Source organism: Phaseolus vulgaris, chromosome 5, assembly GCF_000499845.2.
Source record: "Phaseolus vulgaris cultivar G19833 chromosome 5, P. vulgaris v2.0, whole genome shotgun sequence".
NCBI classification, from domain to species: domain Eukaryota; kingdom Viridiplantae; phylum Streptophyta; class Magnoliopsida; order Fabales; family Fabaceae; genus Phaseolus; species Phaseolus vulgaris.
The window spans coordinates 40317488-40386389 of NC_023755.2; the positions used below are offsets into that span (position 1 = coordinate 40317488).

Genomic DNA, 68902 nt, shown 5'->3' on the forward strand with positions numbered 1-68902 from the left:
TTTGTGTGTGTATATTACATTGTATAATCCGTAACACTCTTTAATTAAGAATCTATTTTAAATTGTACAATCCGAAAGTAACAAAACTTAGAAAAAAAAACTAGCAACGCACAAAATAAGAGTACAAAACTAAAAAAAAAAAAATATTTTCACACAGAAGAACATCGAATATAATGAATCTTCTCGTCAACTCTCTCACACATCCTCACATAATGGAACTGTTTTCTCAAACACTCACTAAAAACAAATGGATGTGTTATAACTAAAATTGAGATATAAAAGTGCGGAGTGTAGCTAAAATTATTTAAAGATAAATAAAATTAGGTTTCATTTAAGATTATTTAAAAAATTTAAAAGATTAAAACTGATTTTTGAAAAGGTGAGGGAAAATTTTCCTATATCATGTGACATTTGACAAATAATGGGGTCCATGACATTTGTGAACCATGGTTAATTAACTTTAATGCTTGCTCTGTTATATAGCCCTTACTTTCTTGATCAGTGTCTCTATATCTTCCTCTCTGCTCTTCAAAGGTTGATCTCTTTCAAACTCTCTTCTGGTTGCTGAATCAATTTATATTTGTTTCCATTCTAACAAGTCTTATTGAACACTAATTGTAGGTTGAACTAGCTGCACCAATATCAAGTGCTAACTTCAGGTGTTTGTAGTGATCTGATTAAATTTAATGGTGCAGGTAACTAAGTGATGGCACAAGTTGTGCTTCATGGAACCCTCCATGCCACAATCTATGAGGTGGATAACCTCAAGGCTGGTAATGGTGGTAATATTTTAACCAAGGTTTGCCTCTTTCTTTCCCTCCCAATTCATTGCCTTTTAATCTTCACCTCAACTCACCACACAACTACCACCAACTGTAAACAAAAATTTATTATTTCTTCCAGATTCTCATATTTGTTATGGTGTCAGAGATGTCTCTGCCATTGCCTTTTTCTTCAGAATCTTTGACCTGCTCAAAGAACTTTATTCTCTCTTAGGCCAGCCAGTTTGTGTGTGGCCACCAAATGTGGTCAAGCAACATTTAATATACTTATTAAATATTTTTAACTGATTAAATTACATTATTTATATATCATTTATATATGTTCTCGAAACGGAATTGGAATTAAGAAAACGAGTCGGTCTATCTTTCTTCCATGCCTAAATGATCTTTGCTCATTCCTTTAGTCTCTTTATTTCTCGTTTTCGTGAACTCTGGATTCGGATGGTAGCAAAAGACACTCCACCCTAACTAAAATTTCAGTGTTCGAGTACTAAGAATACCAAGTGTCAAACATCAAATATATTATACTCCTATAAATATGATGCTTCTCACTTTTCAAGTGTTTCGAAAATTCTTTTGAAGCAAGAAAATTGGATGGTAGTAATGGCCTAGGTGATAGGAAGGATGCAGGGAAGAAAGAGTGTGGCAGTACCAAGATGACACAAACCTTGTTGACAGAATTGAGAAGTTGAAGATGGAGTGGAGATCATTTAGACAATGAAAAAAACTAAAAGGATTACATGCAAATTAGTAGAGATTTTACAAGTTAAAGAAATGACTGTTTTTCTTTGGTTCTTGTATGTTCCAAATACATTCTTAATGGCTCTCTGTCATGCCACAGAAGAAAACTACTTTGCTTTTGTCTGCTAATTCTGCATGCATTTCTGATATATAGCTGCTGCATAACATGGAGGAGACCATTGGGATTGGGAAGGGAATCACCAAACTATATGCAACCATTGATCTCGAGAAGGCACGCGTGGGAAGGACCAGAGTCATAGAAAAAGAGCACACAAATCCTAAATGGTACGAATCTTTTCACATTTACTGTGCTCACGAGGCATCAAACATCATATTCACAGTGAAAGATGACAACCCTATTGGAGCAACCTTAATTGGAAGAGCATATGTGCCTGTTGAAGAGATTTTGCATGGTGAAGAAATAGAAAGATGGGTTGAAATATTGGATGAGCACAAAAAACCAATACACACACGTTCCAAGATCCATGTGAAGCTGCAGTACTATGATGTTTCAAAAGACCTTAACTGGGGCCAAGGCATAAAAAGTCCTAAATTCCCTGGAGTTCCCTACACTTACTTTTCACAAAGACAAGGGTGCAGGGTTTCCTTGTACCAAGATGCTCATGTTCCAGACAACTTTGTTCCCAGAATACCACTTTCTGGAGGACACACTTACCAACCTCGTAGATGTTGGGAAGATGTTTTTGATGCAATCAACCATGCACAGCACTTGATCTACATTACAGGGTGGTCTGTTTACACTGAGATTACATTGGTGAGAGATTCTAGGAGGCCAAAGCCTGGAGGAGATGCAACACTTTGTGAGCTTCTAAAGAGAAAAGCACGTGATGGTGTCAGGGTTTTGATGCTTGTTTGGGATGATAGAACTTCTGTTCGTTTGTTGAAAGAAAACGGGTTCATGGCCACTCATGATGAAGATACTGGGAACTACTTCTACGACAGTGAAGTGCACTGTGTTCTGTGCCCTCGCAACCCTGATAACGGTGGCAGCGTTATTCAGGACATGGAGATTTTCTCCATGTTCACCCATCATCAGAAGATTGTGGTTGTGGACAGTGCTCTCCCTAATGGAAGATCAGATAAGCGAAGAATCGTGAGCTTCGTGGGGGGTATTGACCTCTGCGATGGAAGATACGACACTCAGTTTCACTCTCTTTTCAGAACCTTGAACACTGCTCATCATGGTGATTTTCATCAGCCTAATTTTCCACATGCTACGATAAAAAAAGGTGGTCCAAGAGAACCCTGGCATGACATTCATTCTCAGCTTGAAGGGCCAATTGCATGGGATGTTCTGTTCAACTTTGAGCAGAGATGGAGGAAGCAAGGTGGCAAGGACTTGCTAGTTCCTCTCAGAGACCTTGAAGATGTGATTATTCCTCCTTCCCCTGTAACTTACCCTGATGATCATGAGACATGGAACGTGCAGTTGTTTAGATCCATTGATGCTGGAGCAGCTTCTGGGTTCCCTGAGACTCCCGAAGAAGCTGCTAGATCCGGACTCATCAGCGGAAAATTGGTAACAAAAATCTTGTTAGCTAATTAGATACCAATTTAAAAACTATTTTTTTATAAAAACTTATATGTTAAGTATCATTATACATGAAAAAAAAGTATTATTTAAAAAAAAAATACAAAGATATGAATGAACTAAACCAAAACTCATATGTTAACAAAAAGATACATAGTTAGATTATACATATTCAAAGTTAGATTATAACTATTCAAAAGAATTCTAATAACTGACTAGATGAAAGTCTTATCTATAATACTTTTAGAAACTATATATCGATAATAGAAACCAATTTAGAAACCAATAATTTGTTTAGTCTCTAAAACTGTCTCTACTTTAGTCAATATAACAACTAATTATTTTTTGTCTTTAAGATTGGTTTCTGTGTAATGATTTTTTTGTAGTGTATAAGTGACAGAGGCATTCAAGATGCTTATATCAACGCCATTAGACGTGCAAAGAATTTCATCTACATTGAGAATCAGTATTTCCTTGGAAGCTGCTATGCTTGGAGTGATGATGCGATTAAGCCTGAAGACATTGGTGCATTGCATCTGATACCGAGGGAGCTTTCTCTTAAGATTGTGAGCAAGATTGAAGCAGGGGAAAGGTTCAGTGTGTATGTTGTGGTTCCAATGTGGCCGGAGGGTTTCCCGGAGAAGGGAACAGTTCAGGCAATATTGGACTGGCAGAGAAGAACAATGGACATGATGTATAAGGATGTTGTTGGAGCATTGAAGGCTAAGGGAGTTGAAGAAGATCCTCGGAACTATTTGACATTCTTCTGCCTTGGTAATCGAGAGGTGAAGAAAGAAGGAGAGTACGAGCCTCCAGAAAGACCAGATCCTGATACAGATTATCTGAGAGCTCAAGAATCTCGACGCTTCATGATCTATGTTCATGCAAAGATGATGATAGGTAAGTGAATATTGATATTATGATGAAAATAAAGTTTTTTTTTTATCAACAAAGAATAAATAAAATAAAATGAGTTGAGTTCCCAGCCCTTATACAGATTTAGGGTGTAGGGTGTTTCAGCCCTTATAAAAAAAGTGATCAAGATCAATCTGTTCAACGTCTGAACTAAAAATATTCTTCAGACTTTACAAACCTCCTAACCAATCCTCGAATGAAAGGAATGGAAAGCCGCATCAAAAGAAATCAATTATTACCCTATAGTCTTTAGTAAAAAACAATACACACAAAATAACCCATAATACATCCAAAAGTCTACAAACACATTTACAAATAAAAAACCCTCACCCACCAAACCATGGCGTCGCTTTTTTCAAAACCTAAAGAAACTTTATCTGCTTACTAACTTATTTAGGAGCCGCAAAACGTGTTCATAACCCACCACAAGAAACAAAAGAAACAAAAGCGAAGATTGATTCTTTCCATCAAAACACTAGAAGCTAGCTCACAACATGCAACCAATAACAAATCCATCTTTTAGCCAAAGGTGATTGAACATTGTTTTTTATGCAGTTGATGATAAATGGGTACAAACCTAACCTTATAAACCGGTTTTATAAAAAAATTGAGTTAGACTTAAAGTTCACTTCTTACAATACACACAAAACAATTCCTAATACATCCAAAAGTCTACAAAAACATTTACAAATAAAAAACCCTCACCAAGAAACAAAACCCACAAAACCATGTCATAATAAACCTTATCCAGAAACAAAACCCACAAAATCACCCGCTTTCTTCAAACCCTAAACTTTACGAGCCTTGTTTGAAAACCGCAAAATGTGTTCATAACCCAACACAAGAAACAAAAGCGAAGATCTATTCTTTTCTTCAAAACACTAGAAGCTAACTCACAACCTGTAACCAACAACAAACTCCTTTTTTAACCAAAGGTAATTGAACATTGTTTTTTATACGGTTGATGATAAGTGGTAAAAAGGTTTTATGGTTTAGAGTCTAAAATTTAAAGTTTACCTTATAAACTGATTTTATTAAAGATTGAGTTAGACTTAAAGTGCACCTCTTAACACATTATTTTTCATGCAGTTGATGACGAATACATAATCATTGGATCTGCGAACATAAACCAGAGATCAATGGATGGTGGAAGAGACACTGAGATTGCGATGGGTGCATATCAACCCTATCATCTGGGTGGGAGAAAACCTGCAAGAGGTGAGATTCATGGTTTCCGCATGTCACTGTGGTATGAACACGTTGGAATGCTTGATGAGTCCTTCCTCCACCCTGAAAGTGAAGAATGTGTTAAGAAGATAAACGAGATGGGTGACAAGTATTGGGATCTGTACACCACTGAGCCTCTTGAACAAGATCTTCCCGGCCACCTTCTCCGGTATCCGATTGCAGTTTCCGGCGAAGGAAGTGTGACACAACTGAAAGGATTTGAGTTCTTCCCTGATACCAAGGCTCCTGTTCTTGGGGTCAAATCTGACTACATGCCACCCATTCTTACTACTTAGTTTCATCTTCATCTTCATCTTCTTCTTCTTCTTCTATGTTCTATGTTACTGTAAGATCTTTTCATGTTTCTCAACAATCTCCTTTTCATCATGTTCATCATGTTCTGCTCTTCCATGAACTCACGTATGCATAATTTCTTTAAGCGTAAATATCACTTTTGGAATTTAAACTTAACTTAAATTTGAGTGTTGATAAGTTAATAAAACCACCAGATTACAATGGAAAAAAAGAAATATTTTTTTGAAAAGGATGAATCTGCTTTCTGTTTAATCTGAGGCAAAGGAATAAAAGTTTTACTTGTTTAATCATTATACAAGTAATCATTATTAATGGAAGAAATATTATTTGTAAATAAACCCTGAATCCTAAATAAAAATATTGATTAATCATTAGTAGTTCAAGATTGGTTTTGTTATGAATAGAAATTTTCATGTAGTTGATTGTCATATAATTTAACTAATGCTGAATAGAGGGTTTATTCCTGTAGCTCCATATGTTATTCTCTTCTCTCCATAAATTTTTTATTTTTAAAAATATCTTTTGTAATATTTTAATTATCTAATCCAAAAGTTTTTTCTTTTAAAATTTGTAATTAGTTTTGGAATTATATAATCGAGATATCTTTTTTCAAATATATAATTAGTTTTTGGATTATATAATCTGGAAGTTTTTTTACTTCTGAATTATGTAATCCGAATTTTTTTTTCAAATACGTGTCTTTATTACATAATCCGAAAGCTACTCTACAGATGTCACATAAGAAGGATAAAAAAATATTTTCACATTTTATATAGAGATTGTAAAAATATATGGAGGTGAATAAAGAGATATCGAAGGAGATAAACTTATGAATGGGTCAATTGAAAATATTTTCCAATTTCCAAATTAATAAGAAATTAAAAGATAATATAAAATGATAGTTTTTATAAAGATATTTAATTTTAACCTTTTAATTTTCACAGATAAAAGAAAAAAATACCAATAGAAATTAAAGTTGATTGATTATTGAATGAATAAATAATCTTATCATCTAACAAATTTATAGAACAAAGTTGTCATCAAGTGTGTGTTTTGTTGATGTTATTCTTCACTTTTTCTTTTCAATCATAAAAGTCTATTTTTTCTAATAATTATGTTACTCTTAAAAATAAATTTTTGAAGTGATTGATTTAGTGTTAAAAGATTATTTTCTTTGTTAAATTTATTAATAAATAATAATAAAATAAGGAAAGCTAGTTTTGATTGATTACTTATTTATAAATATTTTTCGAAATACTTGATAAAAAAAATTGGTTTTCATGGTTTGAATAAATTATATAATATCTATTATAAGTTTATTGTTATCTACCGACACACCATTTTTGGTTAGTGGTTGAAATTGATTGTGTTTAATATATTGGACCACCATCAAAGCTTTTCACATTAATGCTGAGATCACAAAAAATAAAAAAGTGGATTCCCATAATTAAAGTAACATATCTATCTGGACTCTCATCATTTTATCTATTAACTATATAATAAAAGATTTAATTCATAACAACTAAACTAATTAAATAGATATTAATTTAAAAAATTACTTTATAAGTTTTTATTATTAATAAAACTTACTTCGACAACAATACATTTTTAATTTATAAAATAATATATAATTTAGCTAACATATTAATTAATTATTTTTTTCTAAAATTAATTGTTATTTAATAATTTTTTAATAATAAATAAAATATTAATATATATTATAATAACTGAAAAAGATTTTAAAAAATGAAAACCAAAAGTTAAGCAAAATGTTTCAAGGGAAAAAAATAGAATTATATATATATATGAAATAAAAACCAATTTTTAAATACAAACAATAACTAGTTGCTATAGTGATTAAATTAGAGACTATTTTAGATACTAAAATTAGTGTCTAATTAACCACCAAGGTTTTTCTACCAAATTTAGAAATAAATAATTCATAGCAAAAACCTTAGTTGCTAATTAAACACCAATTTAGAAATAATTTAATAATAATAGAAACTAATTTAGAAATCAAAATTTGTTTAGTCTCTAAAATGGTCTCTAATTTAGTCACTATATCAACTAATTATTTTTTTATATCTAAAAAATTGGTTTCTATTTCATGATTTTCTTGTAGTGATATATTGAATTTTGAAAATCTATAACTTTTTTTTTCTTTTAGTTTTTAACGTCATAAAATTATGATTTTTAATTATTTAAATAATTTTATTAGTACTGATTTAATCTTGATTAAATGGCTAAAGTTTAATTTTGATTAAATCGCTATAATTTAGTCTAAAATATTGACCCGTCTAATTTTAAAAATAGTATGATTAATTGAGTCTAAATAAGCTATCCATAGTTAAAATAAATTTAAAAATTTAATTATTTTGACAATTGAACATTTTTTTACAATATAATATAATCCCAAATAAAGTAATTCAATGTTTCATAACATCTTCTATTAAATAAACTATAAACCAGACGTTATTTCCTTAACAAGAATGTCCAAAATATAAGAATAATTTGAAATCAATTACTAACACTAAAGTTGTTTGGTTTAAGAAAACATTCTATATTTTTATGTTTTTTGCTTTTATAGTAAACATTATAATAAACTTTAACAAATTTATAATAATTAAAATCTTGTCCTAAGATGAATGGATGTGGAAACAATTAAATCAACATTCAAATACTTTAAAAATACTTTTAAAATATAATAATTGACTAGTGGTTGAGAGATTATTTAGGATAATTGAGGTTTCTTATAAATTAGGTTTTTTCTTTTTATAATTTAGGTATGTTTGATAATTCATGCCAACCTAGTTACTTTATAAGTTTATGGTAAATTTTGTGATTTCCATTTTCTTTTTCTCCTAGGAAAATGTACATTTCCATTTCCATACACTTAAAAAAAGTTCAAAAAATAATATCAACTACTAGAAACAAAATAAAATAGTACTACACATTTAACTAGTTTAGGAAATAGAGTAATCTATTGTTATTTAAACTTTTATATTAGTAGACATTCTAGAAACTTTGAATTTTTTAAAAATAGAAAAACATTCTAGAAACTTTGAATTTGAATTATTCACATATATACATTGTAATAGAAAAAAAAAATACCATTTGTATTTCACTCTCTTTTAAAAGTGCGTTTGATCAGTTATTTTAATATCCTAAATATATATGAGACAAAATTTAATTAATGAAAAAATAAGATATTTATGAAAAACTATATCGTAACTCAATAAAATTTAAAATACTATTTATTTTTTGCATTTCATGTTTATTTAAATATCAAACAAAGTAAACCAGTATTTTTAAAAGAATATAATAAATAAAAAACTACATAATGAATATTTAAAAATATAAAAACATTTAAAACGTTTAAGAGGATTAACAAATAAAGAAATTAATATTAATACAACAAGTGCTTTCGTTTGATTGGGCATGAAAAATGAAAAGTTATAAATATGATATGATTAAGGATTTTTGAAGATGTGGGACTAATTATTTGCACACCTTTTTTGAAAGGAGAGAAAAAATGTAACGTAATGCCACGTGGCAGCTAACAATTGGACAAAAAAAATCATAGCCAACTAGTCAACACCAATTCATCACTATTATCTTATATTGTTTTATATATTTCATTGCTTTCTTCAATCAATGTTCATTCAACCACTTCTTCTTCTTCCTCTGTAATCTGTGATCTGATCTCATTCCACACTCTGTTTTTTGATCTCTGTGATTTTCACCAGCTTTGTGGTGTGAATCGTTAGGTTCCAAGTGATGGCGCAAATTCTGCTCCATGGCACTCTCCATGCCACAATCTATGAAGTGGATAAGCTCAAAATTGGTGGCGGCAATTTTTTATCCAAGGTTTGTTTCTTTCCTAATTACTCTTCAATCCTTGTTGACTAATTAGCGCAGTAGTGTTAGTACAGTATAATTCGTAGGTTTTGGTTTCTTGAATTTTGTTTCTCTGGAGAGCTCTGTTGCTGCCTTTGTGGCATCCGCGTAACCTAATCTCGTACTCACACCTTTCATCAATGGAGAAGTAGAATTACCCCAAACCCCAGAATCGTTTTGGGAGAAAAAAATCTTCACTGTTTTTACCAGGGTATCTCTACTGAGTCTCTGTTCTGTTCTGTTTCATTCTGTGATTTTTCAGTTTGCAAGTGTTTTCGAGTTGTTGAATGGTAGTAACAGGCAAAGTGATTAGAAGTTGGAAGGATAGGGTTAAATCCCTCATATGGATAGATAATTGACTACACTTTTCTTCTCTCTGAAAAAATAAAATTAAGGAAAATGTTATTTTGAAAATTATAAATTAAAATACACTGCTTACTACTTTGATTTGCTTGATAAAATTTTAAAATTGTTCCATCTTACTAAAAATGTTGTTTATCTTTGTAATATGGTGGATAGTTATCAAGAATCACCACTTTAAAATTAAGAGGGATGGTTGTTCTTTGATCTGAGGAAAAACTTACAGGCAATGCTTTTACAGATGATGACATGGGTGTGTTTGGAATGTTAGCTTTCAGATACACTTGTTGGTTTTTCAACAGATTTTTCGTAATCATGCTTAATTACTGTTTTTCGTGTTGGAAAGTTTATTCTTAGCTTTAAACTTGATTATGGGTTGAAGTAATTTGAGTAGCTTTAGGATTGTAAAAGTATTTGTTAATTTTTATCACTAAGATGCTTTTATATAAAATAAATCACTCTGGTTCACAACCAATTTTATTCAAAAATAATTTTATCAACATTCGTCCAAACATATATCAGGTGAGTTTACTAAAAAGTTTTATGTTGTTAGTTTTAATTAAAAGTTGCAATACATAGATTTTTTTAATTTTTTTTATTAAAATTAACAATTTATAATGCATGATAGATTATATTTAGATGGAAATATAAAAACAAATTAGTCACTCGTAGTTTATATTCCAGAAACTGTGGGGACGAGAATTGTAAGAAAAATTATCTAAATTGGGCAATAGATTAATCTGGTGTGGATCTGAATATTCTGAGCAATATAGTACCCATCTCCTTTATGTGGTCCACAAGGGGAAAAAAGAAAAAAGGAGACAGAAACTAGAGTGGAATAAAGATTGAAATTATTATGAACATGAATATAATTTAAGAGGGACGAATAATTTTTTTAAATGTAGCATGAGAACAAGTATTAATACTTTACAATTTTCTGAAGTAAAATATATCTGTCTTTTAATATTTAATCTTAACATTTATATTTTAAAATTATTGAATTTAATCTTTACATTTCGTCTCTATTATCATGTGGCTCGCGCATGATTGTTACGGTTAATTGTTAATCATGATATGTGATAATATTAACAGGATTTAGATCAGTTATAAACTATTATTCATTGAACTTGTCTTTTACCTCAGTATTTTTTAGTTTTACAATGCTTGCACTTATGCTATGTTTTCAACTCGGTAGCTTCCAGGATCATAAGCATCCTTATCAAAGCCACTGCTGGAATCTTTCTTAAAAATAGACTGAGATGCTTTGCCTTCATCTCCCTCTTTTTTCCCGATCCATGCAGTCATAGTGTAACTGTAGATTATCCATTCACGCGTGATGAAATGAATAAAAATTGTTTTAGTTAGCACCTTTACATCCATGTACATTGTTCTTAACTCTTAGAATTTCTAATTCCATATATATTTTTCTGATTTAGATCGTACATAACATCGAGGAGACCGTTGGTTTTGGAAAAGGTGTCACTAAATTATATGCAACCATTGATCTAGAGAAAGCACGAGTGGGAAGGACCAGAATTATAGAAAAGGAGCATAGTAATCCAAGATGGTACGAGTCCTTTCACATTTACTGTGCCCATATGGCATCAAATATCATATTTACAGTGAAAGATGATAATCCTATTGGGGCAACATTGATTGGAAGAGCATATGTGCCTGTTGAGGAGATTTTGCATGGTGAAGAAATAGATAGATGGATTGAAATATTGGATGTGGATAAAAATCCAATACATGGAAATTCCAAGATCCATGTGAAGCTGCAATATTTTGATATTTCGAAAGATCGCAACTGGGCTCTTGGCATTAGAAGTCCTAAATTTCCTGGAGTTCCTTATACTTTCTTTTCACAAAGAAGAGGATGTAAGGTTTCTCTGTACCAAGATGCTCATGTACCAGACAACTTTGTCCCTAAAATACCACTTAGTGGGGGCCAGACTTACCAACCTCATAGATGTTGGGAGGATGTTTTTGATGCAATCACTAAAGCACAGCACTTAATATACATTACCGGTTGGTCTGTATATACTGAGATATCGTTGGTAAGGGATTCTAGGAGGCCAAAGCCTGGAGGAGACGAAACACTTGGTGAGCTGCTGAAGAAAAAGGCAAGTGAAGGTGTTAGGGTATTAATGCTAGTCTGGGATGATAGAACTTCTGTTCCTTTGTTAAAAAAAGATGGGTTGATGGCTACTCATGATCAAGAAACAGAGCAGTACTTCAGGGGCACTGAAGTGCATTGTGTTTTATGCCCTCGCAATCCTGATGACGGTGGAAGCTTTGTTCAGGATTTGGAAATTTCTACCATGTTTACTCATCACCAGAAAATCGTAGTCGTGGACAGTGATTTGCCGAGTGGAGAATCTGAGAAGCGAAGGATTGTTAGTTTTGTGGGGGGAATTGATCTCTGTGATGGAAGATATGACACTCCATTCCACTCTCTTTTCAGAACCCTGGACACAGCGCATCATGATGATTTTCATCAGCCTAACTTTGGTGGTGCATCAATACAAAAAGGTGGTCCCAGGGAACCATGGCATGACATCCACTCTCGACTTGAAGGGCCTATTGCTTGGGATGTTTTGTTCAACTTTGAGCAAAGATGGAGGAAGCAGGGAGGAAAGGACTTGCTTGTTCCACTGAGAGACCTTGAAGATGTCATTATTCCTCCATCCCCAGTAACGTACCCTGATGACCAAGAGACATGGAACGTTCAGTTATTCAGATCAATTGATGGTGGAGCTGCTTTTGGGTTCCCGGAGACTCCTGAAGAAGCTGCTAGAGTTGGGCTTGTCAGTGGGAAGGATAATATAATAGATCGTAGTATACAAGATGCTTATATTAATGCCATTAGGCGTGCAAAAAATTTCATCTATATTGAGAATCAGTATTTCCTTGGAAGCTGTTATGGTTGGAGTCCTGATGGCATCAAGCCTGAAGACATTGGTGCTTTACATCTAATCCCGAAGGAACTTTCACTTAAGATTGTTAGTAAGATTGAAGCTGGGGAAAGGTTCAGTGTGTATGTTGTTGTCCCAATGTGGCCAGAGGGTGTCCCAGAAAGTGCATCAGTTCAGGCAATATTGGATTGGCAGAGGAGAACAATGGACATGATGTACAAGGATGTTGTTCAGGCCCTCCGGGCCAAGGGAATTGAGGAAAATCCTCGGAACTATTTGACATTCTTCTGCCTTGGTAATCGGGAGGTGAAGAAAGAAGGAGAGTACGAGCCTTCAGAAAGACCAGACTCTGATACAGATTATATAAGAGCCCAAGAGGCCCGGCGCTTCATGATATATGTTCATGCCAAGATGATGATAGGTAATTCAGAAAATTAAACTCATGTTTCTCTAAAGCATTCTTACCATTTCTCGGAATCACTTTTTCAAATCGATACTATTTATTACCATTGCTCATTCAGAAAAGGTGACCAATCATTGAGAATAACTAAAAAACATTGCCTTGACTGTGAAAACAGACGATATTTTCCTTCATGAAGTTTATTTTTTGGGTAACATGAAACGTAAATGCTTAAAAGAAGCTAACAAACACTACAAAATGATTTCTCTATCTCGAAGAAATCTTCCATGATGGTATCATAAGGTCTAAAAGTAACAGAACTTTCTCTTTTTGCAGTTGATGATGAATACATAATTGTTGGATCTGCCAACATAAACCAGAGATCAATGGATGGTGCAAGAGACTCTGAGATTGCAATGGGTGCTTATCAACCCTATCATTTGATCACGAGTCAGCCAGCAAGGGGTCAAATCCATGGCTTTCGCATGTCATTGTGGTATGAGCACCTTGGCATGCTTCATGACTCCTTCCTCTACCCTGAAAGTACAGAATGTATAGGGAAGGTAAACCAGATTGCTAACAAGTATTGGGATCTGTATTCAAGTGAGTCTCTTGAGCATGACCTTCCTGGCCACTTACTCCGCTACCCAGTTGGGGTTTCCAGCGAAGGAATTGTCACTGAGCTACCAGGATTTGAATTCTTTCCTGACACCAAGGCCCGTGTTCTTGGCGACAAAGTTGACTACCTGCCACCCATCCTTACTACTTAGGTTCATTCTATATGCTTGCTTAATAAAATATAATAGTGCTTATGGTGTCAGAGTGAGCAATTATTGTAATGGTCCTATAAGATGGTTTTATTCTCAAGACTGACTTCTAGATTTTAGCAATCTGATGCTGAGAATGTTACCCACTTGTATGACTTTATGTGCATTATGATAAATGTTTTCCGGTTTTACTGTTGCTTCTAGTTTAGGGTCTCATGGATTGCTTCAAGATAGCATGTGTAATGTTGCCCTTTGATTTCTTCTACCAATGTTGTGGGTATAATCAAGTCCAAGTACACAGTTTGGAAGGAGATTGTTCCCCATCTAAATAGAGTCTGAGTTCTACTATCTGCGTTTCTGCAAAATGAAAGGATTTCTTTTTGTGCTAGTTTTGGCACCAAAGTATTAATTTTCTGCAATTTTGTTCAACTACTTCTGCCTTTATGCTCCATTTTTTCAATTCTTGAAATGCAGTACTTTGAAGATACCCATGTCAAAGTTTGTTCTGAACTGAAGCGAAGTAAGCTATTGATAGATAAGTAATATTTGAAGCTTTATCATTGCTTAAATGGTAATATACACTGATATTTAACTGTTCCAATACTAGAGTATCCTATGTGTTTTCATTTTTTACCCTTTTCTTTGTAATTGTTATAGAATATACGTATTATCATTCTAACAAATTTCTTTGAATTCATATATTATTTAAAATCACATTTTAAAAGTAGCTTTTACAAAAGATATGATTAAGTAAAAGATTTGAGATAAATATCACTTATTTTTCAAGAATAAAACATGATTTGAGTATATAATGTAAGAGGAGTTATGCTATGTTATATAGCATAGACACTCGGATATGAAGATGTATATAACTTTTAAAATGTAAAATACGGAACACAAATCTATATGTTATATAATTATGAATTATATAAATTGAAAAGAAAAATTTATGTACATAAATATGTTTTAGATTTTTTTAATAGAAAAATAACTTTTATGGTTGATTAAAAAAATTGTTACTTATTTTTATAATATAATAAAAATTTATAAAATAAATTTAAATTTTTAAAAAATTAATATATATATTTTTTTTTAAATTTTGTTAAAACTATATTAGAATTATTAAAAATTCAATAAATATTTTTTTAGTTAAATACTCCACCGATACATAAATATTCCATTTAAAAAAGTGTTATTCAACATAAATATTCCATTTAAAAAAAGTGTTCAGAATTTTTTAAAGAGAGACTCCCCTTCATTCATTTTAATTTAGTAATTCAATTTAATTTAGTAAATGATTTGAATATGATTCATCTATTAAAATGAGTAACACGAAAATCAAAGTTATGTATTCATTAATTTTTAACTAAAAAAATTGAAAAATATTTGTCAATTACTTAATTCAAAATTCAAAAAAAGTATTAATACATCTTGAAGAAATACAGTGGCAAATTTGAATAGGACACGTCTCCTAAAACGAGTAACACGAAATTAAAAAATTATGTATTCATTAATTTTTACTAAAACAATTTGTCAATTACTCAATTCAAAATTAAAAAAAGGTATTAATATATCTTGAAAGAAATATACTCACAAGGTAATTAAATATAAATTTATTTTAAATAAAAAAGAACTAATACGTTAACACTTTACATATTTAAAAATAGAAACGTGATTTAGCATTAATTAAATAAAGATGAATGCATAAAATGTCGACCAAAAAATAAAGTTTTATTTTGTATTAAAATGTATAAAAAAGATAAATAAAGAGTGTGGAAGTTTTTTGAAAAGTCTATAGAATCTTGGTCCGTACACGCGTGTTGAGGTTAATGCCTTGTTCTTTTTCATGACACAACACGTGTCAATCAGATAATTAATATTTTTCATTCAATGTTCCTATCATACTCATCTGTTAATAATTAACCACATCTGTTATATTCACTACCTAAATAATAATGATTTACAAAATATATATTTATATATATATATATATATTAATAGATTAAAATAATAAGGTGTAAGTAGTTATTATAAAGTAATCACTGACTTCTATTTAAGTTCATAGGTTTATAAATATCTTAATTTTCTTAAAAATAAAACTATCTAATTATTTTGTTTATATAGAAAAATTGTGTTTATTTTTACTCATTTGAGTTTAAAGAAGTACAAATACATCACTATTGGGAGTTAACTTGAAAATTACCATATTCACATATACATTTGGAAAAAAATTACAACACATCTTTTTAATAAGAATAAAAATATCTTTTCGTGAAAAGAATAATATATGGATAAGCTTATATATGGATAAGCTTGTTAAGTTACACTTTATTTATTTATAGAGAATATTTTTATTTGTATAATATTTTTTTAGAGTTATTTATTAATATGCATAAAATACTGTTTTATTGATATATGAATTTTGGTTTATTTCGTTTTTTTTTAATTTTTTTTTTAATATTTTTTATATGATTGTTAGAATGTGAAGTTTTACTATAAGAGAGCTTTTATATATAAAAAAAGAACATTTTTTTTTTAACTTTTTCACTCTTACATGAGATTTTAAAATTGGATTAAAGAGTATATGCTTACACTTTCATCTTTTTCCCTTTGAAGTCAAACAGATTATAAAATGATGGCTTAGAATGACTGAGTTTAATAAATTATCCAGAGAATAAATCTTTATTATAGACAAGACATAAAGTAATGTTGTTGAAATTACTTTTTTCTATTTTTTATAAACTTTATCATGATATATATAATTTAATTCAAACTTAATAACTTAATTTCAAATTTTACTTAGGGTTTAGATTTAGGTTTATTGTGGTTTTCTTCCTTTCACTTAATTTTACATTGAATATAATAATTTTAAAAAACACATATATGTGAATTCATCCAAATTTCATTTTTTTTATTTCCATGTTAATTAAACCAAACAGTGTAAACTTAGTACAAACAATAATAATAATTAAGATATTAACATATGATTAGAAACCTAAAAACTCAAAATATGTTAATTGTTTTACTTCATAAACCTACTATTTAAAAGTCGTGATAGATTTTTGGATAAATAATATGGTGGTCGTGGTTCTTATGCGTTACTCACTCATCCACTAAACACCACTTTCTCTATGTGGTTTGGAGTTTGAAGAGGTTTAAAATATAATTTGGTCTTTCAGATATTGAAATAATTATACGCATGACCGTGTGAGTTTCATAGTAGTAATATGATAGATGCAAATCTCTTAATGCTAATTTCAAAACACGAGTCTTTCGGAAATAGAATCATCTAATCTATTTTTATAATCTATTTGTTTACTATTTTTGTTAATATATAAATTTTAGTTTAAATTTTTATATTATATTTTTTTAATAATACTTTTTTATTAACATATAATTATGGTTACTTGATATATAAATTGTATAATAATTCATGAAAACTTTATATAAGAAAAAGTGATGATGGTTAAATGTGACCCCACGTGAGATGAAAAGACAATACAAGTTGAAAAGGTTGATACAAACCGCAACCCCATTCATATCCATTCTTGTTCCTTCAAATCTCTTGGCATAAACACAAACTCTGTAACTCCAACCATAACACATTTCAGATACAAAAAGAAAACCCCAAAGAAACCGAACACTTCTTTCACTGCCACACGCAACAGCCAGAAATCTAGATACTCACATCACATCACCAACCACCAATTAACCACTGCCATTCTTTCACCATTCTCACTTTCTTTCTCTCTTTCTCTCTTTCTTTCGTTTTATATTTCTCTTCTTCTTCTTCAACCCTTTCTCTCTCACCACGCACCATGGCTTCCATCTCCCAAGGGCTTGTTCTCACCTCTGCCATGCTTCTCTCCACCACTCTCCTCTATGTTGCTTTCTCCAGGCAAAAGTCCAACCTTTCCTTTCGTGTTCATCACTCCAACAAACCCACCTTGCGCTCTTGCTTGTATTCAGGTAAATCCATTTGATTCGCTTACCCTTTTGTTTTTTCTGGTACACCAGCTCCGCATGCAATCATCTTTTCACACAAAATCCTTTAAATTTTGAAACTTGTTTCCCGAATAACCTCTGCAAGATGCTCTGTTCTCTCCTGTTTTCATGACATTCAATCTCTTTCCCTTTCTTTGGGTTGGCTTAAGCTGTGTTTTGAATGTGTTGCGTGGTTTGCAGAGGAAAAGAAACGGGAGAAAAAGAAGACGAAGAAGAAAGTAAAATTTGCAGATAGTGTGAAGAAGGAAGGAAGAGAAAGAACAGAGGAAAAGAGAGCATCAAACAACTGCAGAGACGAAACCTCGGATTGTACTGGAATGCCGGCGAACAGAGTTGCTCTGTATAACGGGATTTTGAGGGAGCGAGTGCACAGAACCGAGTGCTCTTACTAATACTGAAACCCAATTTTCTGCAAAGATAGATCAAACCCTGTATTGTTGTACAATTGTGTAAGGAATCTGAAGAACTTAACAAAATCTCATCAATCTCTCTCTGTTTCTGTCTCTGTCTCTTTTTCTTTGTTCTGTCTCAGTCTATCACACTTTAAGTTTTCAAATATAATTTTGTGGTGAGGAGGGTGTTAATACAATGCAAAAATTAAATAAATATAAAATCTGTGTAATCTTTTCTTGTGGTTGTAGATTGATTCCCACAGGATTTTGTCCCATTGTCAAATACAAATTATTATTAGCCAAAGTTTTGTTTTCTTCCAAAATAAATACACTTCCACCCACTTCATTGAAACAGTTTTCTAAATATCATTCTTATTATTTTTTTCACATCTAGGGTAAACAATACAAAATCCAATAAAGATTAAGTCACTTAATTTATAAAAGAAAATTTCATGCAAAAAAGCTACTAATTTAAAGATAATCATGTTTTAGGTTTCTATATTACATCTAGAGATGTAACAAGCTGAGAAATCCATTTAGAGCTGTTGGGTTTATTTGGATTCTAGTTACACTAAGAAAATAAAGTATTATATATTAGGTTATTTACATTATTTAATTTATTATATGCATATTATACAATCCTATAATATGATTTGATTATTTTGTCATGTCATCATATTCATTACTGTGATGTGACAGCAAACTAAATATTATAATTGCCTGTATAAAAATATCTAACATAAGTACATTAGTGCATATGAATTATTCTCTGTTGACAAAGTCTTTTAGAGACTTAAAAACTAATTTATTTAAGTTCAAATAAACAATTTTATAGCTATAATAATATTAAAATATTGAGGTCATTAATGTCGAAGTCTTAAGAAAAGTTTTAGTCTACTAACTAATTTTGAAATCATGATTAAAAATAACTCTGTAAAAGAGATTTTCTAAAATAATCCTTAAAGAATATATTTCTCACACAAATCTGACTTAAATGTTATATTTGAGAGTTAAGTTGTGACTGTTTAGAATAAAATCAGTCTAATTTAACTTATTTTTAGGACCTTCAATTGAAAATTGTTACTAAAACAAGTTTTAGTTTGCATTCAAAATCTGACTTTTAGAGAATGTAGGGATGATGCTCAGAGTCAAAGAAGTGGAAAAAATCAAACATCTTTGACCAAGAATTTCATATTAAGAAGTGTAAACATAACAGCACAGTTTAATACTAAACTAAAAGCTATTAAATTGATTATGAACTTCTATCAGTGAATAGTTCCTAAAATTTATCACTCGCTCACATTTTAGACTTTGATTTTGTCTAACTTCTTGACCTGTTCAAGTTCTCCTCACAAAATTCAAATAAAATTCATTGAAGATATCAATGAAAAGATAATGATATAAAAGAATAACAAGTGGCATAATAAAATAATATTTCTATATGATTCCAGAACAGTTAGACAAAAAGGAAGACAGACAAATTTAACATATCCAAGAATGACAAAGGTGAAAAGGACACCTGCAATTTCCATCGTACCATGGAGTAGGCTTGCTTGCCAAACTCACCAACCAATGACCTGCTCCACTCACTATTCACTATGCTTTTTCACTATGCTTCTAGAGACAAGAACCAAATACTTGTTAATCTAAAGCAAAAAATCTCAGTTTATGTCTGTTTGTTCTTCTCATCCTCATACCCTGATGCTCTTCCTCTTCTTCCTATGAGGTATGGCTCTGGGGAGGCATTATCACTGGGCATATTCAGCCCCTGATAAGATCGATTTGCTAAAAACTCTGCTCCTGATCTAGCATTTCCTTTCATTAGAGCATTAGAGTTATTCCGCAACTGCAGTGCCTTCTCTGTTGCATTTACCAAAGCAAGGACTTCTCTTTCTTCCCCAACATTTTCTGATAAATTTTCTGATAAAAATACAGACTTTCATTAGAAAATAAATTATTATTTATGATCTTATTTGGTAACTCAACTGAATCACTACCAGCATTAAGTTTCAAGGTTGGTGGTAAAATGGGTTTGAACATTATAAGTAGTAGTAACTGTGTCAATTTATGGGTTATGTTAACCGGAATTTTGTATTCCATGAAACAACAAGCTCATGATGATTAAGTGTTCTAATATAACTGCATTTCTTCAAGGGAATTTTTCTTTTACATGATACAATGTGATTAACAACAACACAGCTTCACTAATTATTATCACTAAATTATGAAGGTCGGTTTTGTTTCTTCAAAAAAATCAATAAAAGTAATCATTCAGTTGCAAGCATAGAAGCAAGGAATAAAAACTACCTTGGTTTTCAAAATCTTCAATGTATCCACCCTTCAAGAATGAAAACCGCGCTTCTTCCTCTTGGTCTCCAACTTCCATTTGAGGCAAATTAATTAGATCTCGAAATTCCATTACATATGCTCCTGTCCACTGGCTTCCCCTGGAAACAGATTAATATGGTCAAATCAGAAATCAACTCAGTCAAGGATTTAGAACAAACAAAACATAGAGAGGCTACACAAAACTATTAGCAATCCATATGAAAACTATCAGAGAGACATTTTTAAAATAAAAAGTATGTTTAACCATGATAGTGTACCTATTGAAAGCAATCATTGCTTCGAAGGGAGTAATAACTGGAGCTAGATACTCTTTGCTATCCAGTAGAGCAGTTTGGGCACAAGAAACGTACAGAAAAACATCACACTGATGAAATCAAACTGTTAGAAAGGTTTTACATGAAGGCAGACTGAAATAATATACTAAGGATGTAATAAATTTCACCTCAGGAAAGTTAGCAAGTTTAGCTGGGTTCGGTCTTCCCATAACCAAAGTATAGGCCTTCTTGCCTGCTGCAGTTATGAGCTCCTTCATTTGATTGATTATGTGAAGATAACCAGCTGCATCAGTACGCAATATGTCAAATTAAATCCCACTTCTATTGAAAAAAACAAGAATATATAACATTTACTCTCATTTGAGATAGTTTCCACATTTCTTATAGCTACCTAATCCATGATTAAGACTGTGAACCATTCACATATGCATTCTGTAATCATAGACAATAATCAAATGATGCCTGACATAATAATGTTCCTCAAGTCAGGAAAGTATTCTTCACATCTCATTCAAGGTTAGTAACATTAAGGATTCACTCTTGATTTCCTTTCTTACTAGACAAAAGTATTCAAATAAAATGTTTTTAGGAAGTTTGCAACATTATAATGCTTCACAAGGCATGTGACAATATAATTCTGTATATGCACATGTTACTTTAGTAATAATAATAGGCACACAAAAAAATTGACAAGATAACATACCAACACCAAGAGTTCCAACTAAAATTCCAACAATATTAGCATCCTTAGCTCTCTCCACAAGGTAATATCTGCATAGTCATCACCCTACTTAGTAATTTGAAGATATAACATGGCTTACACAAGACAGAGTAGTGCGCTTATATTGGGATACATACCTACGTTTAAGAATCCTCCTTTGTTGAAACAAGTCTGTCACCACTTGATTTTCATTTGCATCATATCTGACTAAAACCAACAGAAACCATAATAATTAAAATCATGATTCAGCAAAGAACCTAAAGTAAAAAATAAGTTGAGAAGCTTTTTCATTACATATACATGTTATATAGGTATACAGAAAAATTAAAACAGCGTAATAACTTCAGGGAGATTAGCTTCCCAAAATATACACTTTTGTTAGAGATGCCGTACAACACATGACATATGTATATACCAACTACTTTGCTCATGCCATTTCATGATAAAGGATAACACAAGGAGCCAAAATTAAATGGAGAAATTGACATCTATGTTGTCAAAACTGAGATCTTAATTATGTTCAGGTGGGGATGGTAGGAACCATGCAAAATTATGCTTTACATACGCATATGTGTAGAAAGTGATATAAGCAAGGAAAATAACCTCCAATCACATCATTGAACTAGAACTGAAAATTCATAAGCTCAAAATCCGAAATCACTCATAATAGGTCAGATAAGTTTTTCATTACAGATATAAAGGGCAAGATCGTGAATCTCACGAAATCATAATCCTGCCACCTATCCAGCTCACATCTGGCTACATAAGTTGCAGAATCAGACAACTTCATGATCTTAACAACAATGATCAATATAAGCAATTTATGCAAGGCAATACAGGTTGCATGAGAAAGGTAAGTTTTTTTATGCAAATGCAACATAATGTTGTAGCATATAAAGAAAAATACAGATGCACATGACAAATTTCTTAAAGGACAGGAAACTGTCAACCTATTTCACAAGTATTGAATGTGAGCACAACATTAGCAAAAGCTGAATCATCAAGTCCAATCCAAAAGAGCAAGTAGTCATCCATGCTTTGTCCCTCAGGTAATTTCCAAGTCAATCCCCCAATGCTATATGTAGTTCCATTTTCGTCATTGCAACCACTAGCTGGTTCTTGGAGCCCTTTTATCTTTTTGATATCTTTTGATGGAAACATAACTGAAGATGGAAAATCAGCAAAGTGAACGTCTGGCTTAGGGTCAAACCTGCATGACACTGATGATTCTAACAGTGCTTCTTTAATTTGTTGCATTGAATGTGCATATTCCAGCCCAAAAACGACCTGGAAGCAGATGGTCCATGAAACACTAAATGTCAGAAACTTATATTGTAGAAAAATACCCATAAACTTCTCTTATATATGGCAGAGAAGCTGGAAAAATTAGCAATTCATACAAAGCAATGTAAGTCATCCCAAAAAAACTTCATAAAGATGTGAAGTCCAGTTTATAGTCTTAACAATTATCACCAGAGGATAACAGCAGCTACATTATTTCACATACACTACAAAATTCAGTTAATTTATATAAATATAAATCCAGGAATGATTAAATAAATAGTTATACCATGATAGGCTTACTATTTGTCAGAGCATATTTTGACATACTTTCAACGCAATCAGCTATGCAAATGGAAGCCTTCCCAAAAACAAAAAAGGATGGCAGAGTTGTTGTCCTGAACAGAGAAAAGAGGATCCAATAGAAGCATAAGAATTAGAATCTCAACCCTTAACTAAGATAAAGAATTAAACTGAGCAACCTAGTGGTACCATAGACACTATAATTACATCAAGTTGAAGTGCTCAAAGAAGGAATGGAATCTAAAGGAAACTAAGGTTATGAACCAACAGCATAAGTAATTGGGCAGTATCATACACAGATGGATATAGTTATTTCAAATGCATCTCTACACTCTACAATCACATACGAGAAAAAAGACACATGATTTATAAAATAAGCTCAAATTAAAGACTTAAACAATGTTTTGGAAGTACTCACGGACTAAAACATGTATGTCCATAATGTATGACACAATCAGCATTAATGTGTGAAGCTCCAACTTCATCAACACAGCAACTGCCATACGCCGTGTCTGCCATCACAAACAATCCTACATCTGTCTCGTGCCCACTTTCTGTGGCATCAATTTCCTTCAATGATTGAAGTCTCTTGCGCAGAGCAGTGACCACTCTTGTTGAATCTTTTAGAAGATTATCGGGGAACTGAAATTCACACAACAATATCCTTGCAATTGAGCAAAGTATAGTAATAATAACTCCCATCTACAAGGAGACCTTAAATATTCAAAATTTATACTGGGCTTGAAGGTAGTGTAATAAAGACAAGTACTTTAATTGCTAGTGTTTTGTTGAGGCATTGATGAGTTTGTGGGAAAGGTGAAAGTGAAGAGTTTATGAGAATGGTCTTACTTGTAAGGCAACTCTGGTGAAGTTGTGAGTATGAATGAATTGAGCAGAGGCAGCAATATCATAATTTGATTCAAAATCCATCACCAAAGGTCACAAAAAGTGAAACAAAATCAACTTTTTTTCTTTCTACGGCGCCCCTGTTAATCACATTTAGATAACCCAGAAGAATTTGAAAATACATGTAAAAATTTGAAACCCTAAACCCTAAATCTGAACGCACTCGCTACTATTGGAGACGCAGCTCTTAAACGGCGTCGTGCTGCTCTCCGCCGGCGTTTCTGAATCTATTCAGTTTTACTGTACTTAGGGCACACTCAATAGATTTGGTTGATTTAGCTTCAGAATTTTAAGAATTTAAGAATAATAACTATTTCATAATTAACCTTCTAAAAAGGAGTTTTTAAAACGAAAGTAATTTTTATTACATATATTATTCTATACTAATATGCTAAATTAAGTGTCTCCTAAACTTTATTTTTTGGTTTCATGTACTACATAATTTTTTTTATTTTGATTTTTCCATCAATATATTTTTTAATTTTAAATATGATGTTAGTTAATAAAATATAATATTTTTACCAAATGAAAAAAGTTAATAAAATATTATTTTAGTTCTTTGATTTTTTATCAGATGATTTTTTAGTTTTTATTATTAATCATTAATTCTATTTAATTTAGTAAAACCATGGTTAACGAAATAAACTAATAAATTACAAAGTAAGAATAATATTATAAGTAATAAAAATAATATAGTAAAATTATAAAAGAAGTTATGTTTGGTAATCTTATTTATCAAACATAATAAATAAACACACTAAATATAGAAGTTTATGAATATTCGAATAACTTTTATAAAAAAAAATACATAGGTATTATTTTTATTATGAATTTATGAAAATTTTGAATAATATGTTAAATGGATGATTCATACATAATAAGAACATACATTTATTTTGTTTCCTAATTTCTCTTATCACATATTATTTTATCGTTTAAGAAATTACAAAATTTATACAATGTAACATATGGCTATATTACATAACACATAAGTATAGTTTCTATTTTTTCCGATAAAGTTTAATTTTGAAAATATTTATATTGTGAAACTGTTTAATTTTTTATCTGGTTGAATACTCATCCGTTGGATATGAAATTTGTCGCATTTTGTCCCAAATTCAATCAAGATTCTTATGTGAAATTTTAGGAAAAAACTATTCCATGAGAACTTTTCAAATATTTTGTCCAAACCAAGACCAAAACTTGTGAAATTTCGCCTTCCTTTCTAGTAATTTTATTATGGATTCGTATTGCATTGAAAACACTCACAAAAGTACTTTCATATGTTATTTGCACCCAGGTAAGGAGGCACGTTCATAAACAAATCACAAAAAGAAGATACGAGAAAGAAAAGTCGAGACCTTTTGTTTTCGGAAAACCAATTTTGTTCACTATCGGTCTGGGACTTACAACGCCTTACTCCTTGGGTATTTTTGTTTGAAATTTTTACCAGACATTCGTCATTGTGTCTATTGAGTTTTGGCTGAGATTTGAGACACAAATTCGTTGCACAAGATTCGAAATAAATTTTTTATTCATCACTGCCTCGGATGAAAGAAAAGTTCGTTTGTGTGAAACTGTTCGATTTTTTTCCTAGGTGAATACTCATCCGTTGGACCTAAATTTTGTCGCGTTTTGTCCCAAATTCAGTCAAGATTCTTACATGGAATTACAAATAAAAACTTTCAGAAATTTTGTGCAAACCAAGGTTATCCTCTACCGAAACTTTGGAAATTCCGGCCTAATTTCTACGATTTCATTCAGGGTCCGTATTGCGCTGAAAAGAATTCACGCAAGCACTTTCGTATGTTGTTTGCACCCAGGCAAGGAGGCACGTCCATAAACGAATCACAGAAAGAAGATACGGGGAAGAAAAGCCAGGACGTTTTGTTTTCGGAAAACCGGTTTTCTTCGCTCTCGGTCTGGGACTTACTACGCCTTACTCCTTGGGTATTTTGGTCAGAAATTTTTACCAGACATTCGTCACTGTGTTTATTGAGTTTTGGCTGAGGTTTGAGCCCCAGATTCGTCCCACAAGATTGGCAATAAATTTTTTATTCGTCACTGCCAGGGCTGAAAGGAAGGTTCGTTTGTGTGTGAAACTGTTTGATTTTTGTCGTGGGTGAATACTCATCCGTTTGACCCGAAATTTGTCGCATTTTGTCCAAAATTCAGTGGAGATTCTTGGGTGGAATTTCAGGAAAAAACTATTCTGGGAGAATTTTTCAGAAATTTTGTGCAAACCAAGGCTATCCTCTACCGAAACTTGTGAAATTTTTGCCTAATTTCTGCGATTTCATTCTGGGTTCGTATTGCTCTGATAAGAATTCACGCAAGCACTTCGGTATGTTGTTTGCACCTAGGCAAGGAGGCACGTCCATAAACGAATCACAGAAAGAAGATACGGGGAAGAAAAACCAGGACGTTTTGTTTTCGGAAAACCGGTTTTCTTCGCTCTCGGTCCGAGACTTACTACGCCTTACTCCTTGGGTATTTTGGTCTGAAATTTTTACCAGACATTCTTCACTGTGTCTATTGAGTTTTGGCTGAGGTTTGAGCCCCAGATTCGTCCCACAAGATTGACAATAAATTTTTTATTCGTCACTGCCAGGGCTGAAAGGAAGGTTCGTTTGTGTGTGAAACTGTTTGATTTTTGTCGTGGGTGAATACTCATCCGTTTGACCCGAAATTTGTCGCATTTTGTCCAAAATTCAGTGGAGATTCTTGGGTGGAATTTCAGGAAAAAACTATTCTGGGAGAATTTTTCAGAAATTTTGTGCAAACCAAGGCTATCCTCTACCGAAACTTGTGAAATTCCGGCCTAATTTCTGCGATTTCATTCTGGGTCCGTATTGCGCTGATAAGAATTCACGCAAGCACTTCGGTATGTTGTTTGCACCCAGGCAAGGAGGCACGTCCATAAACGAATCATAGAAAGAAGATACGGGGAAGAAAAACCAGGACGTTTTGTTTTCGGAAAACCGGTTTTCTTCGCTCTCGGTCCTGGACTTACTACGCCTTACTCCTTGGGTATTTTGGTCTGAAATTTTTACCAGACATTCTTCACTGTGTCTATTGAGTTTTGGCTGAGGTTTGAGCCCCAGATTCGTCCCACAAGATTGACAATAAATTTTTTATTCGTCACTGCCAGGGCTGAAAAGAAGGTTCGTTTGTGTGTAAAACTGTTTGATTTTTTTCATGGGTGAATACTCATCCTTTTGACCCGAAATTTGTCGCGTTTTGTCCAAATTCAGTGGAGATTCTTGGGTGGAATTTCAGGAAAAAACTATTCCGGGAGAATTTTTCAGAAATTTTGTGCAAACCAAGGCTATCCTCTACCGAAACTTGTGAAATTCCGGCATAATTTCTGCGATTTCATTCTTGGTCCGTATTGCGCTGATAAGAATTCACGCAAGCACTTCCGTATGTTGTTTGCACCCAGGCAAGGAGTCACGTCCATAAACGAATCACAAAAAGAAGATACGGGGAAGAAAAACCAGGACGTTTTGTTTTCGGAAAACCGGTTTTCTTCGCTCTCGGTCCTGGACTTACTACGCCTTACTCCTTGGGTATTTTGGTCTAAAATTTTTACCAGACATTCTTCACTGTGTCTATTGAGTTTTGGCTGAGGTTTGAGCCCCAGATTCGTCCCACAAGATTGACAATAAATTTTTTATTCGTCGCTGCCAGGGCTGAAAGGAAGGTTCGTTTGTGTGTAAAACTGTTTGATTTTTTTCGTGGGTGAATACTCATCCGTTTGACCCGAAATTTGTCGCGTTTTGTCCAAATTCAGTGGAGATTCTTGGGTGGAATTTCAGGAAAAAACTATTCCGGGAGAATTTTTCAGAAATTTTGTGCAAACCAAGGCTATCCTCTACCGAAACTTGTGAAATTCCGGCCTAATTTCTGCGATTTCATTCTTGGTCCGTATTGCGCTGATAAGAATTCACGCAAGCACTTCCGTATGTTGTTTGCACCCAGGCAAGGAGTCACGTCCATAAACGAATCACAAAAAGAAGATACGGGGAAGAAAAGCTAGGACGTTTTGTTTTCGAAAAACCGGTTTTCTTCCCTCTCGGTCCGAAACTTACTACGCCTTACTCCTTGGGTATTTTGGTCTGAAATTTTTACTAGACATTCTTCACTGTGTCTATTGAGTTTTGGCTGAGGTTTGAGCCCCAGATTCGTCCCACAATATTGACAATAAATTTTTTATTCGTCACTGCCAGGGCTGAAAGGAAGGTTCGTTTGTGTGTGAAACTGTTTGATTTTTTTCGTGGGTGAATACTCATCCGTTTGACCCGAAATTTGTCGCGTTTGGTCCCAAATTCAGTGGAGATTCTTGGGTGGAATTTCAGAAAAAAATTATTCCGGGAGATTTTTTCAAAAATTTTGTGCAAACCAAGACTATCCTCTACCGAAACTTGTGAAATTCCGGCCTAATTTCTGCGATTTCATTCTGGGTCTGTATTGCGCTGAAAAGAATTGACGCAAGCACTTTCGTATGTTGTTTGCACCTAGGCAAGGAGGCACGTCCATAAACGAATCACAGAAAGAAGATACGGGGAAGAAAGGCCAGGACGTTTTGTTTTCGGAAAACCGGTTTTGTTTGCTCTCGGTCTGGGACTTACTACGCCTTACTCCTTGGGTATTTTGGTCTGAAATTTTTACCATACATTCTTCACTGTGTCTATTGAGTTTTGGCTGAGGTTTGAGCCCCAGATTCGTCCCACAAGATTGGCAATAAATTTTTTATTCGTCACTGCCAGGGCTGAAAAGAAGGTTCGTTTGTGTGTGAAACTGTTTGATTTTTGTCGTGGGTGAATACTCATCCGTTTGACCCAAAATTTGTCACATTTTGTCCCAAATTCAGTGGAGATTCTTGGGTGGAATTTCAGGAAAAAACTATTCCGGGAGAATTTTTCAGAAATTTTGTGCAAACCAAGGCTATCCTCTACCGAAACTTATGAAATTTTTGCCTAATTTCTGCGATTTCATTCTGTTTTCGTATTGCGCTGATAAGAATTCACGCAAGCACTTCGGTATGTTGTTTGCACCCAGGCAAGGAGGCACGTCCATAAACGAATCACAGAAAGAAGATACGGGGAAGAAAAACCAGGACGTTTTGTTTTCGGAAAACCGGTTTTCTTCGCTCTCGGTCCTGGACTTACTACGCCTTACTCCTTGGGTATTTTGGTCTGAAATTTTTACCAGACATTCTTCACTGTGTCTATTGAGTTTTGGCTGAGGTTTGAGCCCCAGATTCGTCCCACAAGATTGACAATAAATTTTTTATTCGTCGCTGCCAGGGCTGAAAGGAAGGTTCGTTTGTGTGTAAAACTGTTTGATTTTTTTCGTGGGTGAATACTCATCCGTTTGACCCGAAATTTGTCGCGTTTTGTCCAAATTCAGTGGAGATTCTTGAGTGGAATTTCAGGAAAAAACTATTCCGGGAGAATTTTTCAGAAATTTTGTGCAAACCAAGGCTATCCTCTACCGAAACTTGTGAAATTCCGGCCTAATTTCTGCGATTTCATTCTTGGTCCGTATTGCGCTGATAAGAATTCACGCAAGCACTTCCATATGTTGTTTGCACCCAGGCAAGGAGTCACGTCCATAAACGAATCACAAAAAGAAGATACAGGGAAGAAAAGCTAGGACGTTTTGTTTTCGAAAAACCGGTTTTCTTCGCTCTCGGTCCGAAACTTACTACGCCTTACTCCTTGGGTATTTTGGTCTGAAATTTTTACTAGACATTCTTCACTGTGTCTATTGAGTTTTGGCTGAGGTTTGAGTCCCAGATTCGTCCCACAAGATTGACAATAAATTTTTTATTCGTCACTGCCAGGGCTGAAAGGAAGGTTCGTTTGTGTGTGAAACTGTTTGATTTTTTTCGTGGGTGAATACTCATCCGTTTGACCCGAAATTTGTCGCGTTTTGTCCAAATTCAGTGGAGATTCTTGGGTGGAATTTCAGGAAAAAACTATTCCGGGAGAATTTTTCAGAAATTTTGTGCAAACCAAGGCTATCCTCTACCGAAACTTGTGAAATTCCTGCCTAATTTCTGCGATTTCATTCTTGGTCCGTATTGCGCTGATAAGAATTCACGCAAGCACTTCCGTATGTTGTTTGCACCCAGGCAAGGAGTCACGTCCATAAACGAATCACAAAAAGAAGATACGGGGAAGAAAAGCCAGGACGTTTTGTTTTCGGAAAACCGGTTTTGTTTGCTCTCGGTCCGAAACTTACTACGCCTTACTCCTTGGGTATTTTGGTCTGAAATTTTTACCATACATTCTTCACTGTGTCTATTGAGTTTTGGCTGAGGTTTGAGCCCCAGATTCGTCCCACAAGATTGGCAATAAATTTTTATTCGTCACTGCCAGGGCTGAAAGGAAGGTTCGTTTGTGTGTGAAACTGTTTGATTTTTGTCGTGGGTGAATACTCATCCGTTTGACCCGAAATTTGTCACATTTTGTCCCAAATTCAGTGGAGATTCTTGGGTGGAATTTCAGGAAAAAACTATTCCGGGAGAATTTTTCAGAAATTTTGTGCAAACCAAGGCTATCCTCTACCGAAACTTATGAAATTTTTGCCTAATTTCTGCGATTTCATTCTGTTTTCGTATTGCGCTGATAAGAATTCACGCAAGCACTTTGGTATGTTGTTTGCACCCAGGCAAGGAGGCACGTCCATAAACGAATCACAGAAAGAAGATACGGGGAAGAAAAACTAGGACGTTTTGTTTTCGGAAAACCGGTTTTCTTCGCTCTCGGTCCTGGACTTACTACGCCTTACTCCTTGGGTATTTTGGTCTGAAATTTTTACCAGAAATTCTTCACTGTGTCTATTGAGTTTTGGCTGAGGTTTGAGCCCCAGATTCGTCCCACAAGATTGACAATAAATTTTTTATTCGTCGCTGCCAGGGCTGAAAGGAAGGTTCGTTTGTGTGTAAAACTGTTTGATTTTTTTCGTGGGTGAATACTCATCCGTTTGACCCGAAATTTGTCGCGTTTTGTCCAAATTCAGTGGAGATTCTTGGGTGGAATTTCAGGAAAAAACTATTCCGGGAGAATTTTTCAGAAATTTTGTGCAAACCAAGGCTATCCTCTACCGAAACTTGTGAAATTCCGGCCTAATTTCTGCGATTTCATTCTTGGTCCGTATTGCGCTGATAAGAATTCACGCAAGCACTTCCGTATGTTGTTTGCACCCAGGCAAGGAGTCACGTCCATAAACGAATCACAAAAAGAAGATACGGGGAAGAAAAGCTAGGACGTTTTGTTTTCGAAAAACCGGTTTTCTTCGCTCTCGGTCCGAAACTTACTACGCCTTACTCCTTGGGTATTTTGGTCTGAAATTTTTACTAGACATTCTTCACTGTGTCTATTGAGTTTTGGCTGAGGTTTGAGTCCCAAATTCGTCCCACAAGATTGACAATAAATTTTTTATTCGTCACTGCCAGGGCTGAAAGGAAGGTTCGTTTGTGTGTGAAACTGTTTGATTTTTTTCGTGGGTGAATACTCATCCGTTTGACCCGAAATTTGTCGCGTTTTGTCCAAATTCAGTGGAGATTCTTGGGTGGAATTTCAGGAAAAAACTATTCCGGGAGAATTTTTCAGAAATTTTGTTCAAACCAAGGCTATCCTCTACCGAAACTTGTGAAATTCCGGCCTAATTTCTGCGATTTCATTCTTGGTCCGTATTGCGCTGATAAGAATTCACGCAAGCACTTCCGTATGTTGTTTGCACCCAGGCAAGGAGTCACGTCCATAAACGAATCACAAAAAGAAGATACGGGGAAGAAAAGCTAGGACGTTTTGTTTTCGAAAAACCGGTTTTCTTCGCTCTCGGTCCGAAACTTACTACGCCTTACTCCTTGGGTATTTTGGTCTGAAATTTTTACTAGACATTCTTCACTGTGTCTATTGAGTTTTGGCTGAGGTTTGAGTCCCAGATTCGTCCCACAAGATTGACAATAAATTTTTTATTCGTCACTGCCAGGGCTGAAAGGAAGGTTCGTTTGTGTGTGAAACTGTTTGATTTTTTTCGTGGGTGAATACTCATCCGTTTGACCCGAAATTTGTCGCATTTTGTCCCAAATTCAGTGGAGATTCTTGGGTGGAATTTCAGGAAAAAATTATTCCGGGAGATTTTTTCAGAAATTTTGTGCAAACCAAGACTATCCTCTACCGAAACTTGTGAAATTCCGGCCTAATTTCTGCGATTTCATTCTGGGTCTGTATTGCGCTGAAAAGAATTGACGCAAGCACTTTCGTATGTTGTTTGCACCTAGGCAAGGAGGCACGTCCATAAACGAATCACAGAAAGAAGATACGGGGAAGAAAAGCCAGGACGTTTTGTTTTCGGAAAACCGGTTTTGTTTGCTCTCGGTCCGAAACTTACTACGCCTTACTCCTTGGGTATTTTGGTCTGAAATTTTTACCATACATTCTTCACTGTGTCTATTGAGTTTTGGCTGAGGTTTGAGCCCCAGATTCGTCCCACAAGATTGACAATAAATTTTTTATTCGTCACTGCCAGGGTTGAAAGGAAGGTTCGTTTGTGTGTGAAACTGTTTGATTTTTGTCGTGGGTGAATACTCATCCGTTTGACCCGAAATTTGTCGCATTTTGTCCAAAATTCAGTGGAGATTCTTGGGTGGAATTTCAGGAAAAAACTATTCTGGGACAATTTTTCAGAAATTTTGTGCAAACCAAGGCTATCCTCTACCGAAACTTGTGAAATTTTTGCCTAATTTCTGCGATTTCATTCTGGGTTCGTATTGCTCTGATAAGAATTCACGCAAGCACTTCGGTATGTTGTTTGCACCTAGGCAAGGAGGCACGTCCATAAACGAATCACAGAAAGAAGATACGGGGAAGAAAAACCAGGACGTTTTGTTTTCGGAAAACCGGTTTTCTTCGCTCTCGGTCCGAGACTTACTACGCCTTACTCCTTGGGTATTTTGGTCTGAAATTTTTACCAGACATTCTTCACTGTGTCTATTGAGTTTTGGCTGAGGTTTGAGTCCCAAATTCGTCCCACAAGATTGACAATAAATTTTTTATTCGTCACTGCCAGGGCTGAAAGGAAGGTTCGTTTGTGTGTGAAACTGTTTGATTTTTTTCGTGGGTGAATACTCATCCGTTTGACCCGAAATTTGTCGCGTTTTGTCCAAATTCAGTGGAGATTCTTGGGTGGAATTTCAGGAAAAAACTATTCCAGGAGAATTTTTCAGAAATTTTGTGCAAACCAAGGCTATCATCTACCGAAACTTGTGAAATTCCGGCCTAATTTCTGCGATTTCATTCTGGGTCTGTATTGCGCTGAAAAGAATTGACGCAAGCACTTCCGTATGTTGTTTGCACCCTGGAAAGGAGGCACGTCCATAAACGAATCACAAAAAGAAGATACGGGGAAGAAAAGCCAGGATGTTTTGTTTTCGGAAAACCGGTTTTGTTTGCTCTCGGTCTGGGACTTACTACGCCTTACTCCTTGGGTATTTTGGTCTGAAATTTTTACCATACATTCGTCACATTGTCTATTGAGTTTTGGCTGAGGTTTGAGCCCCAGATTCGTCCCACAAGATTGGCAATAAATTTTTTATTCGTCACTGTCAGGGCTGAAAGGAAGGTTCGTTTGTGTGTGAAATTGTTTGATTTTTTTCGTGGGTGAATACTCATCCGTTTGATCCGAAATTTGTCGCGTTTTGTCCCAAATTCAGTGGAGATTCTTGGGTGAAATTTCAGGAAAAAACTGTTTCGAAAGATTTTTTCATAAATTTTATGCAAACGAATGCTAAGAGCTTTTGTAAATGCGTTCTATTATTTTCTTTTTGCACCACCTTCTGATATCAAATTTACTTTTTATATGATTTTTATTTTTATTTAAATGAAAAATACTCACTTAAAACTTTATTTATTAGACTAATTTTATAGGTTAAAAATTCAATATTATATTTTTTGTTATACAATTTAACATAATTTCTTGAAAGTTTTTCTATATCTTTACATATTATAATTTGGAATATATTCTATGGTCCAATATAATATGTAAAACGTCTTTGTATAAATATATTGTGAATTTAGGTGTATATAATTTTATTGTTGATAACAAAAAAAAGTGTATAAAATTCATTTTGCAAACCATAAGTTTAAATTATAATCATTATTTTACATTAATAAGTTTAAACTATGAATTTATATTTTTTATTTTTTATCTTAAATTATATTCGTTTTATTTATTGTTTTACCATCTGATAATGTTTGTTATAGATAATGCACTGCGAAATTTAACAATCATATATATAGATATTTGTAACTTCAATAAATATCAAATAATTAGGTTACATTTATAATTAAGCATTTTACTTTCATAATCCATTTATATTTCTACATTATGGATAATATCATTATTTATTTAAGTATTTATTTCCCATTATAAAATTATTGATTTAAGTATTATACCTACAAACTCTACAAAACCATAAATCTTACATTAAAAAAAATCAAAATAGTAATACTATATATGGTTAAATACCCTTTTTTTTCATAGGTACGTAACTTTAGTAAATAAAATTTCTTTTTGTTTGAAATTACAACATTTCCATACCCACGAAACTTTATTGTTATACTTTTTTTTTAATGTATATTTTATTAAAAATTTCAAAATTCATTAAAAATCTACTAGGGAAAACATATTCCAACATATCCAAATTTGTTTTACTTTAATTATTATTATTAAAAGCCGAAACACATGCGCTTTAGCATGTATCCGTATTTTTTATTATTACTATATTGTATATTATTATATGTATTTATATTTTTTAAATATTAAATATCATTAAATAAAAGTAAGATTGAATTTTTTTTATCATGAGTTTTAACTTATTATTTTAATAATTAACTTACAGTAAAAAATATATTATAAAATTTTAAATTAAAAAAATAAAGATATATTTTAAAAATCTAAATTCAAAACTGTTTTACATTCAGAAATTTTATTTTTAATATTTATAAAATTATAAAATAACTAAAAATAAAATTAACTTTTTTATATATAAAAAATTATTTATATATATATATATATATAAAACAATTATAAAAGTATAAATATATATAAAAACAGTTATAGGAAGAATCTCCATTATATATAAATATAAATATGTGTTCGTATCTTTTAAATATCTAATATTACGAAGAAGAAATAAGATAAAAATATTAATTGCTGAATAAAATAATTAAAATAATTTAATAAAATAAAATATTAATAAAAAATAAATAAAAAAATTGTATACATAAAAAATAGTTAAAAATTGACTATTAAATTTTATACTAAATTAAAATTACCTTCCGAATCAAAATAAAAAAACAAACAACTGTAGTACCTGTGATATAATAATATATAGTGCTGTGTAAGTAAATACCTGTACATTATCCTCAAAAAACCTTGTTTTTCTGGAAAAGGTGAAGAAGAAGAAACACAACAGAACCCAAAAAAACAACTTCCTTACAGAACGAAGCCTCACCATTCCAGGACTGCCACCAAGGTAACACACACAACACAACCGCCATAGCTCTCTTCCTTCCTTCATTCTCCCTTTTATATTCTCATATTTCTCTCTCTTCTCTTTCTTCTTCAAATAAATTACTAACACAAATCCCAATTCGCTTCTTCACCCTTCTCTTCTTAATTTTTTTCAATTTTTTCTGGATTGCACCCTGACTTCGTCTTTCTACTTCTTCATTCAACCGCGGATTCGTTTCAGCAGATCTGACTAGGGTTTTTGGGGGGTTTTCAGACATTGCATGCATATGGGGTATGTTTTCTCTGTCCCACTGTAACCAACCGAATAAATTTATCTCCTTTTTTAATTATTTTTCATTTGTTTACTTTTCCCCTTTATGGGTATCGATGATTTTGCTCATACTAACAAAGAGTCAATGATCATGTATGCGTGTTAATATAATCTGGGAATATTTTTTAAATTTTTATTTAGAGAGTTCTTTTATATGGTTGTCTAGAATATGCAAGGGACTAAGCTTAGCTATTTAATCAAATAGTTGGTGGGTAGGTGAAACGAAAATGAAGTTACTTACAAGGAACTGTGTATGTGTTTCTTATATACATTTTACTCTTGGCTTAATTTTCTGAGTTGAAGTGGTTGGAAATCTTGTTGGAGATTTCAGATTAGGACATTTCATAATATATAAGTGAATTTAAACCTCATCTTATAAGTATGTTTTATGAGGACTTAAAGTTCAGTTTTTAGTATAGTATTAGTGAATTTAAACCTCATCTTATAAGTATGTTTTATGAGGGCTTAAAGTTCAGTTTTTAGTATAGTATTAGAGTCATTTTGAGTCTATCCTAACAATTGTTATTGGACTAATCAAGCCACGGCTATTATTGGACTACCATAATATATAGTTTCAGGTATGAGTTGGTAATTTTGACATGAGGGGTGTGTGTTGGATCCACATGAGAATTATAGTATTTTGGAAGTTGTCAAAATTCATATCTTCTCAAATCATTCATGTAATAATTCTTAGATGTGTTGCTAGTGATCTAATGCCGAGGTTAAGGATCATATATTAACTTGAAGAAGAATACCTCTATGACTGTGTAATTTTCATTCAGCTGGTTTTTAGAAAATGTCGTATTAGATTGTAAGTGAATGCTATTCTTCTATTTGGTCTCCATGTATAGACAGTGAAAACAGTATTATTCTAACACATTGAAAATACATTTTGCTAGCTATCAATACTCAGAAGTCAGAACTTTGAATTAGTGGAGGGTGATTTAGAAAATTATATTCATATGATTATATTACCGTGCATAACAGAATTAAATGTGATTGCAACAGCACAGTGGTTGTCTTGGACCCTTTAAAAAGCCCCCTCTAATTGCTAATGTTGATGTTCCACCGAAAGGATTGAAGAAGCGAGGTAAGGCAGCAAAGATACCTAGCACATCAGAGGATTTCTGGATCACCAGCACACATGATATGGACAACAGTGCTGTTCAGTCACAGGGAAGCATCTCATCAGCCAGTATAACCAATCAAGCAGCAGATCCTCATGGAGGTTCATGCAACCCCACTGAATTTGTGAATCATGGTATACTATGTTAATTCATGCACACCCTTGTGGGTTTCTGTGGCTTTGCACAATGTATCATATGCATGTTGAAATAATATAGGAAATGTATTTTGAGTGTAATGGTGATTCAATTCGGCTTTCACCTTCACTTTATTGAGGTGACGACTTGGTTGCTACTTAATACCCTTTTGGGAGAGCAAATTCTTACATGACACATTGTTATAACTTATATGTGATTTCAAATAAAAATATCTTTAATCAGTTTGAAGATTACAGTTCATGTACATTATTTTGGTCATGTGACATTCATGTGCTTTTTCCTCTTTTTATTTTGTCATGGTATATTCTTTTATCCAATCTTCTGTTTTCTGTTCTGATGTGGATAGACTATCGATTGTTTTATTACTGAATAGACTTTGGTCAGTTTTTCATTTTTCTCCCCATTTATATGTTGTTGATTGTGAATCACTACCTGTATTAAAGTGTAGTGTACATGAGATTTTGGAAGAGATCATAGTGGTGCAATCATTTTTTGTTTTATTTGGTTGCTACTTACGAAAATGGGCAAAGAAAGGAAGGGAAAAAAATTCTGACCATGAGATTTTCTTTGTCAGGTCTTACCCTTTGGAATCAGAACCGGCAAGCTTGGATCGGAAGTAAGAGGTCCGAGAACCGAACCGAAAAGTCACGAGAATCAAAAGTGAGGTAAAGTACATTGTTTGTTACCACCTTTTTGAGAATCCATGTTTCTAAGAGGATAAATGTGAGGCAAGTAGGATGCAAGTTCATTTTCCTATACTACTACTTTCTTCTTTTGTTGATTTGTGTAATACAATGTATTGGATTTCATCAGCAAGTTAAAATCCCCTCATGCACTTTAACTTTTGTAAAATTCCACTCATCTATAAGTTCCTATGGAAAATTTTATCCAAAAACAAATTGGAGAAAATACCTATTCCATCCATGGCCTAATGAAAATCTCTATGGTGCTGCAGTTGGAATGCAACATATGAAAGTTTATTGGGTGGCAACAAGCCATTCCCTCAGCATATTCCCCTCGCGGAAATGGTAGATTTCCTTGTGGACATCTGGGAACAAGAGGGTCTCTATGACTAACCTATACAAGATTGTAGCAGTGAAAGTTGGTTTGATCATTGCAATAATTATAGTTCTTTCTTCTGAAGGAAGAGGAAAATTTGGCATACTGCAGTTAGTGACTTAGGGACTTTGTATATCTGTTGTAACTTTTTCAGTTCACAATTACAAGGAATTTTATTGTAATTTTTTCACAGTCTGGAGATAGTTGTATTATTATTTGATTCAATTGATGAAAAAGGCTCTGAAGATATTTGTTTTGCAAAATTATTCTCCTTTGAATGATCAGTTGCACATTTTTTTATAACAATATTTTACAACTGAGTTGAAGCATTCAAATATAGTGTGGTGAGGGTTGAAATCACAAGTCTAGGTATCATAAATGCCAATTCAATTACACAAAAAGATCTTGCAAAACATTATTAAAGGATAAATTTGTGAAACAGTATATAGAAAGTGTAGATGTTTTAATTAAGGGAAAGATAATGAAAAGTGAAGGAAAAAAAAAAAGTTATAAAATTTGTCTAAGATGTGTTTGATTTTTTTTTAATTCATAAAAATGAGATTACATTTTTTTATAAAAAAAATTATTAAAAATTAAGTGTGAATAACTTTCATACTAAATTTGAAAATTTTGTAATAACAGAAAAAAATTTAACAATGAATTTGCCAAGAAATTTGCTGTGGGAATTCCAAAACTGAAATGATAAGGGCAAGAGACAGCACGGGGAGAATCGTACGGTGATGACGTACATTACCGTAATGATCTGAACAGTTTCATTACCTGAGAAGGAAGGACAAGCACGTTTTACCGTCAGATCCAAATACGGATTCTAATAACAGCCTTTGGATGCATTTTCTCTGTGAGCCTCAGGTGCTTCCACTTCTTTAGAACATTATGATTTGTGAAGAAAAATATTTAAAACATAAATATTTTTATTTTATTTGATGTATTTAAATAATAATCATAATAAAAAATAAATAGCATAGGATTCAACTTGAAATTTATTCCATCCTTTTTAAGTAAAAAGAAAATCTAGAAAAGTTTCTTTATGAAGAAAAAGAGGTTGCTGTTTTGTTTCCTCTGTTTGTTCAGTGTGGGACAACAAGTTCAAGAATCGAGGAAACTCATTGTTTAGCCTTCAACTATAATAATATCAGTTTATAAGAAAAACAAATCTCAAACTGAAATTATTAATTAATTATAATAAAATTAATATATATATAATTATTATAATATTCCATCTATTATTAACTTTTTTAATCTATATAAAAAAAAGTGTAGATAGAGTATGAACTGAGTATCTCAAAATTCAGAAAAAGAAAATACCTATAAAACTTCTGGTGTCAGATCTAGAAAGATTATTGATTAAACAAATAAATGGAAAGAATATTCTTGTACACAAAATATATAATATTTTTTACTTGTTTTATCTTTATTGTTATTTCAATATATCACACTTTTTTAAGAAAAATGAGATTTTGACCCTTAATAAATATTAATATTTTAATTATTTTTAATTTTAAAAATGATTTTAATATTTTGTATTTTATTTATATTTTTATTAATAATTTTTTTAATTTTTTATTATTATAAATATTAATATTTTGTTGTTAGGATAAAGTGGACCAAGAGTTTAGTTTCAAACCAGAGTTTCAAAAATATCATGATATTTTTTTTAAACATTTACATGGTATCAAATAACTTCACTTTTTACATTTAAGTTAGACTAACACTTCATATGTCATTATTTGAATATTTTCTAATTTATTTTTATTGTTTTCTCTATTAAATTATCATTGCAGCACTTTATTATTTCTATTAATTTTTCTTAATTTTTTCAAATTAAATCTTAAAACAAGTAAAAAACATTCCATAGATTTGATATCAATTTTGTTGATAATGAATATACAAAGAATATTAATAAACCCTAAACCCCATTAATGGATTAACCTAGAATGTATCACCCCTATGAGAAAAGTTATAACCTTTGTTCATCTCCATTAATGAACCAAAAACAATGTTGACTTTGTAGCCAATTGGTGCAGTGATCTTTCTTAGGAAGAAGAGATAAGGAATCTGATGCCACTCTTCATACCCTCAGTCAGACACTATTTACAAACAATATTATTAAGATCTTTATGAACCCTAAAAAATTGACCAACAATCCAAAGTCAGGTCTTCAATTTCCCAAAAGGACTCAACCACACATTTCCACTGTGTGACCTCTATTTTCATTGGGGAAACAAACCATTGAAGCAGTGCATTGTCTCTCCAACAGGAAACATCTCTCAACTTTATCAAACACATTCAATGTCTTCTTTTCCTTGCAATCATATTTCATTGCCACACCCTTTCACTCTTCCTCCAAAACACCATTGCATCACTGCTCTTTCTCACTCATGGCACCACAAGGCAGCAGAACCTACAAACTACATGGACTCCAACTTGCACTCATTCTAACCTTCTTTCTCTTTCTCATTGTTCTACTTCCTCATTCAGGTAACAGAAACTCCCCATTTAACCCATGTAATAAGTCTAGAGTTATTTGATCATGGTTCTATATATTCAGAAATATCAAGCTAGAAATTCATCATTGAATCTCATATATGTTTTTCTTTCTCTGATTGATGTATTGATGTATGAACTTGTTTGTTTTTTATCAAAAGGTTTGATAGTTCTGAGTACATGGATTCTGTGGAGTTTCTCTAAAACTTGTGTTTAAGGTGTGGTAGGTGGATCTGTGTTGTCTGATAGAAGAAAGAGTTTGGAAGAAGAGAAAGTGGGGATAGGGTCAAAGCCTCCAGCTTGTGGAAACAAGTGCATGAACTGTAGGCCTTGCACAGCAACTGTGGTGGTTCCTGATCACAAGAACAAGAAGAAGGGTTTCATGGAAGATGATAACTATTACCTCCTTTCATGGAAATGCAGATGTGGGGATAAGTTCTTTCAACCATAAGAACCAACCCTAAATCTTATGACCCTATATATCTATGTACATTATTTTCCAATCCATTATATTATTGTATACAAGGGAAAAGCTGAATCTACTTTGGTTGGTGCTTGCTTTCATTCAACTTGTCTTCATGTTTATCCATTAATTTAAGATGTGTTCATGTTCTTACCCTTGGTAGCTTCTTATATATGCCTACTTATATGGCCATATAACTAAATGAATGAGATCCTACTCACGCCGCTGAGACTACCAACTCATGCGTGAGACTATATATTATGGGTGGTCCGATAGCGGTCCGATAGCGGTCCGATAGCGGGTGACACGATAGATCCAACAAACACTCGTTAGGATAGGCTCGAAAATGGCTCTGATACCATATTACAAAAGTGAACTTTAAGCCTAACTCAACCCCATAAAACCGGCTCATGGGGTGAGGTTTGCACCCACTTATATACAATGAAATACTCTAATCTCTAGTCCATGTGAGATCTCCAAGAGTATATTTTGTATATCTGATAAATAAGATCCATTTTTTTCTCTAAAATTAATTTTTATTCAATTCAGTGATTTTCTTGAAGTGTTTTTTCATTCAAATCACTTGCATAATTATTTAGAATCTTCTTAAATATAAAAAAAAGCATATAATTCTGTAATTTTATATATATAATGACACTTTAATATTAAAAAGTAATGTCTCTATAACTATGTTTTAGAATAAAATATTATAAACTAATAAGATAAATGAAGCTGAATATATCATTGTCCTGAAATTTCGTTAGGAGACAAATTAACTGTGTAGTTATTTGCTTTAACTATGTGACAACACAAATTTATGTTAATTTACCAATTTTTTTGTTACATTAAAATTGTATCCATCACACTAAAGTGATAACTTTATCTAATTAATTAGCAAAACTTTGTCTCTAATTTTTTTATACGATAATCCTTAATCTTTTTATAGAGAATATTAGAAGGTTTTTTTTATGTTATTTGGAAGTATATATCAAGTCATATTTTAGAAAAAAGTTACAAAATCAAGTGAAAAAGGATTATATATACTTTTTTGATATAACCCTCGAAGTATTCCAAAGTATCATAGTATATGAGAAAAAAAAGGTAAAAATTAAAATAAAATATTAAATACTTTTTTGAACATATTTGAAAGTATTGGAAAAATATTGGTATCTGACACTTACGATAAAAATACTCTTCCTTCTCTGAAGTATACGAGCTTCATAGTTTTTTTTCATGATTTTTTTTTATCTATTTTTAAATTAAAAATAAATGTATAAATTAAGAAATGTAATTTACATTTCATTTATGATAAAAAATACTTGTAATTTTATATATCAATGTTTTTCCATCCCTAATTATCACGAATCGAACATAAGGTTATATGCCTCTTAAAAAAATTGTTTTTCATTATGTAAATTTAAATCCATTCATAGACTTTCTGGATGATTAAAAATTCCTAATAAAAAAATTGATTATCCCCTTTTAATTGAGATATCTCACCACTCACATTTTTCATCCACAAAATTCAAATTAGAAACATTACTTAAACTCCAGTAACATTTTAATATGCAATCTAATAATAGTTAGAATAGATTTTAATATAAATGACTGTTTTTATATAACTTTTATGTTACAGTTGCTAATTTCAGTGAAATTAAAAAAACATTATTTTTATAAAAATTAACCAAACATGAACCTTAGAAATATGTTACTTGTGCATATACAAATATGCTATACATTTAAAGATTAATTTCCTTTGCCAAACAGGAACCTTAGAACTACTAAATCACATTTGCATGGAGGGTATTTCATCCTGCACCCCTACATTTTTCTTCCTGCACTCCTACATTCTTTCCAATACCAGAATTATCCTAAATAATTTTGGATGATTTCGGAATTTCTGTAACACATTTTTTTAATTTCCAGAATGATAAATTCGAAATTTATAAAATATGTTTGGGAAATTATATTCTGAAAATATTTAAAAAATAATAATTTAAAAGTTATTTTTGAAAAGGGTAAAATGGTATTTTCCGATAATGATGAGATGCAGAAAGTCATTTATTAAGGTGCAGGAAGTAACACACTTGAATGTATGAAGTTCAAAAAGCCCAAAAGGGTTTGGGTCAACAACAGTGGACTATTCCAAAAATATCTTTTGCATAAAGCAAATAAAAATCCCTAGACAAATTCTTCCTGCACCATATCAATTTTAACTTCCACCATATCAATTTTTTAAATTTCCAAAACTACCCTCCTGCACCATATCAATTTTAACCTTCACCATATCAATTTTTTAAATTTTCAAAACTACCCTTATTCCAAATTGAAAAATCCAAAATAATAATTATAATTGAGAAATAAAAAAATACATGCTGGAAAAAAAAACACAAAACTAAAAATATATTCTGGATAAAAAATTTCAGAATTCAAAAATATGTTCTGAAAATTGAAATCCAAAATATTTCAGATAAAAGTTTCAAAAATAATTTCTCCATTTTTGTGTAAGGTTATTTTCGTCATTTAAGAGGGATATTTTTGTCATTTTCTAGAATTGATTGGGTGCATGCTGAAATTGATATGGTGGAGGAAGAAATTGCCAAATCCCTAATATGCTTTGCTTCTCCCAATGCTCTATCTAATCAAAACCGACCTTGACATTAGAGGAAAAGGAATCTTGGAACATTTTTTATTTTTAAATTAAAACGATCATATAATAGTCTTACAAATAACTAAAATACTCAAAATTTCTAACTTTTTTATACTGTATTGTTTTTATTTTTAAATTATTAAATTAGACTAATTATTAAAAATAAAAATCTCACCCTTCCCTCCCTTTTACCGTAGAACACAATTTCTAGATGCAATTTTAAACATCAACTTTTTATTTTTCACACTTTTAAAAAAAAATCTCATACTTTTAAAATAAAATTTTGTAATGATCAATTTTAATATAGAATAAGTTTTAGTTCTAGGAGCTAGAAGTTACCTTTTTTACTTTACTTTTACTTTTCCTTTAGGCAAATAAAAGAAAAATCTTCATTATATGTATTTGCCCCTCTCTATCTAGAGGCAAAACGAATTTATCTGTATAATTTAAGAATAAAATGGTGTAAAATTTGAGTGTAAAAACAGTACTTTACAAGCAGAATTTGTTCACGTAACAATGCTTAGTATATGATTAGAGTGTTTGAAGTAAATGAGTGACAAGATGGGGATAAGAATGAAGCATAGATGACAGCAGCAAAGTGAGTTGAAGCTTAGTGGAAAAAGATAGAATAATAGCTTCAAAATATCCCATGCTGTCACTTTTTACTCACAAGATTTCACTCTCCTGATCAAAACTGTCTTACCCTATTTTGGAAATCGGGGCAAACTTTTTAATTTTTTTTTAAAGCGATAAGGGCTGAATCTAAGTGGATCGTGGCAATAAGGTTACTCTGCCACTTACAATACCCTATCGCGTATTTAAGTCGTCTGAAAAGAATTCTATCCGTCGCCTCGATGGGAATTGCGCTTCAAGACATCTCGCAAGACTGATTCACCTTACGAAGGTCACTAACACGTGTTTCTGGGAGCCAAAACCCCTAAGTAAATTTTATTTCATAATTCGATTTGTTATCAGATTCATTTCGAGTTCATTTGTAACTTCATAATATACTATGTTTAATGAGTTCAATCATAATAAGCATGGGCATAGTTGGTGAGCCAAGGAAGTGTTGACGCATGTTCATGAACAATTGGTTGAAAGTGTGGCTAGATGGTGACACCATTTCTGTCACTTAGAGAATCCCTTCATGGCCGTTCAATTTTGCACTCAGGTACTCAGACATGGGTCCACACTGCTTCAACTCACACAATCGTGTCCGCGCCAAACAGATCCTAATCTGCAACTTGGATTTTTCTAATGCTGAAATGCTACATGGTGTTTTCTGGTGCTAGTGTATAAAAATGACTCATCCCTTGTTTGGTTTTTGTGTTGGGGAGGTTTTTCTTCTCTAGTTTTCTTCACACACTCACTCACTCACTCACTCTCAAATCACTCCCTCTCTGTGTTTTCTTTCATAGTTAAGCACTTTATTACACTTTCAGTCCCTACCACCTTCCAAATGTGACTTCATCTACTACTACCATTTCTTTCTTGCCATCATACACCTTCCTTCATGTCATTCCCTTCGACCCTTTTGATTTTTTCCTTGTTTTTGTCTCTCTGAAGTGCAAAAACATGTCACTCAGAAGTTGCACCCTACCAACTATAACACAGAACTTGGTGGTAGACCGTACCCTTCCAAAGTCTGGGAAGAAAAATTGCATGTCACTAAGAGATAAAGTAATGAAGAATCGATGGAGCATGAAGATGAAAGAGAGTGAAGAAGTGGAGGAAACAAAGCAGGAATTTTTCAAGAAGAAAGGAACACCACCTTTAGTTCGAGAACTGTTTTCAAGTTGTGGTTTAGATGGGCATGGAGAGGGTGGTTCGGGGAAGAGAGATGGTAGGTTGCAGACTTCGGTGATGGGTGGTGGGATGGGGAGTGGTGGTGGCAGGATTTGTGGTGGTTTTAATGGGAGTGGAAGAGGCTCACATGGTAGGGATTGGACAGATGCTTATTACCAGAACATGATTGAGGCAAACCCCAATAATGCTCTTTTGCTTGGAAATTATGCCAAGTTTTTGAAGGAGGTAATAGGTTCTCTTTTGGTTGGTGCTTAAAATGATGGACACATGCTGTTAATTGAAACAAGAACAGAAAAAGGGTCTAATATCTAAGATTATTCATCAACCAGAAAGTGAAAAGTAGAAAAAAAAGACCAAGCAGCTACAATAGTAGTTATCAAAACATATCCTTGTTTCTTGTTTCTTTCTATTACTATTTAGTGTTTTTCTGACATTGAATTTGCAAATAGGTTCGTGGAGATTATCCCAAAGCAGGGGAGTATCTTGAAAGAGCCATTTTGGCTAATCCTGGTGATGCTAATGTTTTGTCCCTCTATGCGGATTTGATATGGCAAACAGAGAAGAATGCTGATCGAGCTGAGGGCTATTTTGATCAAGCTGTTAAGAGTGCCCCAGATGATTGGTGAGAAAAATATACATGGATTATGATTGTTCTTCTTTACTTGCATTCTCCTAATACTTGTTTATAGAATCAGATGCAGTTTAAAAATATATGGTGTTTGTTTCTGTGGTAGTAGTGTTAGATGACTTGCATCAAGAAAGTGTTACATGAAGCTGGTTCTTTGTTTCCTTTTTCCAAATAGACATTCTATGATTTGTTAAAAATTTGAAACTCATTAGCTAAGTTATGTTATAAATTATAATTAGTTGAGGTGTGATCCAAGGCAATGAATTGTTGATAAAACTAATGTATGAACCTTCATTGTTGCCCATCTTCAGCTATGTTCTGGCTTCTTATGCAAAATTCCTCTGGGATGTTGAAGAAGGTGAAGACAAAGAGTGCCAACAGAAGACTGATCTCTGCCATGCATATCCACTTCATCTCTTTGAAGAATGACAGGAGCAAGAAAAAAAGATGTTTCTATATGTACTCCATTACAAGAGAGAGTAGAAAACATTATATAAGAGAAAACCAAAGTAACTGATATAACTAAATCATGTGTTCTCAGCTTCCTCTCTCAGTTTAGTAGCCTAGAGTTGACCGTCTAGTTGTAAATAGCTTATGCTACAAATAAGAGAAATCAAACATGTATTCTGTCTTCTGTAGTATATCAGCTAGGCTTTCACTGCTGAATCTTGAGAATATGAAATTTTGGTTGAAATTAAAGAAAAGAGAACAACCCTTTTATGGTTTCATCATGTTCTTTAATTGACTATCTTGAACTAGAATTATTTGAAAGAGTCACTAGTGTAGAAAAGACATTTTACACTAGTTTTAGGAGACATTTTACACTAATCCTATCTTTGGTGTAGATGTGAACGTTGTAAAATGTCAATTACATGTAACACCGGTTATTTCACAGGTGTTATATGTATCTCTATATTACACTAGTTACTCAGGCAACCTTTGTAATATAGGAGTTTAAAATATATGTTATGTGGAAGGCGCTAGTGATCATCATAATACAATGAGATTATTGCATCATATATGGATATTGGTTGATTCATATATGAAAGTTTCCTATTAAATAAAAATGAGCAAGAGCAGCAAAATTTGGAATTAAAAGTGGTGTTTTAGTCTCAAATCTTCTTTTTGTTTCCCTTTAAAGAACCCCACACCTTGTCCTACCTTTTATAAAGGATTAAATATGTTGGGGAAGAAGTTGATCCAATCCCACGACAAGAATGGAAAAGAACAAAAATAAAACATAGAATATTCATGTGATAGGTTTAAATAACAATATAAATGAACAATGGCTCCAAATGTAGATGGGACATGACAACTCCATCTTTGTCGTCTCAATGTCTTTCATTTTAACCTGTCACATAGACTCCTTGATAAGGTGGTACCATGTTTGAGATGCGTCTTATTTAAACAGTCTTTTCTCATAACTTTGTACTCACTCCATCAGAAATAATATCCCCGTTAATTTAGCCTTATTTACTAATGTATTATCTGAGGCTTCACAAATATTCACTAGTTTTTATTTCTGGCTACGATATTTTGAAACAGTAAGAAAAGGTAATGCTATGCGAAAATATGTCTCAACCATCTTATATCGATTAGAAATAAAGATATTTTATAATATGCAAACAACTTCAAACTTTATCTCATCAGTTGATTTTGTAAGATTGAGTTATGTTTAAAGTTTACTTTCAATTTTTCAAAATTGAGTTAGACTTAAAATTCGCTTATCTTAACAATATGTATCAAGAATTCATCATAATGTTATGAAATTGCAATAGACGGAGGTTGTGCATAACCTTCTGAAGCCTCTGTTCGAAGAGAATGAACATGTAGAAACCTTCTGGGATAGATTCTCAACGTCCCGCATCCTAAGGGGACCTTCAGAAACAATTCCTATCTTGAATGAGTCATCCTAGAATGTGCTCTCAACGGATCTGGATCTCCTCCGCACTCTCCGGAACACTCAACCTTCCTCTCCACAACGAAATTGAGTAGCTTTGACCATGGGAAGAAGTTTTACTCACATAGTAGGATATGGGATACAATTATTTTTCCTTCTATAAATATGAGTTTTCTCCTTTCCAACAAGCATCACTCACCGTGCACCCTTTCTCCATTTTTTCTCTTTTTCTTATTTCTAAATATTTTTGAGATCTTGGAATCTTACTCTTTTAAAAGTATCTTACTAATTTTGATCCTCAAAAATTTCTGAAAAATTCATATTATATCTCGGGAGACTTACCCAATACGTCGCGGATAAATCATCAAATATCTAACTACATTATACTAACACAAATTTGCAAGAAAGGGTAAAATTTTGAGGTGAAAATATGGTAGAAGGCATGGTGGTGATATGAGTTATGAATAAAGGTTAGAGTTAGGTGTTTAATTTTCTTTCTTATCTGTATGAATAATTAATTGGTCCGAAGTCTATCTACAGATGTGAAGAGAAATAGCCTCTCTGCCACTCATCTTCTCTTCTCCAATAAGAGTCTAAGCCCAGTATGGGTTAGGTACCGCAAATAGCGTATGAATCAAGATTTTTTTGTTCCTTTCTTTCTCCTTTTTAAGGTTACATCATACTTAATCCGCATCATTTTGACTTTAATCTTGTTTCTACACTGTTCTTGATAGAACCTAAATTTCAGACTAATTTCACATAGTTTTTTATAATTAAAAAAACAATTAAATATATTTTTTATGCATGTATAATAAGGTGAAAATAGATTTGTTTTCTCTATTCTAAACTTTACACTTCGTGATTACTACTAATAAGGAAACTATTGGAATTGATATGTTTTTTTATTACATAATAAATGAATTTTGAGTGTGTATTATAATATTATAACATTCACCCATAAAATATTTTAATATCCTACAGTTTGTTAGGTAAAAAAATTAGACAATAGTTCATTCCAATAATTTTTTAGTATAATATCCAGAAAATCTAAAATTTGGACTAAAGACGAAAAATAATTTCTAATTTAAACTTTAAACCTCATGTTTATTTGTAATAAGAAAACTATTAAAATTGATATGTTTTTTTATTACATAACACACTAATTTTGAGTATTTGTATTGTAATATTATGTCAGTAATAAATATTTTAATATCCTACCGTTTTATCATGTAAATTTCTTTTTACAATGACTTATTCAAATAGTTTTTTACTACAAGTACCTAAAGATCTAAAATTTAGATTAAAGAGGAAAATCAGTTTTATATAAAAATAAAATGACGAAAAATATATTTAACAAAAAAAATAAACGATGATGAAAACTTGGTTTCTAAAGTGTAATTACAAAGAATAACCAACTAACTAAATAGTATTGTAAATGTTGGCCTCTTATTGGGTCATCCCTTGTCCGTGAATTTAAAGAGCCAATAAAAACCAAGGGAAAATCACGAGAAGATTGTTATCCATAGGCAGAAGAAAGACAAGTTCAATTCTGCATTTGGTATGTGCAAAATTCCATAGGATTTCTGAATCTAAACGCAATGACAAGCAAAATTGATGTTCATAGAATTGAAACTAAACATTAAAAAAGCACGTATGCATGAGTGATTTAGGTACTTGCATTGCACTTGATCTCATCTTGGTCCTGATAATTGAACACATGACATTGGTACATTGCTAAAAAAACTAGCCTGTGATGAAGTAGCTTCTCCACTGCTCAATTTCATGAAAGCTGAATAAGTACCAGCTTGAGATAATGATGGTGGATCAGGTACATGGCACAACCCTTCAAGCATTTGAGCTACTTTTGCCATTGAAGGCCTCAAACTCACATCATCTTGTATGCACCAAAGACCAACTTTTAGAGCAGCTTCAACCCTTTCATCCTTCTCATCAACATCTATCTTTGGATCAACAACTTCTCTCAGTTTCCCTTCATCCATCATTCTGAACACATAGGAAGGAAAATGTGCCTTCTCAGCCCCTTCCCACTGATCATAGTTCTTCCTCCCTCCTATTATCTCAAGCAAGAGCATGCCATAGCTGAACACATCACTCTTCTCCGAAATTGCATAGTTAGTAATCCATTCTGGTGCCAAATACCCTCTTGTGCCTCTCATAGTTGTGAACACATGGCTCTGCTCACGGCTCATTAGCTTGGCCAATCCAAAATCTGAAACCTTTGCTGTGAAGTTATCATCAAGAAGAACATTCTGTGGCTTGATGTCACAGTGGATGATCCTCACTTCACACTCCTCGTGGAGATAGGCCAATCCCTTAGCCGTGCCTATTGCAATGTTGTGCCTTGTCTCCCAGTTCAGCAAGAAACTGTTCTCACTGTTCTTGAAGATCCATTTGTCCAAAGAACCCCTTGCCATGTATTCATACACAAGAAGGCGATGAGGACCCTCAGCACAGAACCCTTTGAGCTTCACCAAATGAACATGGTGAATACTTCCAATTATGGACACTTCTGCTTTGAACTCTTTTGCTCCTTGTCCAACACCTTCCAACTTTTTCACAGCCAATTGGGTGCCATCTTCAAGCTCACCTAAATACACTGAGCCAAAACCTCCTTCTCCAATCTTTGTGGAAAAGTCCTTGGTTGCTCTACAAAGAGCAGCAAAAGTAAAACGTGCAGGCATCCCTGAGATACTCTCCAAGAAATCATCATCTTCCTCAAAGGTGTCTTGAGGGTACCTTGCAACATTCTTCTTCTTGTAGTAGTACCTGAATCCTGTGACAAGACCAACAATAACCAGAACTGTGAGAATCACTATGACTACAACTAGCACAGTGTCATTCCTTCCATTTTTGTTACTATGTACTCCATCATCACTACTAATGGAGACCTTCATGAATGAAACATAACCACCATCGCCCCCCTTACTGCGTTGGAAACTCCCAGTCTCATCAAAATGAAAGCATCTACCGGTGCTGTTTTCAAAGAAAAGCACAAGGCAAGAGCAGTTTCCTAAACAACCCTCTTTGCAAGAACTGAGGGTGGATTTTGAGACCGGTGTAGTGTACTTGAGAGCAAAATAATCAAGCTTTTCACCCACAAAAACAAGTTCTTTTGATGTAGTGGAACAGGTGGAGATGTTGGGAGGTTTGCAGTTAAAACTAGATTTGAGAAGTTTGGGGCAGATGCACCAGTTTTGAAAGAAGCAAACATAGTAGGAATCACAAGGCAGGGGAGTGCCACAGGGGTCTTTTGGTACCTTAACTGCATCAGGGTTAGGAGACCTCCCTTTGTTGAGATCATAAAAAGTGATAGCACCAGTTGGATCCAAGGTTGCAGCCCACAATGAGTTGGGATCTGAGGTGTCAGAGAAGTCAATTTTCCACAGCAAAACTTGATCTTTGTCATAAAATCTCCATGAATTGGACACCAAAGAAGCTGAGTGAACCTTGGTAGTGATATTTTTTGAGATTCTCTGAGCATCACCCTCTTCTCCTGACAGGGACCAGTACACTTGTGGAGTTTCAAATCCTGCATAGAGAAACAAATCACCTTGCTTATAACCAAGATAATAATACATGTTCAAGGTGTTGTGGAAGCTTTTGAGGGTCATTCCCTCCACAAAGTGTTGACCAGGCAAAAGGGTATCAGTGGGATGGCTAAAACTTTGCCAAATAGCTCTCCCATTATCCCCAACCAACACCAAATTCCCTGAGTCTTGCAACTCCATGGCTCTCACTTTCTGCCCTGTTGTATTTGTTGCCCAAACCACACCGCCATCACCTTCCAAATACGCATTCCCACTAAGGTCAAGCTCAAATTTAGCAGATTTCCCAACAAGTAAGCCTCTGTTGGCAGTCCAAACCACTTTGTAGCTGCTCAAGTGCAAGACAACTAAGACAAACGATGAAACATCAAGAGTAGTGAAGAATCCAAAAGCGAAAGCTGAGCTGTTGGATACCAAGAAAAAACCATTATGGTCGCTCCAATCAGGTTGAGAAGCACTGAAACCAGGATATATCCGAATAATGTGTTGATCTTTTGCCAAACAGGTACTAAACAAAAGGAACACACAGAAAACCAAGGTTCCCCATCTTAACATGTCCATCATTCTATAACTGCATCAAAACATTGAGTATTAACTCAAAAAAGGATCATGTAAGATCTGAGAAGATAATAAATAATTTGGTGCCCCTTGATAAAATATGGAGTGAAACAGAAGGAAGCCACGAGTGAGAGTGAAACTACTGTAAATAGATGGAGATTTTCATGGAAAAATATGGTTGTTAGTGCAGGAAAGCATGTTACAAAACATAGAAGGAAGTGCAGAATGAGTTGAGGAGAAATAGTGATACAGGTATGAATATAACACACCTTATTTTGCATTGAGTAGGAAAAGTGATGTTGTGATGTTAGAATGTGGAAGGAAGGAGGAAGAAGAGGAAGATTAGAGAGAGTTCTGTGCATTTTGTTCATGGCTACATGTGGTTGAAATACTATGTGTTTTCACTACTATCTAATAAATGATGATCTTGTTGCACACTTCATTATACTCCTAAACTTCCCTGTTTTTGAGGTTATTGACCTTATTGACTCTTTTTTTGGTATATATATCCATTTTGAAGGCAATTTGTAAATAAATAATAAAATTAAAATCAATCATTTTTTATTTTTAAATTGGTTCAGGTTTTTTTATTTATTTTGTTTTACATGATCTTACTTAAATTAATTTGAGTAAGAACAATTTAATTTAATTTTGATCAATATGAAAACATATTACTTAATAAACAAACTATTTTATCCCGAATTCACTGTAACTATCTTTTATAAAGTAAATAATTAAAAAAATATGATATCATAATTTTCCAAATATAACAATTAATAATATAAGATATATCGATATGATTGTAATTCTTTAAATTTTTAAGGAAACAATAATGTTGAAATTTAATTTTGACTTCTACTTGATTAACCTAAAATCCCAAACATTTAAACTTTTATAGTTAATCTAAACTAATAAACTAATAAATACTTCTATGGTGACTATTTAGGTTTGGACTGTTAAGAAAATGGAATGAAATAAAAAAAATATTTCTACCTCAAATTTGTGTAATTTTCTTTTCATCATCTTAAATATTATTATTATTATTATTATTATTATTATTATTATATTATTATTATTATATTATTATTATTATTATTATTATTATTTTAAACAATTTGAAATTTTAGGACTTTGACTTGGTTTCAGAATGAGTTGGCAGAGCCACCTGCCACATAAGTTTCCACCCAACCCTATTTATTAGAGTACTCTTTTTACTTAATGTCACACCTCAACATCAGAGGATGCATTTATTAATTATGAAATAATTATTAAATAGTAGAACTTTCATGAACATTTATATATATATATATATATATTCTATAACTCTATTATTAATAAATCAAGTAGGCAGAATGAAAAATTCATAACTTTAATTTTCCATGTAGTTTTCGATATTTTAGTTTACAAAATATTTACTAAATAAAAAATGTTGAAACCTACAGAGAAAATGGAGATATTAAAATTGAAGACAAATTGTTAATTTTTAAAACAAAATATGTTTTGAAAACTAAAAGGTACAAAAATATTTTCAATGAATTTTTTTAACTTGCTGAAAATTTTGATATCTTTTATATATATAAAGTTTAAGTATGTTTTATCTCTCTTTAAGAATTAAAACCACATAGAAATTCTATGGAAATATATTATATTACAATCACTTTGAAGAAGGTTTTTTTTTTTAAATAACAGAAGAGGACAGATATTTTTAATAATATCATTCCAACCTAATAAAGCTAGTGGAAAATATAAAATAAAGAAAGAAACCCTTAATTAATATTTCTTTTTCTGAACTGATTTTGAAAAGTCTAAAGTTATGTAGAAAAAAATTGACAGGTAAATCAAAAGTCACAGCCTATCTTGTGAATTCAATCAATCCTAAAGTTTTATTTTCTTCGAACTTATAACAGTTCATAATATCAAATTTTTTAAGACATTTTTTAATGTAATTATATCATAATGTATTCAAATCCATATTTTTAGTAAAATAAAATGCATCAATTAATAAAAAACTAAACAAATAAAACTCTAAGAAAAGAAATTTGATAAGGGCTTAACCTGGAAGTGAATTAAGTAACTTGTTGCAAAAAATGAATTCAAGAATGAAAGTAAGATTAAATAAAACAAATTTTTGAAATCATATTATTGAATTTATCTTTTAAAATGAACAAAATTATATTATAGGAAACCTTTGCCACATATTTTTTCTTATTATTTACTAAGTGGTCATGTTAAAAAATATTCAACTTCAAATTAAAGAGATTATAATATACTATTTCAATGACTCAAACCTAATAAAGATAAAAGGTCATTATCTTCCAATAAAAATTAATAATTAAAATTTAAGGTTATTGAAATCTTTGTTTGAGAAAACAAAAGTATTAATTAGTTATGAAGTTGATATTAAATAAGCTATTCAATCTTAGGTTTTAAAGTTCAAACCTTTAGCCCATAATAGGTAGCACACTGAGAAAGAAGAAATAAAAAAACCCTAATTAGTTCTACACATTGCATTAAATGAACTATGTCATTCTAGGGTTTTAAAGTTGTACCCTATCAAAATAAATTATAAAGTTGAGTAAGTCATATTTTATAAATATAATTTTAACTTTTTATTCTTTTCCTAAGTCTTATTTAATATATAACTTTATTTTTTATATTTTTAAATTGTGTTTGGTAAATATTATTTTTCTTTTACCTTCACAGTTTTTTTTCTCATTCCCCTAATATACAAATATCAACATATTTTGGTTATAATATATTCTAAATTATGTAATTTAAATTATATAACTTCAAATATAATTTTGAAATGGGTAATTTAAAATAGAATTTTATAACCTAAAATAGGATTATATAAATTATGAATTAAATAATTCAAAAAAAATACTTTAAATTGTGTAATTTAAAATAATATTATAAAATAAAATATAACTTTAGATTAGTTAATTTAAATTAAAAAATATATGTGATATGAAATATTGTGATTTTAGATTATATAATTTAGAATTTACTCTCTTTATAGTTGTAGATGGTATAATATAGAAATGTTTTACACTAAGTATTTCAATATAAAACATGTTATCATTTTCTATATCATGCGGGTAGGAGAAAAAATTCTAGGAGTTCAAAAAGAAAAATCTCCTTTCTTGTCCGAAGTTTGTTGCCACCATACTTGGGCTTTCTTACTCGTGCTTTTCACAATCACAATCTTTTGATAGAAACATTAGCAACCTTTTGTCGCACACATTTTAATAACGAAGTATTAAACATTGTGTATATAACGAGGTTCAGACACGTCTATATATTCGTGTCGGACATACGTATTAAACATGATACTTGTAAGACACGTATCGATGAAATGTCTAATTCAAAAACCGTTAAAAGAACAAATTCTTTTAAATCAGTCATGAAAAACATTTTTCTGCTTCAAAAAAAATTAAAACATATTTGTCCACATAAATATTTATTGTCAATTTATAAAATACATAATTATATAATATATGGATTTGTGTCATGTGTCATTTATTTTAGAGATTATACGTATCTCTGTGTCGGTATCTATATCGTATTAATGTCTTTGTACCTACCTAAATTATATGTGATTTTGGTTTGTTATATGTATGGGTTGTTGTCCGTGTGATACTTGACACCAATTTGATACATTTGACACCTAAATAAATTATTATTTTATTATAATATAATATTTTATTTTATGTTTTTTTTTCTCATAGTTTTCGCTTTCTTTCTCTCTTTCTTAACATAAAACCATGAGCTGAATTAAAGTTTTATTTTGACAACTTAGCATTATTTTATTTAATTAAAAAGTCTTTTTTCTATTGTAATCTAATTTCGAGACTGAATTAGAATATGCAGTCTTGGTTGAATGCTATAGAAAGTGGGCACACCAATAAAGGGTGAATTGTATTAATTTCTCCAAGTATTAGAGTGGAAAAGTTGAAATGAATAGAGTAAAAAGTGGAAAAGGTATACTTAAAAGAGGAGTTAAGGGAAGAATCTATTCTAATCCCCTCAAACACACTCTTTTTGCAACCATCTTGGGTTAAAGACTAAGAATCTATAGTTTTTGGAGGAAAAGTATTGCATCCACATGAGGATTACTAATTTAATTTTGCTAATGAAGTTACCCAATTACATAACACATGCATCTACCACATTTTTTTTCCACAATTGGAATGCTCTTCCACTCTTAACATGCTTAGACCACATACCACGCTTCTGCTCTTCTTCTTTCTACTATTTTCTCTTGGTATGTACTACTCTTTCTAATTATCTATCTCACATTCTATTTTCTATATATAATACTATTAACAGATGTGTATTTTGATTTTTTCATCCATCACAATATTTGATTTTGTGTTCAAAGTTCTAGATTCAAATCTCCCTAATGCCATTAGAACTAGCATTTGCATCAACAATAATAGCTTACATCTGCTATCTGTTCCATGCATACCTTAATTAGACTCAAGTCATTTTGATAATTACATACACAGTTAATTTTGATTACAAAATTTTATAAGACCTTACTATAAACTCGTGATCACTTATAATCTTTGTGTCACTCATATGACATTGATACAACACGAACACGGAGATACGTATCATCTCTAAAATGTAGGATACAGAGAATATTTATATATATTATATAATTATGAATTATATAAATTGACAATAAAGATTTATGTACACAAGTATGTTTCAATGTTTTTTTTTTAACAGAAAGATGTTTCTCATTATTTCAAAATGATTTGTTCCTTATTTTTATAATCATAATAAAAATTTATACAATAAATTTAAGTTTTTTGAAAATTAATGTATTTCTATTTTTTAAAATTGTGTTAGAATTGTGTTAGAATTGTTAAAAATTCAACAAATATTTTTTGAATTAGATATTTCACCGATACATGTCTTACGAATATCAATGTCTGATACGTGTGTCCGACACAGATACATCATTTAAGATACGTGTCCGAGCATCATAACTTATTATAATGACTCTTATAAAAATGACTTTGAGTTATAATCTATCTAATCAAACACATATTCTTGCACTAAGCAAAGTTCAACATTCTGGTGTGATGCAGTTTTAGGGGATAAAGCATTTACGGGAACATATGGTGTAAACTATGGTAGGATAGCTAATAACCTTCCTCCCCCAGAAAGTGTGGTTACCTTACTGAAAGCAGCAAAAATCAAGAACATCAGAATATATGATGCTGATCACCAAGTTCTCCGTGCCTTCAAAGGCTCTGGCATTGAAATTGTGGTTGGGATTGGCAATGAATTTCTCACTGACATGAGTGTGGGAGAGGACAGAGCCATGACTTGGGTCAAAGAAAACGTTCAGCAGTTTCTTCCAGGAACCAAAATTCGTGGAATTGCAGTGGGAAATGAGATCTTGGGAGGCTCAGACAAAACCCTCTGGGAAGTTCTGCTACCTGCAGCAAAGAATGTTCACAATGCTCTTAGCAAGCTTGGTCTAGCAAAAAGTGTTCAAGTTTCAAGTCCACATTCTGAGGCTGTTTTTGCTACCTCTTTTCCTCCATCATCATGCACTTTCAAGGAAGATATTCTTCCATATATGAAGCCTCTCTTGCAATTCTTCTCACAAATTGGCACCCCTTTTTTCATAAATGCATATCCCTTCCTTGCCTACAAGAATGATCCACAGCACATTGATCTTAACTATGCTCTCATGGAGAAAAATCCAGGGATTTATGATGCAAAGACAAAGCTGCATTATGGTAACATGTTTGAGGCTCAGGTTGATGCAGCTTATGCTGCCTTGGAGAAGGTTGGTTTTGAGAAGATGGAAGTGATTGTTTCTGAGACTGGTTGGGCTTCTCGTGGAGATGATGATGAAGCTGGTGCAACAGTGAAGAATGCAAGGACCTATAATCTTAATCTGCGTAAACGATTGCTGAAGAAGAAAGGAACCCCTTATAGGCCAAAAATGGTGGCGAAAGCTTATATCTTTGCTCTGTTCAATGAAAATTCGAAACCTGGTCCCACATCGGAGAGAAACTTTGGACTGTTTAAGGCTGATGGAAGCATTGCATATGATATTGGCTTCACTGGACTTGTACCATCTTCTGCAACTTCATCTTTTATTTCCTTCAAGGTATTTAAAAATAAAAAATTATTAATTTCTATAATAATTAGATTAGATACTATTTTAAATATTAAAAAAAATATTAATATTTAAATTAATTTTTATTATTAATAAATAGTTTTAAAATTAATATTTAATTAACTGTTTAAATTTTCACAATAATTATTTATATTTTAAAGTTGTTATATAAAATCTTAATATCTAATTAAATATCAATTTAAAAATTATTTATGAATAAAAAAACTAATAAAAAGAAATTAGTTTTTAAAATAGTATATAGTTTTATTAATAATATATAATTATTTTTTATCTTTCAAATTATTTTTTATTTAATGATTTTTTTTAAGTGCAATATTTTAAAATTTATGTTCTTCTTCCCGTTCCATGTTTCTAATAATTATGCTTTTACAGGGTGCTGGAACCTCGTTTGTGCTGGCTTTTACTATGGTTGTTTTTGTTTTGTAGCATTGTAAATACCTATAGATTCAGCTACTTGTAAAATCGATTATTCTTTGGATTCTGTAACAGTTTTCTGTATTTTCAAGTTGTGGAATTTTCACAGTGAATATTGATATTATAATCACCTAAATTTATAACGAGAGTTTTGTTAAATTTATTACGTAACTCATTATCGAATAATTGATAGTCTCAATGTAAAGAATGTATGTTGAAAATCACATATCAATTCATAATAGATAAGTGGATATAAATCTTATCTTATAAATCGGTTGAATTAAGTTTAAAGTTTATCTCTTAATAAATCTAATATAAATTTATTTTTTTAATTTTTTATTTATTTTTATAAATATCACACTAATCTCTTAATTTATAAAGGAAAATTATCATCACCAATGCATCTTATGCACGATCACTTCAAAACTTTTTGACAATGTTTATATATATGCATGTCAATCTCACTAAAAGTGTCTTGACAAATTAATTAATTGTTATATAAAGCTCCTATCTTTCCATCTCAAAAAATAATTAATGCATTTGCCAAAGTGAAAAAGTTCAACTAAACTAAACAAAAATTAAGAAGTGAAACTTTAATTAATTTACTGAATGTTGAACAGAGTTTGTGTAGCTGTACTATGATGGATAGTGATTAGATTTAATTAATGAAATATATTACTGATTAATTCTGGTAACTGTCAAAATCACATTTAACTTTTGTCAAACTAGTGTCCATAAAAAAATATAAATATATAGCTATCTTAGAAAGGTAGAAAATTATGAAACTTGCATATATTACACAGAATTTAGTTAAAATATATTAATCATTTATGTGTGTTTGGTTTTAAAGATATACTCTTTACCGTGCCCAAATATAACTAAAAACTATGAAAAATAGATTTTAATTTACTAAAAATAAATAAATGTATGGCTAAATTTTTCACGTTTACTAAAATATTTAATAATTGATTATGTTTTCATCATGATTAATTATAAATAACAATAAAATATTTACGATGTACTATTTACTTTTAAATAATTTTGAATATTTTAAAATCGTAACTATTGAATATTTTTATTTGTAATTGATCAAAGACAAACATAATATATATACCAATCGTTTTTTATTTATTCAGTGAAAAAACTCGTTTTTAGTTTAATTGATTTGATTTAGATTAATCAGGGGAAAACGTGCCCAAAAAATAGCATTATAATATATTGTGAAGTACACTATTAAAAAGTATTTTTTATGTATAATTATACGGTTTGACCCTCGTGCGTATAAGATTTTGTTCTTTTAAAATCCTACTATATAATTATATGGAATACGAGATTAAGGTGAAAAATGAATATAATTATACATAAATGAAAAATGCTTGTGATAATTAAATTATGTATATAATAAAGCATGATTTCATTTTATAATTGTTAATTATATATGAAGATTTTGATTCTTCGCAGTTCAACTTATTCAGTCAAAAGATATTCTCCCATGCCAAAACTTCTCCTATTATTGGTTCAATAATAATTTTATAATTGTTAATACCTGTTCAAAATCTTTGCCCCATTTATTTTTTCTTTCTTCTACAACCAATAATATTTGGCAATATCTGCAGAATATTTTCATGGAATCTTTGAGTAAAACACATGCGATAAAAAAATCGATTTTTCAATAACATTAATCAATTAATTATTTGTTATTAAATATTGATTATTAACAGTTTCTTCAAATAAATAATCATCTCCTTGTTTATTTATTATACCGCTTATGATTGCCGTGCTCAATGATAGTGGCAGCAACATCACGTTTTTTAAACATGATAGCAACGTTTCTTTTATATTCAATTATACTTTTTGGTTTATAAAGTTTTAAATCCGAAACTTTATAATTAAGTTTACTAAAGTTTTGTAATAATTATGAAAAAATATAAATATTAAATTTTTATATGATCAACAAATGAAACTTTTTAATGTGGAGGCATGTATATATTGGTCATACTGAAACAATAGTCCGATTTTCGATAATAAATTTAGGATTTTCACAACAATGTTAATGTTTTGATCTCAAATTTGTATTTTTTTTAAAAATTTTGAATTTTATCAGAGTTTTATCTTTAAAAAAACATCTTAATGAGTAAAGAAGCAAAATATATTAAATTACGGGTCAATTTCGATTCCTAAACAATGAATTAAAGAAGAAAAATACATTAAACTACATTTTATCCCGATTTCTAATCGATATGAAACTATATATTAACCCGAAATTGTTGAAAATAAAAAGCTCATCTTATACTTTTATGCATAATATAATATAAAATTTACATAATAGCATTGTGAATTGAAAAATTTATTCTTTCAAGGGCATGACCCCAGAAAAGAAGGGGAAGAGGTACCCTTCTTAAGGGACAATCCAAACCCCAAAGATTAGTGAGTTGAATTAAACAAAGCACTACCCATCACCAGATTCACGCAATGTCAGTGTGATCAAATCTGGAACTGCACTCTATTAATCCCTTTCAATCCTCTGTGGCCGGGTGCACCGCAGGCTCCGTGGTCGCACCACTGTCAACGTAGTCCTCGCCGTTGATCTGATCGAGAACCAGCACAAATCCCATGGCAAAAGCCGCGTCAAACCCAGCCTTCACACAAAGAGAGAACACTTCCCTACCAAGCACAACGCTAGTGGTGGGGTCCACCTTCCGTCGAATCTCAGCCACAGATTCCTTCGTCACGTTGAAGACCGTGCAGCATCGCTGCGAGAAGCACCCTTCGATCTGGTACTCCTCACCGGGGCTATCGTACATCTCCACCGTCAAACTCGCACGCGCCCGTCCAATGATCGACGCTCGCTTCACGCTGAAGATAGGTTTATCACCGTCCATTCTCTCCCCCTTGAAGCCCTCCCACCGTTGATGCAAACTCGGCCTCTGCAACGCCAAAAACACGATACACAACTCACTGAGTCCACTCCACTCAAATCAAATCACCCAACCACGATAATTCTAAACACAACTATTCACAAATTCACAGATGAAATCATATAATGCGCATATCAAATCAAGAATCACCTAAAAGAAAAAAAAAAAAACAAACAACATGTTTCTTTTACGCTGAACTACGAATCCTTAACAGACAACCTTAGTGAAGCAGAAGGAACAGACAGAGAAGGGATTCGGTACCTTTCGACGAACAGTGAGGAGACAGCGTCCGTTAGGATCCATGAGAACGAGTTCGTCTCTGTCGCGAGTGTCGGGTCCGTACGAGTCAACTCGGAAGACGAGTTCGCCTTTGCAGTCGTAGACGGTGAAGCCGTCGCCGGCGAAGAACAGAGAGGTTTTGAGGACGGTGAGATGAATCTCTTCTTTGAAGACGTAGCCAGGTCCCACATCGTTCATGTTCTCCGCAGCAGCGCCAGAAGCCATATACAAAAGGTAGTGTGGAATGTTGTTTGGGTTTCTTTCGTTCCTATTTGTATTACAGGTACGTTGTTTTAACGCGGATAAAGGGAAAGCACTATTCGTATTCTGGAATTCAATAATCCTCCACCATAACCAAATTAATTATTAATTCGTAAAGTGTGGGGCACAGAAATGGAACCGTGCATGGGGTGGGTTATCGCTATCCCCAAAAGTGGGGATAAAAGATTAAAAATATCTACGAAGATGATGCCATAGGACTTTTAGTTTTAGGGCACGCTAAAATTATTTTTATTTATCTTCAGAAATTATTTTTTGTTTATTCTAACAAGTATAATGCATCTACTGAGAGATGAAGTTATTTAATAAAATAAAGATGATTAAATATTAAAAAATAAGAAAAAATAAAGTTTGAAAATATTAGAGTGAGATTTGTTTGGCAATGTGGACAGTGGGAGCGTTAATTGACTAAATTAGTTTGGACTCACCCGGTGCAAGTTGTTGGCCGTCTCTACTGTTACATTTGACAACCACACACTTTTTCTCCTAAAATAAAAAAGACAAATTTATGGAAAAAGAAATGTGTGGAAGTATTCTTGAGTTTGATTTTCACTCATCATTTCATTTTTTTAATACAATTTAATTCTAACAATACAAGTTTTCATCTGATCAGATAGGGTTTTTGTTGTCAGAAAACGAATATAAAATTAAATTTATATAACTAAAAAATGTCACCATGTAAATATAGTCTAACTATACAAAATTAAAATAAAATTTAAAGACATTAAAATAATATTCAACTCTTTTACTAACATTATCAAAATTCTTATTGTTATTTCCATCATGATTGTATTTCTATTTTTTAAGTCTAAAATGAACTTAAGGTATCTAAAACTAGTTATATAATTGTTAACATGTTAGGTTATTTTTATTTCTTTCTTTAAGCTTTTTTTCTCAAGTACTGGTGCTCGGTTGGGATTGACCTGAAAAAGGTATTCTGATGATCAAGTAAGTACTATGTGCAAATAGTATATATTTGTAAATTGATTAAAACATGCATTATACATCTACAAATGATTTATTTATAGTGTTGGTCATGGATTCTTGTTGTGATGAACTGAATATCACCGATGTGTACCGTAATTTCTAATTTATAGGAAGATGTATTGGTATTTAGGTATGTTGGTACATATGAAAAATATCTTTAATATATTTTTGTCAATTAGTATTTAGCTAATTTTCCATAGATATTTTCCGCATAATGTAGAACGTGATTATGACTCACAAAGAACATTGTCGTTGTCATTTATTAAGTGCCTTGAAGTATGATTTGACATGGCCAGTCGATCACCAAGACTGAATGACTGACTCGTTCAGTACGATTGGTACAATAATATTATATCTTGTATGTATGAAGAGAAGAAAGAATAATCGAGATGAAAATACAGAAATGGAGAGACTACAAAGAAAATACAAAAAAAAAAAAATTTGAAATAGTAAAAAATGAAAATGTTAACCATTGAAAGTTGTCTATCATGGAATCCCACACCTATGATAATTTGTTCCGAAAGTCAAAAGGCAGCACTTATAAGGAGGTGGTGTGAATGTATGCCATTATCACCCTCACAATTTGCTAAATGTCACCCTCAATCATACACTTAATTCACAACTCTAACCACGATCAGTTCAACCACAGTAACAACCCTCAATGGATTCCATAGTGATGCACAAATTTTACATCCTAACTTTATTTAATTCTTATTTCATATGCATGCTTTTACTTTACTTTACCTAGACTCAATTCAAGTTGGTGTTGAAACTTGAGAGTGGAATTTCATGGTTACATTATAGGAGAAAAAATAACCCACAACACGTAATTTCACTCAAATTAGGAGAAAAAATTTCTCAAAATGTTAAATGCTATTATCCAGTTCTAGTTGGCTACCATGACTTCTTATGATTTCTTCTACCATGACTTCTTATGATTTCTTCTTCCAAGAGGTTAATATAGTCCTACATCACTTAGGAGTTGAGATTAAGGATAGTTTATAAAAAAAATTTTAAATAAATTAAAGCCACTAAAATAAATATCAGATTTTTCCTAGAATAATTGAACACATTATAATATTTTTAAAATATTATTTTACATTTTGAAAAACTAAATTAAATTATTTAACTTTTACTGATGTAATAAAAAAAACCTTTCAGACTTACAATACCATGAAAAGAAATTACCAAAAATATGTGAAAAACATTGAATTAGTATATATTGATTATTTTAATCACTGATCCAACTTTTATTTGAAAATATCAGAAGTTAGTAACCTATATTTTTACTAACTTCATTTGACGTGATGGCTTCTAATGTTAATTAGCTTTCAATATACTTTTAGTATCATAAGTTAACCCTATCTTTACGTGACCACTTTCAATTGGCTCACCAAATTTTTAGTTGCACAAATCTTATCTCTATAAACACAAGATAAAAATCTCTTTTATCTATATTTTTATTACTCTTCAATTTACATAAATATGTAAAATAAATAAAAAAATACTTATATCATTATTATTTTTTTCTTTCTAGTATTGATTCTTAGATACTGTTCTTACTAATTTATTTAGCACGATAAACGAATATAACTATTCTCATTCGATTTATACTCTTGAAGTCAAGCAAAATCGAATCTGAACAAAAGCACTGGTAAAGCTTTCCAAAAGTAGGTTTGTTTTTAGTTAAACACGCAAATTATATTGGTATTAATTTAATTTGAAATATTTAGTAATTTTTTCCCTTTGTTTGAGATAAGTGAACAAAGATTTGCCACATTTAAAGGTATTAATGTTTGTTTATTTGGACTATCTTTTTAGTCAAAAAAGTTGATTTTTCTTTGCAATTGGGTCGGTTAGGGAAAGTGTGGTGTGGACAAAGAAAGGTGGTGTGTCGTGTAATCCAAACATGGAGTAGTTGGTGATGGGCCTACTTGCTGGGCTCCAAGAGACATGGACTTTTGTGTGTGATGACAAGGTAAATATAATTAATTTTATTAGTAATTTATTAGGAATTTCATTAGTGAATTTATAAATAAGAAGAGAAGGAGAGAAATAGACACTATAAGAAAAACATGAAATAGAAATTAATTTTAGAGACAAAAAATAATTAGTTGCTATAGTAACTAAATTAGAGACCATTTTAGAAACTAAAAAAAAATTGATTTTTAAATTAGTTTCTATTATTGTTAAATGATTTCTAGATTGGTGGTATCTAATTAGCTATCAAAGTTTTAACTACTACTTATTTAGTTTCTAAATTTGGTAGAAAAAACTTTGGTTGCTCATATACCAATTTAGAAACCATTTAACAATAATAGAAACTAATATACAAACCACAAATTTTGTTGTCTCTACAATGGTTTCTAATTTAGTCACTATATAAACTAATTATTTTTTGTCTCTAAAAATTGGTTTCTATTTCATTATTCTCTTGTAGTGAGATGTTATAAATTAAAGATGTAATAATTAAAAAATTGAAAAGAGATATGAATGAAAATCATAAAACGGAGATTCTTAGGTGAATTCTTTGATTCTGATTTCACTTTTAATTTTTAGGTTTGATTGAAAATTCAGTTCATATAAATTTGAGGCATGATATCACATAACGTTTTATTAGGAAATTTTCCATTAGAAGTAGGAGAATATATATTAATCAAAATGCACACTAGATTGGAAAAACAAAATGCGAGCAATATTTAAAATATGCTAGTATTTTATTTCTAAAGTAAAGTTTTGTTGTATAATCCCTACACAAGTTACAAGTTGTTTGATGAACAATGTCAACTTTTCATACAATTCACCATAATCAACCTTTACCATTATCAAATTAATAATTTTAATGTTGTCATTAAACCTATTTTTCACACACATGATGGTTGAACAAAAGAAATATAGTTTCACTTTTTTACCCCTCATATGAGATAAATTGAGGTATGTTTAGTATAATCATTTACAATACTAAAAAAGTACTAGAAAAAACTTACACTACTAGAAAATCACTAAATAAAAACCAATTTTAAAGACAAAAAATAATTAGTTGTTATAGTGATTAAATTAGAAATTATTTTAGAGACTTAAAAAATTATTGGTTTCTAAATTAGTTTTTATATTAAAAAATAGTTTATAAATTGGTATATAATTAACTACAAAGATTTTAACTACCAATTATTTAAATTAAATCTAATAGCAAAAATCTTGATAGCTAATTAGATACCAATTTAAAAACTATTTATCAATAACAGAAACTAATTTAGAATCATTTTTTTTTCTCTAACCATATTTTCTTGTAGTGTAATAATATTATCCTTTTTGTAACTTTGGATAGTAGCATAGAACTTAGTCTTTTTAGGAGCAGAAAGAGAAATATTGAAGAAAATGCAATCCTTTATTTAAATTAGCTTGTCGAATCATGTTGGATGTACATTTTCTTGAATGTGGAAAAGCTTGTGAAAAATAAAGCTCAGTTTGTTCTTGAGAAGAGGGCAAGTTTCATACTTCTACCCCAAGATTGTTAGTTGATTTTCTCTTTTATTTTTGGAACCCTAACACGTGAGTTGAATCTTACTTGCCATTCTCCTCTATTCAAAATCAAAACATAGATAATTTTGATTTTATACAATTGGATTGATTACAAGTTAATGAAAGAAATTTGTTAATTAACGGAATTCAAGATACGTAGGAGTAGTGTTCATACAACGTAACAATTGGCAAATTCATGTATGAAAGTTAACATAATAAAGTTAATTAAGTAGGAATCCACTTTCACTCATCACTTTTCCTTCAAAAGTTAAACCACGCACAGCAAAGCATGCTGCAAGAAGAGCCAACATGATACCACCATTTACGTATACAAGAGAATTCAAAATAGCAAAGGTGATGATCATCCCTAACCTAGGTGTGTATATATATATAGATATAGATATTTATATAACTTTGGTGGTTTTGTCTCTAAAACAACTTGCTAGAAAGGCGTGCCTTTATCCTTGCAAAGCCACAAAAGAGAAGAAAAAGCAAAGCAAAGGCCAAAAGGGAAGACAAAATCTGCAGATATTTTTGTTCCACCAATTCTCTTGCACTATTGATTCTGCACAGGGTATCTCACTCCAGCTACCAAAGCACGTTGCTGCTCTATCTGCATGAAACCATAGGGTATACTAAATTACTATCAAATCTTAATAGTAAAAAATGACAAATGTAGTATTAAAATCTTTATATATGCAATGCAAAACCTACTTGGAACAGTTCATGCAACTTGTTCTTGAGATAGCAATATTCGTGCTCTAGCATCTCCAAAGCTCGCAAGCATCTGCAATTTGTCACGTGGACAGTTTCAGTTACCATGCAATAAACAATAAGTATTGTTAGTGTTAAAGCAATTGTTGATTATTTATCGGGTAGAGAAAAAGAAGGGATGAACACGAATTTTGAGAGGGAGTTAGGTGCGTGTGTACCCTCCACGGTTGCTCTGGTCTGTGGCAGCACGAAAGGCAATGCAAATGTTTGTGACTCTCTTGGCACCAATGCTTGAGCTGCTTCCCATGAACTGGTTCAAATGGATTCCCATTTTCTTGTAGTCTGATAACTCCCTTTCCATTCTGCATCAAACCACACATGCATGCACAAATCAATTCAACAAACACCATTCACAACAACTAATCCAAATGCTTTTTGAAGAAGATTAATTACATACAGCAATCCTCTCAGATTGTTGAGCAGCTTCTCGGACTCGTGAAAATAAATGTTCACAACCTCAGAGACGAAGTTGGGCGAGGCCTCGTCTTGCAGCTGCTGAAGCTGCAAAAATTGCTCATCCAACACTCCCTGCATGTATGCATGGAATGGAATCAGACCAAACATACAGTATCGTAGAATATTGTACAACAAAATTACGTAAATGTTGTTATATATATGGTTGCAGAACTCGTAAATGTTGTTGGTGATGTTTTTTACCTGGTGGAAAAGAAAAGCAAGTAGACGGTTCATGTCGGCCCACAAGAGGTCCGCACCGAAACCAAGCATCCACAGAGGGAGACCCGTTTTGGCTATTTGATTGAACCACTGTGTGCAGTGAAGAATTATGCAGAAGCCACCACTAACAGTGACTTATGAAGTGACACCAACAACACCAAGAAGAAGAAGAAGAAGAAGAAGAAGAAGGAACAATGGACACTAATACTCACACACTGCAGCTTCTATTGCTGTCACGGGAATGCCAATGCTCCTATTTAAAGCATTCCACGAGTTTCTTCTACCACTCTTTGCTTCTGAATCATTAAGAGATTATAAATGAATATACTGTGGAAAGGTGTTTCTCATTAGTATATTATGATTAGAATATTGGTTAAGAAATCAATACATATAAAATATATGCTTTCTTTCTAATTCCTTATATAGTAACCATTTGCATTGTTTAAAATCTCAGTGTAGCTCATGCTAGTGTATGGTATATACAAACATAAAAATTAATATTTAGAA

The 68902-nt window shown here is 32.0% G+C and overlaps 11 protein-coding genes across 18 annotated transcripts; 7 read left to right on the top strand and 4 right to left on the bottom strand.

Annotated features, from left to right (window-relative positions):
* The first annotated feature begins 430 nt into the window (after positions 1–430).
* Positions 431–5604, top strand: LOC137836033 (phospholipase D alpha 1-like). 2 transcript variants are annotated; one of them, XM_068644841.1, is made up of 5 exons: positions 431–534; positions 696–799; positions 1678–3063; positions 3462–3975; positions 5080–5604. In XM_068644841.1, exons 2-5 carry the CDS (start codon positions 707–709, stop codon positions 5511–5513), a joined length of 2427 nt encoding a protein of 808 aa, XP_068500942.1. In that variant the 5' UTR covers positions 431–534; positions 696–706; the 3' UTR covers positions 5514–5604. The 2 variants fall into 2 exon arrangements, with proteins under 2 accessions (XP_068500942.1, XP_068500941.1); XM_068644840.1 differs by having other exon boundaries at positions 509–534; positions 622–799.
* A 3413-nt stretch (positions 5605–9017) lies between these two features.
* Positions 9018–14062, top strand: LOC137836034 (phospholipase D alpha 1). Its single transcript, XM_068644842.1, has 3 exons — positions 9018–9399; positions 11226–13125; positions 13441–14062. Exons 1-3 carry the CDS (start codon positions 9310–9312, stop codon positions 13872–13874), a joined length of 2424 nt encoding a protein of 807 aa, XP_068500943.1. The 5' UTR covers positions 9018–9309; the 3' UTR covers positions 13875–14062.
* Positions 14063–17337: 3275 nt separating this feature from the next.
* LOC137836036 (uncharacterized) lies at positions 17338–18375 on the top strand. The gene is made up of 2 exons (XM_068644845.1): positions 17338–17840; positions 18057–18375. Exons 1-2 carry the CDS (start codon positions 17690–17692, stop codon positions 18266–18268), a joined length of 363 nt encoding a protein of 120 aa, XP_068500946.1. The 5' UTR covers positions 17338–17689; the 3' UTR covers positions 18269–18375.
* A 1294-nt stretch (positions 18376–19669) lies between these two features.
* LOC137836035 (uncharacterized) lies at positions 19670–24408 on the bottom strand. Of its 2 annotated transcripts, none has more exons than XM_068644844.1 (10): positions 24047–24408; positions 23616–23839; positions 23184–23292; positions 22564–22900; positions 21751–21820; positions 21596–21663; positions 21060–21175; positions 20875–20981; positions 20576–20715; positions 19670–20176 (listed from the first exon to the last, which is right to left on the bottom strand). In XM_068644844.1, the coding sequence occupies exons 1-10, from the start codon at positions 24125–24127 to the stop codon at positions 19935–19937; spliced, it is 1494 nt and encodes a 497-aa protein (XP_068500945.1). In that variant the 5' UTR covers positions 24128–24408; the 3' UTR covers positions 19670–19934. The 2 variants fall into 2 exon arrangements, with proteins under 2 accessions (XP_068500945.1, XP_068500944.1); XM_068644843.1 differs by having other exon boundaries at positions 19670–20188.
* Positions 24409–35518: 11110 nt separating this feature from the next.
* Positions 35519–38568, top strand: LOC137836037 (uncharacterized). Of its 4 annotated transcripts, none has more exons than XM_068644846.1 (5): positions 35523–35654; positions 35877–35924; positions 36977–37224; positions 37821–37911; positions 38202–38568. In XM_068644846.1, exons 2-5 carry the CDS (start codon positions 35914–35916, stop codon positions 38320–38322), a joined length of 471 nt encoding a protein of 156 aa, XP_068500947.1. In that variant the 5' UTR covers positions 35523–35654; positions 35877–35913; the 3' UTR covers positions 38323–38568. The 4 variants fall into 4 exon arrangements, with proteins under 4 accessions (XP_068500950.1, XP_068500947.1, XP_068500948.1 ...); XM_068644847.1 differs by having other exon boundaries at positions 35536–35654; positions 35874–35924; XM_068644849.1 differs by lacking the exon at positions 35877–35924 and having other exon boundaries at positions 35519–35654; positions 36972–37224.
* Positions 38569–40431: 1863 nt separating this feature from the next.
* LOC137834551 (EPIDERMAL PATTERNING FACTOR-like protein 8) lies at positions 40432–41347 on the top strand. 2 transcript variants are annotated; one of them, XM_068642576.1, is made up of 2 exons: positions 40432–40804; positions 41038–41347. In XM_068642576.1, exons 1-2 carry the CDS (start codon positions 40705–40707, stop codon positions 41259–41261), a joined length of 324 nt encoding a protein of 107 aa, XP_068498677.1. In that variant the 5' UTR covers positions 40432–40704; the 3' UTR covers positions 41262–41347. The 2 variants fall into 2 exon arrangements, 1 of the variants encoding a protein (XP_068498677.1); XR_011084919.1 differs by having other exon boundaries at positions 40665–40804; positions 41029–41181.
* A 3858-nt stretch (positions 41348–45205) lies between these two features.
* Positions 45206–47085, top strand: LOC137836038 (uncharacterized). Its single transcript, XM_068644850.1, has 3 exons — positions 45206–45954; positions 46179–46351; positions 46669–47085. Exons 1-3 carry the CDS (start codon positions 45499–45501, stop codon positions 46784–46786), a joined length of 747 nt encoding a protein of 248 aa, XP_068500951.1. The 5' UTR covers positions 45206–45498; the 3' UTR covers positions 46787–47085.
* A 2695-nt stretch (positions 47086–49780) lies between these two features.
* LOC137836039 (G-type lectin S-receptor-like serine/threonine-protein kinase SD2-5) lies at positions 49781–52858 on the bottom strand. Of its 2 annotated transcripts, none has more exons than XM_068644851.1 (2): positions 52651–52858; positions 49781–52394 (listed from the first exon to the last, which is right to left on the bottom strand). In XM_068644851.1, the coding sequence occupies exon 2, from the start codon at positions 52385–52387 to the stop codon at positions 49949–49951; it is 2439 nt and encodes an 812-aa protein (XP_068500952.1). In that variant the 5' UTR covers positions 52388–52394; positions 52651–52858; the 3' UTR covers positions 49781–49948. The 2 variants fall into 2 exon arrangements, with proteins under 2 accessions (XP_068500952.1, XP_068500953.1); XM_068644852.1 differs by having other exon boundaries at positions 49781–52523; positions 52651–52797.
* Positions 52859–56525: 3667 nt separating this feature from the next.
* On the top strand, positions 56526–59238 carry LOC137834552 (glucan endo-1,3-beta-glucosidase 14-like). The gene is made up of 3 exons (XM_068642577.1): positions 56526–56645; positions 57481–58517; positions 58920–59238. Exons 1-3 carry the CDS (start codon positions 56591–56593, stop codon positions 58971–58973), a joined length of 1146 nt encoding a protein of 381 aa, XP_068498678.1. The 5' UTR covers positions 56526–56590; the 3' UTR covers positions 58974–59238.
* Positions 59239–61225: 1987 nt separating this feature from the next.
* Positions 61226–62576, bottom strand: LOC137836040 (protein LURP-one-related 12-like). Its single transcript, XM_068644853.1, has 2 exons — positions 62141–62576; positions 61226–61888 (listed from the first exon to the last, which is right to left on the bottom strand). Exons 1-2 carry the CDS (start codon positions 62381–62383, stop codon positions 61478–61480), a joined length of 654 nt encoding a protein of 217 aa, XP_068500954.1. The 5' UTR covers positions 62384–62576; the 3' UTR covers positions 61226–61477.
* A 4570-nt stretch (positions 62577–67146) lies between these two features.
* On the bottom strand, positions 67147–68626 carry LOC137834553 (pseudo histidine-containing phosphotransfer protein 6-like). Its single transcript, XM_068642578.1, has 5 exons — positions 68378–68626; positions 68118–68248; positions 67879–68022; positions 67661–67733; positions 67147–67559 (listed from the first exon to the last, which is right to left on the bottom strand). Exons 1-5 carry the CDS (start codon positions 68444–68446, stop codon positions 67503–67505), a joined length of 474 nt encoding a protein of 157 aa, XP_068498679.1. The 5' UTR covers positions 68447–68626; the 3' UTR covers positions 67147–67502.
* Between the last annotated feature and the right edge of the window lie 276 nt (positions 68627–68902).

Excerpts from the sequence above, each read along its gene's own strand:
- LOC137836033 (XM_068644841.1), top strand. The coding sequence starts at position 707 with ATGGCACAAGTTGTGCTTCATGGAACCCTCCATGCCACAATCTATGAG. Across the intron at positions 3,064-3,461 it reads GACTCATCAGCGGAAAATTG|TGTATAAGTGACAGAGGCAT; the intron begins GTAACAAAAATC and ends ATTTTTTTGTAG. Across the intron at positions 3,976-5,079 it reads TCATGCAAAGATGATGATAG|TTGATGACGAATACATAATC; the intron begins GTAAGTGAATAT and ends TTTTTCATGCAG.
- LOC137836034 (XM_068644842.1), top strand. The coding sequence starts at position 9,310 with ATGGCGCAAATTCTGCTCCATGGCACTCTCCATGCCACAATCTATGAA. Across the intron at positions 9,400-11,225 it reads GCGGCAATTTTTTATCCAAG|ATCGTACATAACATCGAGGA; the intron begins GTTTGTTTCTTT and ends TTTCTGATTTAG. Across the intron at positions 13,126-13,440 it reads TCATGCCAAGATGATGATAG|TTGATGATGAATACATAATT; the intron begins GTAATTCAGAAA and ends CTCTTTTTGCAG.
- LOC137836036 (XM_068644845.1), top strand. The coding sequence starts at position 17,690 with ATGGCTTCCATCTCCCAAGGGCTTGTTCTCACCTCTGCCATGCTTCTC. Across the intron at positions 17,841-18,056 it reads GCGCTCTTGCTTGTATTCAG|AGGAAAAGAAACGGGAGAAA; the intron begins GTAAATCCATTT and ends CGTGGTTTGCAG.
- LOC137836035 (XM_068644843.1), bottom strand. The coding sequence starts at position 24,127 with ATGGATTTTGAATCAAATTATGATATTGCTGCCTCTGCTCAATTCATT. Across the intron at positions 21,176-21,595 it reads AGTTGGAACTCTTGGTGTTG|CTGGTTATCTTCACATAATC; the intron begins GTATGTTATCTT and ends GTACTGATGCAG. Across the intron at positions 20,189-20,575 it reads TGAAGATTTTGAAAACCAAG|AAAATTTATCAGAAAATGTT; the intron begins GTAGTTTTTATT and ends TATTTTTATCAG.
- LOC137836037 (XM_068644846.1), top strand. Across the intron at positions 37,225-37,820 it reads CACTGAATTTGTGAATCATG|GTCTTACCCTTTGGAATCAG; the intron begins GTATACTATGTT and ends TTTCTTTGTCAG. Across the intron at positions 37,912-38,201 it reads TCACGAGAATCAAAAGTGAG|TTGGAATGCAACATATGAAA; the intron begins GTAAAGTACATT and ends ATGGTGCTGCAG.
- LOC137834551 (XM_068642576.1), top strand. The coding sequence starts at position 40,705 with ATGGCACCACAAGGCAGCAGAACCTACAAACTACATGGACTCCAACTT. Across the intron at positions 40,805-41,037 it reads TGTTCTACTTCCTCATTCAG|GTGGATCTGTGTTGTCTGAT; the intron begins GTAACAGAAACT and ends AAGGTGTGGTAG.
- LOC137836038 (XM_068644850.1), top strand. The coding sequence starts at position 45,499 with ATGTCACTCAGAAGTTGCACCCTACCAACTATAACACAGAACTTGGTG. Across the intron at positions 45,955-46,178 it reads ATGCCAAGTTTTTGAAGGAG|GTTCGTGGAGATTATCCCAA; the intron begins GTAATAGGTTCT and ends ATTTGCAAATAG. Across the intron at positions 46,352-46,668 it reads AAGAGTGCCCCAGATGATTG|CTATGTTCTGGCTTCTTATG; the intron begins GTGAGAAAAATA and ends GCCCATCTTCAG.
- LOC137836039 (XM_068644851.1), bottom strand. The coding sequence starts at position 52,387 with ATGATGGACATGTTAAGATGGGGAACCTTGGTTTTCTGTGTGTTCCTT.
- LOC137834552 (XM_068642577.1), top strand. The coding sequence starts at position 56,591 with ATGCTTAGACCACATACCACGCTTCTGCTCTTCTTCTTTCTACTATTT. Across the intron at positions 56,646-57,480 it reads CTTTCTACTATTTTCTCTTG|TTTTAGGGGATAAAGCATTT; the intron begins GTATGTACTACT and ends GGTGTGATGCAG. Across the intron at positions 58,518-58,919 it reads CATCTTTTATTTCCTTCAAG|GGTGCTGGAACCTCGTTTGT; the intron begins GTATTTAAAAAT and ends ATGCTTTTACAG.
- LOC137836040 (XM_068644853.1), bottom strand. The coding sequence starts at position 62,383 with ATGGCTTCTGGCGCTGCTGCGGAGAACATGAACGATGTGGGACCTGGC. Across the intron at positions 61,889-62,140 it reads TCCTCACTGTTCGTCGAAAG|AGGCCGAGTTTGCATCAACG; the intron begins GTACCGAATCCC and ends TTGGCGTTGCAG.
- LOC137834553 (XM_068642578.1), bottom strand. The coding sequence starts at position 68,446 with ATGCTTGGTTTCGGTGCGGACCTCTTGTGGGCCGACATGAACCGTCTA. Across the intron at positions 68,249-68,377 it reads TTGCTTTTCTTTTCCACCAG|GGAGTGTTGGATGAGCAATT; the intron begins GTAAAAAACATC and ends GCATACATGCAG. Across the intron at positions 67,734-67,878 it reads GACCAGAGCAACCGTGGAGG|ATGCTTGCGAGCTTTGGAGA; the intron begins GTACACACGCAC and ends GACAAATTGCAG.